We start from the raw sequence: 60,948 nt of genomic DNA, 5'->3' as shown, positions 1-60,948 counted from the left end.
GAAGAGATTTATGTAGTTTCACTGAGTTTTTCCCTCCTGTAAATGGAATATCTGATCCAATATATTTAATATTTACATATTGGACAAGGAGTGGGCAGAGAGGTCTGAAGAATGGGCAGAGTCTTGTCTCTATGCCTCCAACTCACAGCTGAGCTGTGGCAGGGGGGTAATCTGCTACTGGTAGAGATCAATCAGAGATTACCACACACAGGAAGCAAGGGAAGACAAAGTGTCCTCCCTAGTGTCTTTCTGGAGGAGAATCTGCTGCACACAGCCACCTACGCAGAGTTGGTTGTAAAAGCACTATCTAGCCCTAAAAGAAGAGCACAATTAGCATGAGTGTACAAAGTGTTTGTTTTTATAATATACTCATGTATGTCTGCTCATACGCAACTTGCAAATTCACATAAATTTGCATCTTAGCTCTGTGACCCATAACATTTATCAGCTTTTCATAATCTTTATCTTTTTTTGAGGAGGCTAGGATTTGTGTGTGTGTGTGTGTGTGTGTCTGTGTATTGGAGGGATGACATTATTAGGATGCAATATGCCAATACTTAAGAACATGAGTAACTTTACTCACGAGTAGTCCCACTGAAGTCAATAGTGCTTCACATGCTTAAGTGTTTGCAATTTTGGGCCCTTAGCACCACCTCTTTCTATTTTGAATCACTGAGGTTCATATGAATTGTGTTTACTACAAAATATAATATCTAAAGTTTTTAAAATATTTATATTGGCATTTGGAACATATATCAATGATGTACATTTAATGAACACCAGTGAGCGAAATAGTTTTTTTGAAAATACCTGCAGTGATCCAGAAGCAGCATGTTTGCAAATTGCTGTACTGTATCTGGGTCCAGTTCTGCAAACAGGTACTTACATCAGTAATGATGCCCATATAAGAAATCTCATTCTATTCTTCGAGCCCAAACCTGCAAAGACTTACATACACTGGTAGCCTCCTTACATAAGAGAACTTTCTGAGTAATACATTTTCACATGAGGGACTTACACACAACACTGATAATCTCCTTCATTAAAACGTGTCACTTATTTTTATCCTGGGTAGAAGCTGTAAAAAAAAAAAAAAAAGATGAATAAATAAGAATTAATTGCCAAAATGCACCTGGGTAACTAAATTAAATTTTAAATACTGAAAGATTTAGAAATGAAATTCAGGCTAACAGGTCACCACAATGCCTACAGCTACAATATTCATTTTTCTTAGCTTACATACAGTCAGCAGATTTGATTTAACATAAATGTATGTGGTCATTTCTGAAAATACACCAGCCTTCATAAAATAGTAAAGAAGCATTTTTCATGCACTCATATGACATGTTTACCTAGAAAAAGTATAAAAAGCTGCAAAGTATTTCACTGTTATTAGGAACACTTAGTGGACCAAATTCTTCCCTAAAGTATATGATTGCACACATGTAACTGAAGACAAAATTTACCCTCCTTCAGCAAAAAGTCCAAGTAAATAGGCTTTGTATTGAGAACTGAATGGAGGTTGGTGAGGATGGAATATACCAGTTCCTCAGGGTTGTAATTTCAGCGTATGAGCTGCTTTCCCACCACACCCTAATGTCCTAAGCATCCTGGCCACTGGTTCCACATAAGTATGGACAGAATAGCCCCTTCATTCCTGTTTACATGAAAAGCAGTTTAAACAGCCACTCCTGATATGTATGGAGCTCAGAGGCCTTGATTTATGGACCATTCAAGAATTCAATGAGTCTTCTGTGGCACAGAGAGCCTTGCACAGGACCTGCACAAAATTTGACTCACTGGTGCAGGGTGCAAATCAGGACAGAATTTGACCCACTGTGTGTTCCTAACAGAGAAATATTGTACTTTTTTTTTTAAATGGCAATCAGGTTCATAGATAGATTAATAGATTCCAAGGTCAGAAGGGACCATTGTGGTTATCTACTCTCACCTCCTGTATAACACAGGACCTAGAACTTCCCCAAAATAATTCCTACAGCATATATTTTAGAAATCTTTTGGAAATCTTACATGTACCGCAAATTGAAAACCACTGTTTTAGAAAAACATCCAATCTTGATTTAAAAATTGTCAGTGATTGTCACGAATTTTAGTAAGTTATTCCAATGGTTAATTACTCTCACTTTTTAAATGTATTCATAATTTAAATTAAGTTTTCCAAATATAACAAATATGCCAAAATACCATAATCATCATAATACACAAAATAAATCAAAAGGGCTAGGGTAAAGGTAGGGGAGGGGAAGCAACATATCTATCTTCAGGGTCTACGACGACTCTACGTTAATCATAGACATCTAAAAATTCAGCCCAAATTGCTTTGAATTTTCAGGCATTCCTTTCTGCAAAATGCCAGTCATTCATTAGCTGCAAGGTCAGCCATATCACTGAGCCAGGCATTGATATTTTGTGGGGAGCCATTTTTGTAGGATTAATTTTTTAGTGACCAATGCTGCATGTTGGAACTACACTGCCTTGTTACCAGGTAATCTCCATGAATGAGGAATATATCCAAGAATGAAACTTAAGGGGAATGACTCCAATTTAACATCCAGTATCGAAGTGGTCCTTTGATCCACCTCAGACCAGGAATTCTTGATACAAGGGCATTCCCAAAACATGAGCTAACGTAACACCAATGGAATTACAATTCCAATGCAGTCAGTTTACCATTAGCCTATGGGGGGGGGACCAGTATATTCGAAAAAGTATCATTTGGTGAATAAGCCATAGTCCCAGGTCTATAGTTGCTTTTTAAACACTTGATAAAATTGTATTCCACTGGATCAGAGATAGTTGTATGTCCAAATCTCTATTCCACGAACTCTCAAATTATCAATGTTGGCAGAGTGTTTTGGGTCAGAAAATTGTACAAGGATACCATTGGCAAAGTAAATCCAGGAAGTTTCCTCTGAAATAATAAAAGTTCTGAAGCTCCCCAATACATCCCGTACAAATTCCTAAATATTTTCACTTAAATATTTATGTTTTATTCCCAGTCTGAAATTGTCTAGCTTCAACTTCCCACCATTGGATCGTGTTAAATCTTTCTCTGTTAGATTGAAGAGCCCTTTATTAAATATTTGTTCTTCATGTAGGTTCTTATAGATATAATCAAGTTACCCCTTAACCTTCTCTTTGTTAAGCTAAATAGATTAAGCTCCTTGAGTCTGTCACTATGAGGCATGTTGTCTAATCCTTTAATCATTCTCTTGGCTCTTCTCTGAACCCACTCCAATTTATCAACATCCTTCTTGAATTGTAGACACCAGACTGGACATAATATTTCAGCAGCGGTCACACCAGTGCCAAATACAGAAGTAAAATAAACTCTTTACTCCTACTCAAGATCTCTTTTACACGTCCAAGGATTGCATTAGCCCTGTTGGCCACAGTGTCACAGTGGGAGCTCATGTTCAGCAGTGTTCCACCATCATCCACAAATCCTTTTCAGAGTCACTCCTTCCCAAGAGGTCAGTAGGGTTGCACAAGAATAAGGCAAAGAACAATGTGTCCCACAATGTTTAAACTGTCCATAATGTGAGGGGGGGAGGGGAAAAAGATTATAGAGTTACACTATAAAATAGATCTTTAATTATATTTTGAAAATAAGCACATGGGAGAAAATTAAACAACCCCAGCACAAAGCCTCATTAAGTGGCTGTGTGAAGATCTGGACTTCGCAGCTGGACATTTCTCCCTCTCCCTCTGCAACTCTCCCAGGCTTTGGGTGCTACTGGGCACGAGCTGGCCTGTTCTCTCAACTCTGGTGATGCAAGAAGTTGGCACAGGCAGCAGCAGCTCTTCTTAGGTTCTCTGGGCCCCACCCCCACTTCTCCACCTCCAACCAGGAAAGCAGCAATTTAGGCTTATGTGACCTATCCAGCCACCAGAACAATTCATAATCAGGCCTCTGAGTCCCCAAGCCAACACCACTACCCAAAAGATATCTTATTAGGTTTCTCAGTGCTGAGTATGCCTGAGCGTAAGTGAGGCAGTGGGTCAGTGAATGCTGGTGAGCAGATGAATGAATGGGCAGAAGCAAATAGGCTCTAGTGACTATGGAAGACATGGGACAGTACTGAGAGTAACTGTATGAGGGGAGGTATCCAAAAAGGTCATTAAGAGTGACTATGGGTGAGTGACTGGGATGGATTGATGAGTGAAGAATGAATAAATTTGATGGGACAGAGGAGAGAGAGAATGAGGGAATATTCTAAAAATCAGAAGTAGGACGAGGAGCAACAGATTTAGAGTGCTTAGAAAGGAAAATATGATTACTAAAGAAAGAGTGGGTGTGAGAGAGAGGGAAAGATATTGAAAACAATAGAAAGCGAGGAAGGGACATAGTGCAAGGAAAGGAAAAGGGAACAGGAAATGAAAGGGAAGTAACAAGAGACAAGAAAAGAAGGAACAAGACTGAAAACAAAGGAAAAGGTACCCAAGATATACAAAAACAGTAGAGTTAAGGAGAGGAAGAAAGAAAAACAAAATCAAAGGAGACACAGTAAATTACATTTAAAAAATGATTTAATAGAAGGCTGAGTGTCAGAATATTACAATAAAATTAACATGACTGACTGTATAATATATAGATGGATATAGCACTATAAAAAGCATAAGTAAATTGTACAATTGTTACTGCAAACTGTGCCAAGAAAGAAACCAAAAAAAAAAAAAAAAGTTCTTGCCAGAAGAGATTATATTCTAAAGATAGAGTATGTTCATATTTAGATTTCTGTACCAATGTTCAATTTGAAGGGGTGGGGAGGGGTGATTTACATTTTGGGCCTCCACAACTGAGTGAATTTCATCAATAGGAAACTGCTAACGTGTAGGTGTACATACAGTCCATTCATGGATACAAACAGACATTCTTAGGGCCAGATCCTGCAAGGTACTAAACATTGGATGAACAGGGAGCTCAGCATTTCACAGGAGCTGCTAAACCACTCACACACTCATTCCTATGCTGGGACAAATTCAGCTCAGCTCCCTCATACAGTCACACTGGAGTTAATGAGATTACTTGGGTGAATAAATTGCACAAGATCTAAACCATCATAATAATAATACTTAGCATTTATATAGAGACTCTCAAAGTGCAACATAGATATTAACAGATTAAGGGCTTTAACACCCTTGTGAAGCAGGTAAAATGTTATTCCCATTCATTTTTTGTGGAATTGCACCTCTTTAACGTAGTATTTGAGACACACCAAACTTCACACAGAAATCTGTTGCAGAGCTGGGAACAAAACCCAGAGTGCAAACTCACAATCCTATGCTTTAGTTTCATAGCTCCAGTCCTAAAAAAATTATATTTTTATCTTGAAATTATAATGATTTATAGTGAAAAACTTATTACACACAACAGCTGACATCTCAAGAAACTTCTTCGGATTACTTCAAGTTAAAAATATCTCATATATTGTTCAAGACAATAGGGCTCAAAGGTCTGTTCACTTTCAACTTAATTGTACCGGGGGCTGAGCACTGTGCCCATATCTCAGCAAAGCACTTAAGCAAGTGCTTAACTTTAACTTAATATATACAGGACAATGCACATGGCTATATTTAAGCATTTTCTTAAGTATTTTGCTGGATAGGGGCCCAACTGCTCAACCTACTACAGGACCAAGACCTTTAGCATGTGACCCAACTTCCACTGAAATCAATAGAAAGACTCTCATTGATTTGGATCATGTCCTTAGTGCACAATTCGACAACTCTTCCATTGAGAGGCATTTACTCACACATGTAGTTCCCCTGAAGACTATTACACGAGAGAGTAAGAGTTGCTTAATCAAGACCTTATCACGTGGTTGATTACAATACCATTTTGTCACTATGCCTTTTTACTTTTTATTGCTTAGCTACTTTACTTGGAAAAAAATAGAGAAATGAAAACACAAATGAACCTTATGAATGATTAATCATTATGAATTTTTGCCATTTTTTTCACATTTTTTCAGGCTCTGTAAATATGGGATCATTGTTATATATTATGCCTGACTTTTTTCTAGCAAATCATCAGATTTTTATGGTAGTAGTGTACTGGTACATGAAAAACACTGTATAGTAGCTTATTATAGATTCCAGTTATTTGAAGGTACATGCAGAAATATATTCCTTCTATTTTTTCCAACATATTTTCTGAATTTTTAAACAGAAAGTGGGCCAGATCCTACTCCCATTGAAGTCATTAGTAAAATTCCCACCCACTTCAATGATATCAGGATGTGGCTCACTGTCATCTCATTTATTTTAAAAGACTTTTCAGTTCTTCAAAAAGAAACTTTGCCTAATTAATTTAATTTTCCAGAAAAGTTACTTAAAATGTAAAGATTACAAAATGATTTTATTTACAAAAGGTTACAAAATTCTACTTCCTGGAATTTGAGGGCTATAATACCACTCACTTACCAGCAACAACCAGTTTTAAAAAAATGACTAGTCTGTTTTAATATCCTTTCTCTATATAGCTCTTCATTAATCATACATCTACATAGATGATGTACATAGGTGATAACATTACTGTAAGTTATTTCTATATGATTTTAGCATACATTATGTCCTCAGAACATGAATCTAATTTACTATGCATTTAGTATTTTTAAGATTGTATATTTATCTATTTTATAATTGTATGTTTAAACCACAAAGTCTTTAAGAGGTAAGTATTCACTGATGCAGTTGCACTTAGTATAATTTTGATACATAAATGATTACATCAGCTATAACTCAGCTGATATCTTCAAATATTTAAATAATCAGTAACAATTTTAGATACCCACTTTTCTTGCATATAGAAAAACAACATGGCCTCATTTTATCTGCTAACTGCAAGAGTACTGATTTTAATGCTATTGTACAGAGATACTGACATTTAGAAATCATGTAAAACTCGGTTGCCCTTAACTGAAAACTACTAAAGAACTGCTATTAAACTTAACAAATATTTTTTTACATTGTTATGTATCTCTTCATTATCAAACCAGCAGCTTCACAAAAATAATTTCTGGGATCACAACAGGTGGACTATTGACTAGTAACTGCAATACCAAATAATGCCATTTAAATAATTAGTAAAAGCATGCTTTCATTGCACAAGGTCTTTCTGAGTCTATGAAAGTATTTTGAGATAAAGATGATTCACTTCGATAGGCCTTAAGTCATAAAAACCATTTTTAAATGATGGTACTTACTGCGGTTCAGTAGATGTAACTCATTTTCTTAACAGAAAGACAAAATTTTCTTATAGGAGTTATAACGAGAATAAAGATGTTAAATAATGATACCCCAAAATTGGTAATGTGAACATAAGCATCCATTCATTGAAAACCTAGGGGCTAGAATCCTTGTGATATGGGGCCTTATTTTTCCAAATCACTTGCTTTATCTACAATAAGCACTTCTTACTCTTCTTGTCACAGAAGCAGCAGAGAGTCATTATATGAAAATAAACACACAAAGCCTGTTTTTGGTTAAAAAATACTTCAGGCTTTTATAGCCTTATATTTTTTTTAATGTTTACATCATCAAACTATGTATATGATTGATAGATGTGGATATATTTAAATGTGAGTTTATTTTATTTAATAGTTTTCAGAACAGAGAGAAGTTGCTTACTGGAAACAATTCTTAAGTGTCCATTGCACAAATTTTGCTCAGACACAGCCCATCATTATTCAAATAGAAGAAAAGAAAGTATTTTGCTTATGGAACTTGCACATAAATTGTGCAAAAATTTGTAAGAATCAAATGTTTCTCAGAAGAAGGTAATGTGCACATTCTTCTGCATCATTGTCTTCAAGAAACAGATTGTCTTAATTAAACATGCATCTAAATTTTTAAAGCTATAGATCTATTATGGATCTTTCTTGCACACTCACACTGTGCAACATGGTAAACAGATTATTCAATTAAAAATTATCTTGTTTTCTTTACAGTATTAGCATTTAAAATATACCCTACCAATATCTGTGGTTGACAGACAGTTAAACGTAGTATTAACCAATATACATTTTACTTTGCAGCCACATACAATACACCTTTGTACCATTGAATGATTGCTTACAACAATAAAAAATAATTGTAGCATTATGCTTGTCAAACTTTCTGGCTACTTTATTGTACACACACACACACACACACACACACACACACACACACACACACACACACACACACACACACACACACACACACACACACACACACACACACACACACTTTCTCTTTTTCTCAAATGCAATTAATATAAGGCCAAATCCTGAAGTCAAGATCAGATTTTCAGAAAGGAGAGCTACTGACGCAGGTTTTGGTCTTTTACGCCTATTCAGGCAAAACTCCAGTTGCAGGCAATGACGTTTTCTATGATTAAAGACTGTGGCCCTGATTCTTCAAACCCTCCAATCACTGAATACCCATGGGCTTCAGCGGGAATTTTACATGCAAAAGGATTGTAGGATTGGACCTGATTAAGGACATCATCATAAATTTAGCTCACCGAGGTAAAATAGAATCAGGAAGCCCTGGCTCACACTGAATTGTATTTTATCCCATAAGTAGTACTATTGAAATCAGCGGGACTACTCATGAAGTAAGGTACTATTCAATGAGAGTAAGAGGCTCATAATCTGGCCCTACAGTAATTTGGAGCCATCAAAATGTAAACATTTAGCCCTGAAGAACTGATTGTCTTGAATAACACCACATAAAGTTCCACGAAATTACTTTCCAGAAGCATACAATTTTATTGGTAAAGTATTTAAGTAAACACTTCAGAAGGAACGAGGTACAGTATTATTAATATCCACATTTTTAAAGTATACGTTCACGGACTCTGACAGTTGTCATTGACAAAACAATTTGCTAGCTTATATTTATGTGGCGATGGCATGATCTAAAAAAAGTATTTACAAAAACAACGCCTCATCAATGTAACTTGCCTGCATTTAAAAAAAAAAAAGAAAAGAAAAAAGAATGAGTTCTGTAAAGCAAACCATCTACTGCAGTTTTTATAAGGACAAATGAATGTAAGTGTTAACAAGGCCTAATCTTCTCTTTTGTATTTGTTTCTTCATTAAGCTCTAACCATGCTTTCGCCTCTGTATATTGAAAATTTGATGAGAAGATGGTATGACAGGCTTGGCTTCTCCCAATGCAGCTGGCACTGCTGATGCCAAAAGCCAGAGCCTGTTGTAGTGGGATCATGAGAGATTCGTTCAGAGCACAGTTTGCCTGTCAGTTTCCCATCCGCCTCAGAGTGTTCAGCTCCATCTCTGAATCCCCTTAATGAGAAGTGCAGGACAATACCAGTATTGTTGTTTCTATTCGGAATCTTGTGGAAAGAACAATCGCTGTTTACCCAAGCATTTGTACTACCCAAACTCTGTCGATAATTACTTCTAGAGCCCCTGATTAACTCTGCTCTTCGCTTCAGCACAAAACGCTATTGAGCTAGACACAGGCCAACCTTTCTCTCTCTCATAGCCTTTTAACAATTTACTGAATATAGCTCGGGCCTCATCTTTGTCAGAGAAACAACCACATTTCTACATAATTCGCACTCTGCTCATCTGCGTCAGATGAAAAAAAATAAGAAATCTCTGCGTTGGTCTGGTACTGGAAATGCAACAAACAAGGCGCTTTTGAAAAATACTCCTTTGCTTTCTCATTGCTGATTCTGTCTACAACTGTCAATAGCAAAAAAAGAACCTTCAAATTAGTACTGGCATATCTCAGCAGTTGATCCTTGTTAACATTTTATGACAAAATATGTAGTATACATTTTCTATTTATGTAATTATCCTATGAGTACCACTATGGGTTTTGTTTTATTTTTATAAACCAAACCAAATGGAACTGTTGCTGTGTCTATTTCTAGGATGCTGGTAATAATTTTAGTCTGTCATATCATTCAGGTTTTTTTCACCCCTCTCCATCTCTCCACATACAGTCTGCTGCTAGTGCTATGCAAAACACAATCATGAATATGCGTAATTATGGAGATTCATGGTAATTTTTCAGGGTTATCCGATGTGACGTTTATAGGACAGCAGCATACATCAATTTAAACGAGAGTGACAAATATCTTATCCTTTTTATTTCTATGGTATTTTTAATATTTCCTTGATCCCTCTTGGGAGCAGTGAGAACTAGAAGGAATTTAAATAATAAAAAAAATTTAAAAATCAAATACTGTAAAAGCATACTACTTTTTAAAGCTTCTTTTTTGTTTGGATTTTTTATATGTATTTCACAAGTTGTCATAGCAAGAAGGAAGGATGATTTACTTACGTAAAAAAAATTGAAGTTCTACTTTTGTAAGGATTTTACATTATGTTACCTAAGGCTACAAAGCTACAGTAGTAAAATTTTCAACATATGTTTGGTTTTCTAAAATGAATCTGATCTAATTGCTCCAATATTCTGACTGCCCACCTTACAGAATGACTTAGCAATCACTACCTATTGCTGTATTTTAAGCATAGTCTTTTGGAACAATAACATTAAATTATCTCCTGGCAACTGTGGCATACTGGAATTTTGTTCTATATCTATTGAACCTCAGAGTTTTGTATATGGTTTTTAATTCAGAGATTAATTAGAACCTAGTTCAACAGTTTCATGCCTGCATTGATTACCAGTTATGATTCATCTTTGCTGTTCTATATATTTGCTGAGAATAATTTATAGGGCCAGATCTTCAGCTGGTATAAATCATCACAGCTCTATTGACTTCATTTGATATCAGTGAAGTTATTCACAGAGTAAGGCACAGTGCAAGGCAACAGTGGCTGAATCAGGCCTCAAAGTATTAATGGGTAATACTACACATTAGTATGCTATCCTTGCATCGAGGAGCTCAGCTTTTTATAAAACATAGTATAATAGAAACATATATCTGTCTATTACACAGCTAATACTGTATCATTGTATATCTCTTTAGAATTAATTACTTTGCAAAAAGTACATGTTCTTTAGATAAGCACACACCTTAATAAAATGTTCAAACTTAAAAACATGCAATATCAATACTACATAAGGCCTTCAGCCCAGAAAAAGATGATTCTGTGCTATATCTTTATATTGAAAAAACTAATACTTTGAAGGCCAAGATAAAGGATTAAACAATAGCTCTAATCTGTAATGTTGCATGTTTTGAATAAAGCTTATTAATTTTTCATAAAATGAAAGAGTGCAGTTCATTACATAATAAGCATAATACACCACTGCAGCTACACTTAAACAGAAATATTTTCGATCCTTTTGTCTTACCCTTCCATGTCTTATGGATTTAAGATACAGCATTTCCAAAAGGGATATAGGCCCAATCCTGCTCTCACACACACCCATCTAAGTGAATGTGGTGGAAGTGTAGTTCCCTGAAGGTTCTCCTTGAATTCTGTCATCACTGTATTAAATTACAATTTTAAAAGTGGAAATTGGACAGAAGGTAATGAAGTATTTAAATGAGAGAAAAGCCTCAACGGTATATAAAGTAGGCAGTATCATGTCTAATATTTTATATACATTTGTTTTATATGTGACTATATATATATATATTTATATATAAACTGAATGTCACACATTACAGAATGACCCTAAAACTGTGCAATTACTGAAAGGACTATATATTGTACTGTACATTTCTCATTGTATTCTATCTATACAAAATAATATATCTCAGTAAAGCTATATCTTGAGATAGTAAAATAATTCACAATCTGTCATACTATTCATCAAAATTAAATATTGATGCAGCTGTCCTAACAATTTTTTTCCACAAATTATAAATATCAAAATGTGTAAATGTGTCACAGGTTTCCTGGTTTACTTTGAACATATATTTAGAATAGAACACTTGTACATGGACTGGCTGATATTTACACTGTTCAGTTCTCTGTTCGGAAAGGGTCCGAGCCTGGGAGATGCTGAATATTCTCAACCCATGTTGGTTTTACATTGATGAGCTAAATGCATACATCTAAGAGGTGCTCAGTGCCTTCCAGGAACAGCCCAAAATACACACATTCTGAGGCAGATCATCATCTGCTGTAAATTATCTAGCTCCACTGAAGTCAATGGAGCTATGATAATTTATACCAGTTGAGGATCTGCCCTATAGGTTTTCAAGGTATATTGGAAAGTTATTGCATATCAATACCTGTAGAATAATCCATTGGGCCTATTTTAAGCCCTTATTTTCAGTTCTGGCCTATGTTTTAAATGTTATTCAGTAAACATTCAAAATTGACAAGCGTTTCCACTGGATATACTTACAAAGACACTGGTCCTCCAGGATGCTGAGCATCTCACACAAGGTGCTGAGTACCCTGTTTCAAAGTCATTGGGAATGGTATCTGGAGCACAGTATCCTGAACCATTGTGCCCAAATACTTTAATATATTCCTTCATACTGGTGACATGTCAAAGCATTTTACATTTGTTCATTAAAAGTAAAGGCCTGGTTTATTTAACATTTTATTAAAATAGAGAGTTATGAGTTTTTATCACTACCAATGATTAAGACTAGAATGCTAAACATTACTGAAATATTTTATTCATCTATTGGGTGATGAAAAAGAACTAGGGGTATGGTATAACATCAGTACATATGGGTCTTATGTAGAAATCATTCACGTTTTACGTATTGTGTATAAAACTACTTATTGATGAATAGAGTATGAAGAAAAAGTAATTTATCTATGCAAAGGCATGGAGCAGGTGTAAAATTAAATGTGTCCATATATTTATTTATAGCTTTTGTTCCAAATGTTGTTTTAATTTGGTTTTAAAACCAACTGTCTATTTTTTATTTATGGAAAATAAACTTCCAGAATTAAATGGACACATTTTATAAATGCCACATAGTGGATGTGATAGATATTATTCTTTGGAATTGCTAAGGAGCAAAATATAATAATTTGGTGGAGAACATATGTCTGGTAATCATATAAGATAAATTCATATGAAATACAGGAAAGATATTTATTTACTGTTACTGCTAAGCCAGCCTTTATTTATCTTAGAAGATTTTTCATCTATGAGTAGAAAACAAACTTTCCTTCAAGAGGTCTGTGAACCGAATAATAAATGTCAGGTCTAAATCCTGTATGAAAATCAGTTCAGTTTAATCCTGGATATTCTTCAGCATGCAAATGAATGCTAGAGGTTTCCCTTGGCCCGCTGTCATATAGGCAGCCAATTTACAGACACTGGCACACTGTATGTGTTATGGGTTCTCCTTCTGCCCCTCCCCCTCCATCCTAAGACTTGGTCTCAGCTGCCTGCCTTTCACAGAAAACCACAAACCAAGGAAACATATCAGTAATAGCGCCCTGTAAATTAACTTGACATTTGATGCAGAAAAAACCCTAAAAGCTTACAAAAGACATTGAAAACAAAAGCCACTCAGGGCACACACTACATATATTGTGGATTTAAGAGATCTGGAAGGTGGTTATTCTATTGTAACCAATACATACAGCCTTCATCTTCTTTGTTAAGACAATTCAGTTATTCTCTGTTAAAGCCACAGTATTCATCAAATAAACACAAACTTTCTATATTTCCACAAAACAATGCCCCATAAATCCAAATAATATCCGAAAAATATGGCAGTTAGGGGTTTTCTTTTACGTTAAAAAATTATGCATTACATGTGTATCAACAGAGAAGTTAGAACTATCAATATTCATTTACCTAGTAAATAAGACAAGTTAAAAATCACTAAAAATATAAATGCCAGTATACTATGAAGGGCATGTACTGTGTCTTAAAACTATGTGTCTTAAAACTATGGTTACTCTAAAAATTTCATTCCTCACCTCCTTGAAGCTACAAATCTTTTAACAAAAAAAAGTATTTGGTTCAAAGATGAACTACTGATGAAATATTAATTGATTCTTTGGTATTACTTGTAATGTGTGGATATAGTGAGGCATAGCATATTTAAGCTATTAGACATGCAGGAATGTTGTTATGCTTTATTGTGTCTGCCTGTCCCCACCTCTCTCTCTCTCTCTCTCTCTCTGCAGAGCTGGCAATACTGCATCTTACAAATGTCTGGCCTTATGGTTTACAAGCATAGAAACTGTACTGGCAAAATGGATAATCTTAGCATCTCTGCTTCTTGATATTCATGGATTTATTTACAAGTCCCTATGTTCTACTTTTTGCCTGTTTCTATGGTTTATATTACTGTATGCCTATATTCTTGTGGGAATTTCAAATAAGAATCAAGATGTAACTGGCAAATATTCTGTAATGTAGTCTGCATTTCCATAATTTAGCTGTTTTTTAAAAGAAACATTTTAAGAGGTGTATGGGCTTACAGATAAATGAAGAATATTTTGTTTGGCTTTTTTAGTCTTCAACTACTTAAGGTTTAGTTTGTGCAAAATGGTTGTAAAAGTGAATTTATGTACATATATGTGGTTGTGTATATGTAAATGCATTTGGAAAGAAAAAGTTAATAAATCCCTGTCAATTTTGCTGATTAAGCTCAGTACTCTCATACTGACAACATTAAGATATTTCACAAAAGAGTTAAGCTGAAGAAAGGGTTATTCATTTTAGTTTTTCATGTGATATCAGCTAAAGAAAGGTTTTAAACAGTTCAAAATAAACCATTCATATTCAGCTAAATTTAAATGTTTAAGCCTTTCAATAGTGCATTTTACAAGTACCACATAAATATTTTTCTGAAGATACTTCCTTGTTTAATCATAAGGGAGTGATAAATGTAATCAATGATCTATTTTCTAAATATTTATAGAATAAGGGCCTGATCCTGCAAATGCTCACATGTGAGTAATTTTACTCACATGACTAGTCCCAGTTGATCTCAAGTGAACTATTCATGTAAGTAAAGTTTCTCCCATGTGTGTTTGTGGAACCAGGCCCTCAAATAAAAAACTGATCTTCACACAGATTCCATATATACTGTTCTTTTTCCAAGAGATTCACATTTAAAAGTTAATTAACTGCTTTTCAGGGATAGATATTGGTTATTTACAGATTACAGTAATATAAAAAAGTAGTAGAAGGTATGCTTAGCATATACCAATACATACATTTTTGTATTCCTTTTGATTGTAAGTACCAAGATATTAAGTTGCATCTATTCACAAATTCATTATATATAAAATATTCAAGCTACTTACATGAGCAGTTACAACACATGCTATACAGTATATATTATTAAATAAAATTCACATCCTTTTTAAAAAAAATTAATTCACCGACAGCAACTAAACAATTCAATTTACAATGACTGTCTAGTTAGTTTTGTGTATTTGTTTGTTTGTTTTGTAAAGTAAATATAGTATCTTTGCAGGGCATTGTCATCAGTAGCAAAGTAATTTACAGTGGAGAATATTTTTAGATGTTCATTTAAGAATCAGTAAAAAAAGGTCATGCAGTAAGATATACAGGTATTTGTAATTCATATTGTTCTGTGCCTCTTTTGTACTCTAAGCTTCCATCTTGGCTGGGAGATGGGAAGCTGGCATGCAAGCAGTGCAGCAGGGCAAAAAAAGGAAAGCTCATTGAAAACACAAATAGCAGGGCTTTTTCCCCAGCTGCTAATTATAACCATGCTTCTTTTATTTAAAAATAAAGATAGATATTTGTGGCAGCAAAGGTATATCTGGACATTCTTCAGTATGCGTTCTGTTAAATAATATCAATAATCCTTTTGGCCTGAAAGGGAGAAGTTTTTGGTCTGGTCTTTCAAGAACCTCAATCTACACATTCAAAGAGATGACAGAAAAATGAGCCTGAATGCACAGGCATTAAACATTTAAATTCTCTACTCCTTGGTCATTACACTGACTGCCATATTTTACATCTTCCCCTCCCCCACTATACTTTTGCTGATTTTACTTCATTTGCATGGACTCATTATGCACACAGCCTTTGTTCTACTGATATGGAATACAGTACAGTGACAAAGCAAAACCTCCATGCAGAGAGGGATTTGTTCACCTGCTGATATTAGCATTTCATTTATCAACATGATTCATTAGTTAAACCAGAGGCATTCTTTCTGCTCGTAAAATAATAATAGATATACAATTATTTTAAAAAGTGAAATGATACTGTTTAAAGCCCTTCCAAAAATCTTACTACATCCTGTTAGTTTAAATATATATACTAGTGATAGATGAACAGTGGACATGCCTACTTGTCATAAATGCAATATTACTTCTTTCCTATCACCTATCTGTATGGATTTGGATAAAGTGGCCCTATAAAATGTATTTCATATTGCATATATACAATTCACTGTGGACAGCTAACCTTTAAGTTCAAGGGTTGTCTTTTTCCCATAATCTTAAAACAAAGGGATTTGACCCTTTAAGTGTACTGTAAATTTCAGTTTGTTCCATGCTGTAGCGTACCCAGTACTTTTTAATGTTATGGAAACTGGGGAGCAGCTTCTTCAAACCTTACTCATTGATGTCAGTGGGGCTGCTCACAGGAGGAATGATTATTTGCATAAGTAAGATTTGCAGAATCAGGTCCTTGTTTTCTCTGCTAACAAAGCATCCAACTGAAAGTGATAGGGGGCCTGATCCAGCTTCCATTAAAGACAATGACAAAACTCCCATTGACTTCAATGGGAGCAGGACTGGGCCCATAGTGTAGAACTATGCACAATTTTCTACAATAAAAAATGTTTTGTGTTCCCAGGAAAATTAGGCTGCATAGTGAATGCCGAGTCAGGTCCCTTGACCCTGAAAGGTGCCAGACACCTCCACTTCATTAGAATTCTTTAAAAAAAGTGCTCCACATCTTGCAGGATCAGGCCCTTTCCTTTAATTTGATACAACCTGTGGAGACACAGGATTAATCAACTATCATCTAATTCAACTTCTATTCAAACATGAAGGCTTTTTAGTGGCAGGAATGCTATTCTGCTAGGGTAAAACACAAATACAAAAAAGCATGCTGTTTCTGAAATTAGGGTCTCTCATGTTGTTCATAAAGGGGCCAATCCTGCCCCCACCTCCAGGGCTTCAGAGGTTCCCTGGCAGAGGAACTGGTTACAATTCATTGATCTGATCTGCCTCCACAAAGCAGGTCCACAGCCATTCTACAGTTTAGAGGACAAAATCCCTTCTTCTCTATGATTGCCCCCATGCATCTGCCTATTCACCAGCATGGACTGGGTGCTACCAAGAGTATTTGGCTCCTACAGAGTTGCATTTATTTTATATTGCCTACTGCAACAATTTCTTGTCTCTGCTATTGGGGTTGTTAATTCTGATCTTCAATTATCTCAAATGTTTTTTGCAATGATGAATTTTACCATGTTTCACATCATTTTATTATGCAAAAGCGTATGTGAGGTGTATGATGTTATTATTTAATCCTTATATTTTAGGAGTTTCCGTTATGTGCTGGGCACTGTTCACATAAACAGGAAGTTACAGTCCCTGCCCCAAAGTGTTCACAATGTAAAAATACACACGTTTGGGCTCCAGTTCTGCAACTGACAGCACACACGCAGAATGCAGCACCTGCAATTAGCCTCTTTTACGTCAGTGAGCTTTGTATGAGTGCACCAGTCTATGGTGCGTAATCAGTTGTGGGACTGGAATCTTATTCTCTATGCCAATAATTTATACTAGTTATTAATAGTTAGGAATTCAATCCTAAAGGCTTTAGTCTGGCATGTATGATAAATAATCCTAAAATAATAATAATCCTACTTTGCTATAAATGTGCATGGATGATAGAAAGATAAATAAAAATGAAGGTCCAGATTCTTGACTAGTAGTAAATCAAATTGAAGTCAATGATGAAGCTAAATCAGTTTACACGAGCTGAGATCTGGCCCAATATCACTGCTCCTAGGAGCTTACAGTCAAAGTTCCAGACTGTGTGGGGGACTTGAAGAGTTAGAAAAACCTGGTATGAGGAATCTTGCCTCCACCTCGTGGAGCCCACATAAAAACCCCTTCTCTTCCAGGAGCATACAACACTCCAAAGAGAATGAGGAGAGGAAAAGAGAGGCCTGCCTCCATCTCCTCCTGTGCTAACTAGTAGGCCTGCCCAGCTATGAAGGGTGCAGCAGTGGGCATGTTCTGCCTCTGCACACCCCAAAACCTTCCTGAGCCAGAATGCCTCCTTGTGCTCACCATGTGGCTGTGCACTTCCACACTACGCACAATGCAGGCATAGGCGAGCCTAAAGTCTGAAGTAACTAGATGTTTTGCATGATAAGGAACGTAGGATCAGGTTATCAGGATTGAGTTTTAAGGTCCAATTCTGCTTTCAGTTACATATACGCTGATCCATTGATTTGCTTCAGATTAAAAACAATGTAAGTATATTATATGACTGTAACTGAGGGCAGAGCCTGGCCTGTAATGTTTTAATTATGATAAGTGCTAATTTTCCTGTTGGGCATCTCACAGTTAAATATACATGGGCCAGAACCTCAGTTGGTGTAAACTGGGTCAAGCTCTGATTTAAATGTTGCTACGCCAATTTACACCACTTGGGATCTGACCCATATATTTAATTTTAAAGGTTAGAATGTTGCAATTATTTATCATTATAACCTGACTTGGCAATTTGCAAAGAACCCTCCTAGAGTGCCCAATTCAGCCTAAAACTCACTCTGCAGGCCTCGTACACCCCACTGGCCTGGGACTCAACTCAGATGAGTTTTCCACCACTGTAACATGGAGTTACACCAGCATCAAATTGGTTAAACTGAGTGGGGGCTCGGGCTCCAGAACTTTTGAGGTCAGCTCCTATTTCACGATGGAAGTACAACTTGTGCAGTGCCTGTGAATGCTGCTTGAGGTGTTTCATAGTCATCCTGCACCCAGGAGCAGTCTGTGACTTTAGGATAAACAGGTTCTTGGGAATTACACTGGGTAGGTGGGTTTCCACAATGAATTATTCCCCGATGAAAGATCAGTCAATTGAGGAAGCATTTTAAAGAATCAGTCATGAGTCATCAGGATCTTCCTAGCTGACAGTTTTTGTTTTGAAGATAAACCAGAGAGATGTAGAGCTGGGTCAGCAACCCAACGATTAATCCATCCATACACTCCACATTCTCTCTCTCTCTCACACGCACACACACACCTTCCCCCCCCACCCCCCCCTAAACTGATGATCAGGAAAATGGGAAGATCAGTCCCAGCAGCAGACCTATGATCAGGAAGAGTTTCCTGCAAAAGCATGGCCACTGTGGAATTTGGGTGTGGGGTGTTTCAGCTGTAGCGAACTATCTTCCTGGGGACTCTCATGAACAGGAAATTTTAGCTCTGTGTACAGCGTCCAGCACAATGAGATTCTCCTACTCCAATACATATGATCAATAAATAATAGATTAAAAGGAGCACCCAGAGCTGTGCAACCTCCATTTCTGGGTTTTATAGCTGAGTTGGCTGGAGTAAGTCATGAAGCCTGCATCTCCCAAGTGTGGGGGAGGTAAAGCTGAGTAAATATTTTATAACGAATAATTTATTTGATTTATTTCACCTCTTTCTGTTCACTTTCAGTTCAATTGTCTGCAAACTGACCATGATTTTTTAAAATATATTTGTTATTCATAATTATTTGCTGAATAATTTCTTCAAATAATTCTGTCTATAACTTTATTGGGAGCTTATTCAAAGTTTAACCTGATTTGACTGGGCACACAGGTGACATAGTATGTTTTTGTTCTCTGATTGGATTAACATGACTCTTAGAATCAGGCTTTTGGTGCAAATACTCATGAGTAGGAATTGGAAATTCTCTCTCCATGAATATTCTGTAATATTTGCTTAAAATTTTCTGTTTTAATGACCATTCCTGCCTATAAAATTGTCCACTAGAATATTCACAGAAAGCACACATATAAGAGGTGCAAACACAATTAAAATGAGTTGTTTAAAAAATGTGAACAAATATTCTCAGAAAATTATGTGTAATATTCACCAAGCTCTAATGCAACGACTACGTGGATAGTCCTGAGAACCGAGTTTCCTCTGTACGAGCATGGTCCTTTCCAGAGCAACTATACAATTTGAAAACAAGGAGCTGGGTTTGTTTATTTGTTTTGGCTTTCTGGTCAGGTCAACCTTATTATTGGATTGACTGGCCTATAGTGAAGCCAATACCTCAGGTTGTGCAGCTCTGAGGCTGCAAGTTTTTTCGTCCTATTTTATTTGGTGACATTTAAGTTTAAATTGTCAACATCCAACCCCATTTATGCATGTGCAAAATTCCATGCAAACACATCTGCTTCCACACTTTATTAGTGCAATTATCTGAATGCCTATTTGAATATTTCTCAAATATGCACAACTCTTAGTATTCCTCACAAAACACATTGAAACAAATCAGATTTGTGGGCGAAAATTATGCTATTTATGTGCAAGCAGGTGGTAGATTCTTTTTTTAACTGCAGAGATTGGTGTTTGCATCTGCAAAATGTTGTCTGCACAAGCAGAGATCAAATATAGGCCCGTCTGCAAACTTGGACTTGAAACTACCAACTCGTTCTCATTCTTCAGAAGTTCATATTGGAGAGGGATGAGTCATCAGTAATAAGAATTGCACTATGTGGATTTATATAGGGCATGCACCAATAAATTACTTCCTAGTTTATTAGCATTTATTTTTACAAAGCACCTTGAACAAGATACATAAGCAAAACTAGAAAATAAAATGTCACAAATAAAAGATTTGTAAGAAAAATATTTTAGTACAAACTCTAAGCTAACATTTAAAACAGTAGCTGCAATTATAAGGTCCAATTCTGCAGCCCTCACTTAGGCAAACCTCTCTAAAGTCAATGGATATTTTGGCTGACCTAAAATTAAACAAAAAGCGCCACATTCTGCCCTCTCTTCAACACGCAGAACTCCCACTGAGGTTATTGGGAGTCTTGTGCAGCATCCAAGGGCAAAATTTGGCCCAATAAAAGTTGAACAGTTTATTTTTGGAAGTGCAATCAAAGCATGATTATGTTACCTCAAGATAACAATAAAACATGGTATGGAATTGCTCAGGTATAGATTTGATTTAATACATGATTTCCCTACTATCATCACTTTTTTGGTTTGGTGCATTTTATTTTGAGTTCAGAAAGTTAAACCAGTAAGGGTTGAATCTCAAAACTGTGCACACAATTGTGTGCATAATGTTCAATTGTGTCCCAGAGGTACTGGCCTGCATTGGGAGCTGAGGAAGCTGTACAGGCACAAGATGAACTTCAGAAAAGATCCTGCCTAAGGGAGGAAGAATATTTCCCAAAGTTCTGCAGTATGACACTCATGCATTAAGCAACTCTATCGTGCCTGCCCACATCTCAGGTCAAATGTCAAACACTTATGAGTGATTCTCCACTGTACACCCATAAGCGAGGAAGGTGCACTTAGTTGGGAGTCAGGAGATCACAGAAACTGGTCTCATTACATCTGTGGAATTCTGTAGTTTCTGTCAGTTCACAATGCTTCCTTGCCAAGACCTCAGGAGGCAGGCAACGATTCATTTTAAAAGTAACTGAGATGTTATACAAGATCACTTGATGAAAAGCTGGAAATAGAAATAGCTAATCAGATACACTGCCTTTCAAACCGATTATGTCAAATCAGTGTTCCTTACTATCCTGTCTGTAACCACTGCTCTAGCTTCCAGACCATACTCTACTCCCAGAACCAGAATCCACAATTCTGATACTTAACATTTCACTGTTGTCTCACAAAGATGTGTAACTCACTGACAAACTGTGTGTCATGTCTCTCTCTAGGAATTGGTCCTACTTCTGCTATTAGTTACACCTTTAGATCAAGTAGAAGAAGATTAGCTGTGGCTTTGAATGACCTACATTCAAACTATGTTGATCCCATATGTGAGAAAAAAATAGTATGTGATCATATCATTAAAGACTGTATCCCAATGTATACAAAGAGATTAAATTAAGTTGTACAGGTAACCTTAATTCTTGCATTTTCAAATTTTTGAGAGCTTTATTTTGTACATTCTTCTTTTACTGTAGTTTGTTGTAGGTTTTATTTTCTATAAAGTTTCAACAATTGCAATTATTCCAGAATCCTGCCAATAAGTTAGGAGGGGGTTCTAGGGTCCTCTTTATGCTATATGATAATGAGCTAGCCAGATGTACAGTGAGCAAGAGAGGAACCCCTCCTAAATTAGTGTGAGGACCCTCAAATAATTATAATTGTTGAAATGTTTTTAGATTGCAAAACACTGCAACTAGATAGATTAGTCTATTTCTATATCATAGAAATTTTTTTTATTGTTTGTCTGCCTTTGGTTAATAGGAACACACAAATTACCCTGAATATTAGTTTAAAAGTGACTGCTCTGAGTGACATAGGAATACATTAAGAAAATAGATATAACATTTAAGTCAAGGAGACCAATACCTAATCTTGACCATCCTTTCTGGATGTTGGCTTGAAGACCTCCCCATTGCTTATAGGTATCCACAGAAAATTATTGTATACAATTACCTTCAACCATAGCTTTTGGGAATCCAGCAGGTAGCGTAGCTAAAATCCATCCATCCCAAATGTCTCAGTAGAGTACCTGAGCATCTACATTCAGTATGTATTCAGCAAAGTTGTTCATTTTAATAATGGGGGATGAAACTCAGAAAGGTGAGTCTTGGGAGAGAATTCCAATCTAGAGTAAAGAGCGAGTTTTGCACCACTATGGAGATCTGGAAGGAGCTTGACACAAACTAAAACTTGGTAAAATTTCAGACTCATTCTTCGTAACTAAGATGTTTTTAAGAATTTCACTAACATGTATTAAGCTTTCTTTAGCCATCATTCTCAGTGTTTAAACAAATCATTGCTTATATTTTCTGAACCTTTTTCTCTGATGTACCTTAAAAGAAATACATCTTTTGTTTTATCTAGTCTGGATAGAATTGGACTGCTTTGTTTGGACCACAGAGTGCGTTATTATTTGCATGTCTTCAGTTCCAGAAAAAGGTATCAAAGAAAAGGGGAAAGTAACGGTTTTGGTGATCTCACAGCCAAGATGCTATGTCAGAGAGGACCAACCTCATAGTAATTGTCCTCTTCCAACCTGGGGTAGGCTGTGTACCAAAAAGTTACCTCTGGGTAGTGACAAGACAGTTTCATTGAGCTTGAGCCTCCCTGACGAACACTACAACTGAGCCTCATAGCAAGGTTTTAAAAGGAGTGAGAAAGGGATGGGAGCCAGAAGCCAGTAGAGTGGCCTCAGTGAGAAGAGTGGGCTGTCAAAAAAAAAGTGTCTTAATGAGAGACAGCTGGAGAGACATTTGGCCAGCAGAAGAGGCTATGAATCTGAGAGGGGCACATGATTCAAAAACCAATCCTGAAGAAAGGAATTTTACTGAGATTAAAACTAATTGGCCTATCACAAAGAGCTTCATTACCATGAAAGGGGTATACACAGTTATTCCCATTAATGGTAACAGCAGTAACACACTAAGAATACTGTAAGAGACAGATTGTAACTGGTCCTAGTGTGCAAGTGCAGACATGTGAAGGGAAGTACAAAGGGTGAGATTCACTAAGTGATTTAGGCATGGTGATGCTAAGTGTCACAGCACCTAATTTTTGGGTGCCTAGAGCACCACAGGAACAATACTGCAATCCACAAAAGCCTGAGTTAGGCACTAGGCTCCTATACAATGAATGAAGAGAGAGGCACCTGGAGCTGCGATCCACAAAAGCCAGCATGCTAGGCAGGGAGCTACCTAAGCCAGCCACTGGAAGATGCCAACAAAATAGGTTGTTCTAAACACCGCCTCTCTTTCATAGATAGATGCCAAAGTTCAGGCTGCACGGAGGTGCTCTGTCTCTGCTTAGTGATACACAAATCAGGGACATTCAGCTGCCTAAATTGCATGCAAGACCTGAAACAAAACAGCCTGGAGCAGGGAGAAAAGGTTATAAGGGAGGACCACTTCCACCCTAAGCCTATGTAATAGGGTACTGTGACCCTAACAGCATCCCAGTGCAGGAGGGCAAAGGGCTCACTGGTGGTAGTGAGTTTCAACTGGCCTGATCAGTACAGGGTACCCCAACTCACTAATGTCATAACCTGTGTGTAAATGGTAATATATCAATAGAAATCTAATAACATACTGATCATTAACACTGTTGTGTGGTGCATGCACAGTGGACAAATTAAAAATTACAAAAACATATTGGGAAATATGTTGTTCAAGTGTCTGCCAGACAGGACTGAAGTTACCCCACCTAAATAAAGGAATGTGGTTCTGCCACCTTGCTGGTTCGTCCAAGATGCATTCCCATTGTCTCTTAATGCATTTACATAAAACCCATCAAGCTAACAAGGGGAGGAAATAACCACTCAACATCATGGCAGAAGGAGGAGACTGCAGGAATAGATCAATATATCTACATTTTTAACAAACACCAGCATAGGGAGAAACCAACATAGAATTTCCTTCACCAGCAGACTCCATGTCTCCTTCCTCATAGCTTGAGCAAACTTTACTTTGGGGGGGACCCTTCAGAAGAATCAATTTCAAAGGTTCATTGGATTATAAAATCAAGGGGGAAAGAATCCCAAGTTAAGATGACAAAGGAATTGAGCACTGTAGACTTTGAGAGAGATCCTGACCAAAAGGTTGGTCAGCCATCTTGCTAGAAGATAGATTGGTAAAGAAACTACCTTAAACTAAGGCTGTAGCTTGTTATGTTAAGTCTTAGCCACCAGAAAGTTGTTCTCACTTTTATTTGCTTGTAATCGTTTCTAACACTATCCGTTATACTGGAACTCACGTAAAATCTGAAATCCTTTTGTTAATAAACTTGTTTATTGGTTTAATCTAAACCAATCCAGTGCTGTGTTTGAATTAAAGTGATACTTAACTCCAGTTAAGGTGATAAGCTGTGCAGTTTAGAGGAGCAAATGAACTTTATTATTTCTCTGAACGGTCCAGGAGAGGGTTGGACATGGCCGAGCACATGGTTTTGAAAAATTCAGGACTATGGGGAGGAAGGGGGTGTGGGTTGCCAGGTTTAACCAATGCTGGCATATACCAGAGCATGGCTGAGGTGTAACAAGGCTGCTGGAATCAGAGTTGCTGGTTCAGAGCTGCTTATCACACAGACACTCAGGGCATGCTTGTCCATGGGCTGCCAGCACCCAGGCTGTTAGCCACAGCAGCAGAGCACTTAAAGCACTCAGGGTTACAGGGCAGGTGGTGATATAGCCCCTCACTGTTCTGGACTGTACCCCAGAACATGACAGGTACTCACCCAGGATGACGGAGATCCCCAGTTCAGGTATCCCATCTTCATGAGGGGGAGAAGGGATTGGAACAGGGATCTGCCATCTCTTAGGTAAGTGCCCTAACCACTACACAAAAGATTACGAGGGTGCTCCTGCTCCTTCTCCCTCCCCCAGTTGTTTTGTGGGAGGGCCCGATCCAATAGGCAGACTCTGAGCTTACCTACTATAGCAGGCCCCCGGACACTACTTAGGCAGCCAGTTCATGAATCACTCTGCTGCTTAGGCAGGAGATAGACATCCAGGTGCCTAGAGTGAGGATGCAGTACACATGCTCAAAGGCAGAAACACAGGTGCCTAGGGAGCTTTTTTTTACAAAAACTGAGGTTAGGCGTTCACAGGATTAGGCAGCAGCCAAGCTGGAGCTTTGGGGTCTCACTGGGACGCAGGCACAAAAGTACCTTAGAGGATCACACCCAAAAGCCTTTGTCCTGCTTACAGCTAGTGCTTTCAAATTTCTTCAAAAGAAATTTCTTCTTGTACAAACACTGAACTCAATCCTGCTTGCCACACTCATGTGAGTAGCCCCACCAATGTAACTGAATGCAGAAGTTGACACCAGCAGACTACTTACAGGAGTAAGGCCAACGGAAGTTTGTCAATTAGTTTTTTAACCCTCATAATACTCCTGTGAGTTTTCAGTCATTTAAATTTGGGAAAAAAAAACCTTGTTCTCAAATATGGGCAATATGCTGGGTAAAATTTAGGCCCATTTTCAATCAAAGCTGCACTGGCTATTACAAAAAAAACCAAGCAAAAGTTATGCCTTTATATTTTAAATGTGAAAACACCTAGTTCACAAAATGTTATGAAAAAATGAAGTTTTTCAGGCACAAAACCACCTAAAATTAAATTATGAAAAAAATCCAAACAGCTTGCACACATCATCACAGATTCATGTGGTCCTCGTATAAAACATGTTAGTGGTTCAGTATAATTCCTAGTGGACAAATGTCCACATCGTAACACAAATCACCATTGGCAGTTTCAGCAGAAAGACCAAGAACTGAATGGCCATGGAGACAACACTCCTTCAAAGCCCTCCTGAGGGGCAGTGGTGGAGCAACATAGGGAACTTTCCACTACTATACACATTTTGTACTTCAGTAAAGGACTTCAGTCTTCAAGGCATGATTTAGAACCTCCAAGAAACTAAACTTTACAGGAAACTTTCCTTTACAGTGTTCCAGTTAAGCATCAGCCTCCATTGTTTTAAGCGATACCATAAATCATCAGCTCCTGAGTTATGCATTATGAACAAAAGACTAAGGTGCATAATAGCATCAAAATCAATTTGAGTTCTCATTAAAGCCTGCAAAGAACAAGACTAGTGCTATGATTAAAAGTATTAAAGAGTAAGCATCTTTTAGTATTCTAAATTAATAAAATATAGTTTAAGTGAAGTGCTCTGATAGCAATAGATTGACAAGGCATTGGTGTCACAGAATAACAGAACATTTAAAAAGTGCTTCAAAACAATCTAAACATTTAAGAGGATTCTAAAATTAGAGCCCACTAAAAATTAGAGTATATTTCCCTTTTCAACATATATCTAATTCCCAATAACATTAATGAGCATTCCGCATTTGGATTGAGCCAAAAATCTCTCTCAGCTACAAGCTCACAACTCCCACAAAACTCACTCAACACTATTGCACATGTGCACAGCATTTGTCTTTAAGAAAGATTTACAGGTGTATTATCCTTACTAGTGAGTTCTACTGCACGGGACATTTCTTCACTTGAAATTAACTTGCATACACATGGATTTGTGTTAGATATCTAAAGCATCTGCTGGAGTTCAGGGAAACTCTCACATTCAAAACACTTTTTAAAATCCATCTGACTGTTCCCATTTTCATGCCTATTGTATTTTTCGTATTGTGTGATTTGTATTACTAAGGACCCGGTTTTGCTAGCCCTATGTTTATAGAACACCCATTAAAATCAAGTCAAACCTACTGAAGTAAATGGGATTTCTGAACATAAAGGATTTGCAGTATTGTCTGCAATGTGTTTTAGAATATTTTAAATGTATTATTGTATAGCAATTTGAGCACATTTGTGGGGGTGTTTATAAATACTAAAATAAATATTTATTATTACGGTAAAGGTTATTTTTTCTTTATAAGATGACAAAAACATAATAACATAATATCAGTAAAATCATATTGACTATCTCACCAAATTATTAGCAGAGACTGAGCACTTCATTTTGCACTGCTGACAACTTAACAACCATTCATTATCCTTTACTATTGTCAACACAACCAATTTTTTAAATACTCAAAGGGGAGAAACAATTAGTGAAAGTTATTATACAATAATTAATATCTTTTAGAGACCAGACTGTTCTGGGTATACATAATTTATGTCATCTCAAGGAAGCAGAGTGAGACAGAACAAGGTATATCTCAGACTTCAATGTATTTTCTGCTGCTGTACAGATACAACAACTTAAAGAAAACAGAGGGGGGAAGAAAAAAAAACCCCACCACACTAGTTTTTAATGCATATTATGTGCAAAATCCTGCTTGCTTTACCTCACTGAGCCTGAATCCACACTCCTTTTAAACCAAGCTAACTCCATAGGCTGCAATTGAGCTACTCCTGACTTACACCAGGGTGAGAGGGATCAGAATCAGGGCCACAGACTCCAAAAGAGCACTCAGCTCCTTGCAGGATCAGGCCATTTATGATTAACTGTCCACTTCAGTTACAGCTGACTGTGATTTCTCTCTCTCTCTCTCTTTTTTTTTTTTTTTTTTTTCCTTCTTCTTCAAAACCACACCGGAATCTTTTCTCTGCAAATGAACTGAAAAGTAGCATGTGACTGTATTTCATGTTCTGCAGGTGGTTGTTTGGTAAATAACTCCTTAGCAGTTTTCACTGCAACTTCAAGAAGATGCCTCATTGTGACAGAACGTTTTACATTAATTGTCCAACTCTGTATATCGCCTGAAGATATGCAGAAGGTTTTAATATTGCTTTTGCCCCCATAAATACCCTTTAGAAAGGGGTTTGTGTTGACCATGTCTCACAAGAGTGATAACCCCAGATTTACCTAGTCTCCTGGCTCTTCTGGCTTCAAGCACATGGAACTTTTGCAGGGCCTGACTCTGTCAACATCACAGTCAGCTGGACACATATCACTTTGGAATTTTTGCCTTTCAGTAATGTTACCTTAGATTGGCAGAGACCACCTCATCCTAGTCTAATTCCAAACAGTCTTTTCAGTCATTCTTCTCTACAAGATAAGTCACAAGCCATCTTCTACTCTGAAATATAGAATTATTAAGCTGTATTAGAAAAAGTTGTTTGTTGTAAAGCATGTTCATTTTTCAGAGTTAAAAATAAACTTTAAAGGCCGGAATCCTCTTTCTTTCACTTTATGTGCAATATACTAATGCAGATGTGTGCTTCTTTACTGAGAGAAAATACATCTTTCAGTTTACAGTTCGCAGGGCACAAAAATAATTGCATATTTTATGTTTCAGGTACTTTTCTCTTTAACATAGTTGTTATAACCAATGTATATATACAGTAGAAAAAAAGTACATGGAGTGTCATCATTAAATGGGCATGGGAATGGGCACCAGGAAACTCTAGATTTTAATCACAGCTCTGACACTGACTCACTCCATGACTTCAGGTAAATCATTCTACCTCTCTCTGTCTCATTACCTCAGTAAAATAGGGGAAAATAATGATAATATGCTCCCTGCCAATTCCCTATTGTGGAGCATATTACCTTAGTTTAAGGATAACCTTTTTTTATTATGTTAAGTACTAGGTATTATATTAATAAATCTTAACACAATAGACTTCTTTAAAAATACATTTACTGTGCACAAAATTAGAATAAGAAATGCAGTGAAGTGAATAATTAGTAAATAAAAGAATAAATCTGTTAATGTAACAGCTTTTTCCTGTCATCAATCCATCTCAAAATTCCCATTGACAGCCATGGGAGTTCCACATGGCAGGAAAGACGGCATTAAGCTCCAAATCCTTCCTACAGACCCCTGTCTAAGTAACTTTGCTGGGTGCTGGGGAATTCTGGAGGTGCAAGAAAAATCTGTTTGGTTTAGAGTTTTGTATGGTATCAATTACCACATCATCAATTGAAGCCCCAGAATATCTGGTATCTAGGCAAAAGGACTGGAACAGTTTCCATTGGAATTGGGCGCTCAGGCACTTTTGAAAATTCCACTAGGCACTTATCTGTCTCTTTAGGTACTTAAATACCTTTCAAAATCAGATATACTAATGATATACCTCAGATACATTAATGATATTTTCATCCTCTGGACACAAAACCTAAACTCCCTCAGAGATTTCCAGCACCACTTGAACAATCAGCATACATCCATCAAGCTCTAGAATTCTCCCACAGTAGCATTTGCTTTCTGGACACCATGATCAACTTCCGCGATGGAACCCTATAGATTTCAAGAAACCCACAGATCTCCTCACTTACCACCACAGAGCCAGTAACCATTTCAGATACACCAAAATATCTGTTATCTACAGCCGGGCACTCAGAGAACACACAATATGCTCCAAAGAGAAAGTCTGGGATACACACCTTAACACACTCAAAATTGCCTTCACCAAACAAGGACACTCAACCAGAGAAGTAGATCACATCATGAAATTAGCCTCCCAGATACCCTAAAAAATCCTGCTTCAATATGGAAAAAAATCCTCTGACCCTATACCCCTCATTGTCTTCTGCCACCCCACACTGGAACCCATATGGGGTATCATTAAACAGTTGCAACCCATACTCAGGGGAGACCACATCCTGAAATAAATCTTTCCTGAAACCTCTCTTCTGGTCTTCAAACAACCCCCCAGCCTTGCAAAGCTCATCCTCAAAAGCAAGCTCCCCTCAGACCAGAACACAAACTCAAAATGGCAGCAGATCCTGCCATAACAGATGCCAAACCTGCAGATATATCTCCATGGCTACCATGATTAATATCTTCCACAACACACCTTTCAAGATCTATTGGTCCTACACGTGCCTGTCACAACATGGCATACCTTATCCAGTGCAGCAAATACCCCAACAACTATGTGGTAAAACCAGACCATCACAACGCTCTCTGCAAACTCACACAGAATAATCATAAAAGACAAAAACACCCTATCACTCATGAGGAAACACATTTTAAAAACTGATCACCCATACCTGACCTCTCTTTCCGTCTTCAATGGAAACCTGCACAACACTTTCAAAAAATAAGCCTGGGAACTTAAATTGATAACTCTGCTAGACACCAAAAATCATGGGCTCCACAAAGACACTGGTTTTATGGCTGATTGCAAATTGTAACCTACTAACCTTCCTTTGTTCTATGATTGCACAGGTGTTTGTTAAGCATAACAAGTTACTGGAGACCACTTACAGTGCAGTAGTCAACAATCTGTCCCACCTTGTATTTAGATGTGATACTCTGATGACTTTTCCCAAACCTGAAGAGCTCTGCATAAGCTCGAAAGCTTGTCTCTTCCACAAACAGAAGTTGATCTAAGAAAAGATATTACCTCACCCACCTTGTCTCTTCAAAAAATCTGGCCCTTTGTGTCCTCTCTCCACACACACAGTGGAACTCCCTGGTCCTACTGTGTCAATGGGGGAGTATTTGGGCTTAATTATGTAGCACACCTCAGAGTAACAAATAAATAAATACATATATAAAAGAGAAAAAGAAAAAGTAGACTAAAGGAAGAAACCTGTAAAGTCACTTAACTTTTGGTGTCTCCTCCCAAAAGGTAACCTGGTCTGTACAAAGCAGGCCTCTTAAATGGGAAGCAGTGAAGTCCAGTAGCTATGGCACTACACCTGGGCTCTCTTCCTTGGGTTGGACACTGGCCTAGGAGTTGGAAAATATTGATTCAATTCCTTGCTCTGCCATGGATTTCCTCTATTATACTGGATAAATCACTGAGGCTTTGTTGGCCTCAGTAAAAACGGGGATAATAGGACTTCCCTACCTCATAGGAGAGTTAGGAGGAGAAATACATATAAAGATTGTGAAGTGCTCTGAGATCTACTGATGAAAGGTGTTCTAGAAGAGCGAGTTAGTATTATTTTGCAGTTACCTTGGAGAAAATAAATCACATGCCTCAGTTTCCCACCTGTAAATTGGGGGTAAGGATACCTTCCTTTGTAAAGCACTGAGACTTACAAACAAAAGAGCATTATATCAGAGCTACATCAATACCTGTGAAAAGACTAGAGATGGATTTATAAGTGAATAACATTTGTATACAGGAAAGTCAGGCATTTCAAAGATTTTTCCCATAGTAGAATTTTGTAGCACTAGATAGCACACAGTACAGTTTTCATATAGTGGAAATTCTGCCTTCCTTCCTTATGGCCACAGAAGACTAACTACAATTGTATGTGATCCTTTCCCTCTCTGAGAGCTGCCGCTCCTACTTCTTAGTTCAAATAGACTGGCCCCTTTCACACACACTGAATTATCACACAAAGTAAAAGCAAATTCTGACAATTAACTGTGGTCCACAGCTGAGTAGGAAATAGCACTACAAAATCATATACATGCAGGAAAACTTAAATTTTATTGTCAAACACTCATCTGCATTTTAGTAGTCTGAGCAATGTCAGAAAACCCACACAGCTGGGCCTAGGATAACGTTAAGAAAAGTATTCATTTAGCAATATTTTATTATAGATCATTGAATAAAATCATAACATACTATTGCATTTGAGTACTGTTTTAACATACAAACAGTTGGTTATAACAGTTTATATGGTCATGTACAGGACAGAGGTCCTATGTAAGTTGTGTTTATTTATTATATTATTAGGGTAACATTTGCTAATTACTACCATACACTGTGTGAAAGAAGCAAAATATTTTAAGCAAGGTTTTGTGCAAAAAGATTCACCATTTTGCTGTGATATTTTGCACCCTGAAAATATTGCCTTTCTACAAAATTTAGGTAACATGAGTTTGATTTTTATCAAAGTATGTAATAACATGACATCCAAAATATTGCTTACAAGGCTATTCTAAACTCTTTTTTAAATATGTTCTTTTGTGTGTTTTGGCAAGTAAATTGGAAATAAAAAACCCGACAATAATACATGTAACTAGAAAAGCAGTGCCAGTTCTTCACCATTCTAATTTGCCTCTATGTTATACAGACCCATCCCTAACCCTTTGTATCTTTTAGACTGTCAGCCCCCCCAAGGCCAGGATTGTCTCTTTCCTGTGTTTATATAATGCCCATAATAATTTATACTCCAGCCATGGCTACTTTATAAGGCCATCTCCCCCATTTGAGACACCTGACGTGTAATGGGACACCTGACATGTAAAGTTAAGCATGTGTGTAAGGTCCTAATTTAGCAAGTGACCACCTGTGGGCACACTGCCATGCTGCATTAACACAGAGCCCCACTGATTTCATTGGAAGTCCAAGTGGGTACAGTAGTCCACCCTTCTGCTATCAGTTGCAGTGGGGCACCCAAGGGTTTACACAATTAGAGCCTTTACAGTTCGTTAAAACAAAAGTCATTTCAGCTAGGGCTTTTTAGTTGACCCATAATTAAACTGAGGGTTTTGCCTTTTTATTTCATTTTCTACTAGTGTAATTTTTAAAAAAAATATAATTAGATATTTTTCTGATTATCATTTAATTGCATTGAAACAGCCAATTAACTCTTCCTATTGAAATTCGATCAGTTACAGAGAAATTACTGACATTTTATTTCTCCTGCATATTTTAATTATAGGAATAAACATCTATCTGGATGATCAAACCAAGTCAGGAAAAATAAGAATCGGTCTAAACTCCACCCAAATACCTAACAGAACCCAAAATTTTGGGAGGTTTCTAATACCCTTACCAAGGATGTAAATGTAATCAGATTTTTTAAAGTAATTGTTTGCAAAAGAGGAATACTTTTAAGTCCTATTCTGATATACAATTTGAAACTCATACAAAGGAAGCATAATGCAGACTACTGTCAATGTGCTGTCCTCTCATTAATTACTATTATACATTTGCCTTGTGGTATGCCTTTGAACCCCAGTCATGGACCCCAGGTGGAATCTACAAAGGTACTGAGGCATTGCAAAGTTGAGCAACATGGCATCTACTTTTCAGGTGTTTAGAAAAATCACAGGAACACCAATGTGATCCACAACACCTGAGTTAGGTGCCTAGGCTTCCCATACAGTATATGGGAAGATCTAGGTTCCTTAGAATACGATCCTCAAAGGCCAGCAGTCTTGGCCTTGGTGAGCCACGTGAGCTAGCCAAAAGAAGATGCTGAGTAAAGAGTGTGTGCTAAACCCTGCCCCTCTCTCAGAGATAGGTATGCAAGTGCAGGCTGCAGGAAGTTGCCTCTTTCTGCTTAATGATCCACAAATGGGAACCTGTTGCCTGGAGTCAGTGGACTTTGGTGCGTAAGATCTTGTGGATCTGAGCCTAGGCCCCCATTGTGCTAGGTGCTGCACAAAACAGAACTAAAGATGGTCCCTGCCCCAAAGAGTTTACAATCCAAGTATGAGATTAGAAACAGGTAGATACAGACAGACAGACATGGTGGAGCTCAAGAAAACAAAACAAATTCCTATGTAGTTATGTCATGATCAAAATCTCATTGGGCAATTTACACACGTGGTACATCACTCTGAAGCACCCAAGAACATTACTGATAAAAGTGATTGAGAAAGTTATATTTATTTTGTATGACAATCAGAAACTTAACATGGTATTTTGTAGCTACAGTAGTCTATATTTTAGAATAGAAGCTGTTTTATCAAGACTACCATATATTTTGATCCAGGGATTGTTTTTACCCTATTATGGACCAAAGGTTTAAAAGACCCTCAGTCCAGCTTCTAATTGTACGCTTACAACTGATTTTAAATTCAAAATTAAGCCTTCAGCTAATTAAGTGATTCTGGTAACACTTAAGCATATGCATATCTTTACTTAAGTGAGTAATTCCACTGAAGTCTTTGTTTGCATAAGATTAGACAATTAGAAGCTCTTTTTAAAAGTTAGTCTCTGTATTTCACAAAATCAATGGAGCATAATCTCAACAGATCTGTCTAGATAAACCTGAGGTGCCAGCTGCTATTTTCAGATCTAATATGCTCCAAGGATACCACAGGTCAGAGGCGTATGAATACATTTGGAGTATCAATGAAAATAGGAAAAACTCCAGAGTACATAATATTAAAAAACAACAAGCCACCCATTAGAGATTTCCATATTTTCCAAGCCCCTAATGATTATAAGAATGGCATGGGTCTTGGTAGTGGTAGAACAAAACTTGAAAAGAGTTCAAATGTAATTCTACCTTGAGAAGTTATTTATGCATGGTATCCTGCATTCCTTGTTTATTATCCCCAGTTGTTCAATAACAAATATGCTCAGTTTATCAGGAACATTTTACTAGCTACTATCCCCACAGACACACTCTTGGAACCTGAAAGTTAAGAAGGGGTAGGATGGCTCCTATCATCAACAATAAAGGTTTTACAGGTTGATGTTTGACTTCAGTTACACCTGTGAAACTCTATGCTTTGATAAGTTTGCACAGGTGTTACTGTTTGGTCTCACAATTGAAATTTAGTAAACAAGGCCTTGATGCTGCAAACACATATATGCTTAGCTTTATGCATTGACTTCAAGAGGACTATTAACCCGCATAAAGTTAAATAGAGTATTTGCAGGTTCAAAGCCCAATTCTATATTTTATACACAAGGAGAAAGAAAATCCAGCTCAGTGTCTCTTACCTGTGTTGGCTCTGCAAGACTAAAGGAACAATAGGGTTTGGGTGTTTGGGAGGGGGAGGGAGGAGGGTTTGATCACTAATTCTATTCCCTGATTGGATGACCAAATCTTTATAAACAAGATGATGGGCTGATTGGGGTTTTGATTCTCTCAGGAAGGTGGGGTGGGGTGGGGAGGGGAAAATTGAGAGTGAGCAGGGAGATGAATGAGTTTAAGGAATTCTGGGCAAGGTTAAATCTTTATTATACAGAAGAGCATTATATTTGGCTATATATGTAGATCTTAGATTTAAAAAGATTAGGGTCCTCCTGCCTGAAGGAAAGAGCTATACATACCTCCAACAGAAATAAGATTTATTAGACTTACTGGTTATTTAGTAGACTTTTGAATTTCTCATTACACTTCTACATAATGCTTTTATTAGTTAGTTAAATGACTGGTGAAATAAAAAGGGTTCTAGGAATCCTATTTCTCTAACATCTTGAAAACAATTCCTAGAAAAGTCAGATTCTCTCACATGTTGTAAGAAAAACCCCCTCAAGGTCCTGGAAAATGAAATCCTGCAAACACCAGTGCTCCGTCTGTCTGACACCCCATATATGCTGGATATCTTTAATTAAATAAAAAAAGGTTCCTTTGATATTTAAATGAAAAAAGGAGAAAAAACTTGTTTTCAGCATATTGGTCACATGAAAAGATCATTTCAAATAATGGTCCTTAGTCCCAAATTATATGTAATAGTTTCTGGAAAGTATTAAACTACAACTACCTATATTAAAATAAAACCATAACTATTTAAATAATAATAACTTGCAAAATACATTTTTAAAACATATACTGAAAAAAATGGAAAGCTAACAACATTAAACCAAAAAATTATCCTTTTTCAATGAGAGTGCTAAATCAGTCCTGGCATATGATCCAGTCTGCATAGGAGGGGGAAACCCTCAGCGGCAAGTTCTCCATCTCAAGAGGAAAGGTCTTCAGTACCCTCTTGTATGGTAACACTCTGCTGCAGACACTGAATCTCCTTTGGAGCTTGTTCTTGCTCTGAAAGCCGCTTCAGAACTTCACTGAGTTCCTTGTTCAAGTTCCCACTGCTTTCGAATGAGAATGATAGCCTAGTGCCGAGTGAGTGCTGTTACACCGGACGTGCTGGCATTAAGCACAGCATGTATAGCCTCTTCTACCCCAGCCATTCAATGTGGTTTCCCACCTACTTTCCACTCTGGTGTTGCTGTTGCTTGTTCTCCCTCCACTCTACGCCATTGCAAGGAACTTGTCTAGTGCAGTGACCCCTTGGGACACAATGCAGCACACCCCTTTAAATGCCTCCTTCACAGGTGGTACCAAACAATATCCGTTATGAGGCAATCATTCCACCATCACAATGTTAGGATGTACTCCAGGCCAACAGTGGGACAATTAAATATCTTTTTAGCCCAGACGTGCTACAAGAACATTATTGTCACAGCCCTCATCAATTCCCCTATCTCCTCAAGACTTCTGTTCATTTTATATTTATATATTTTTGTTCCTCCCCCGGTCCTCTGTCCAAACCTCCCTCATTCCCATTCCCACTTTTCCAAACCCACAAAACACTTTCAAGCTGGCTGTGCAAACACCTCCACTGCAAATACTCACTGTAAATACATACGTATTCAACTTTATTCTTAAATAAATTTCTTCAATATCCTCAGGGAGTTCTTTCTGCAGCACTCATTTGCTCAAACAAATATTAATTAAAAGAAAAAAAACTGATCACAAAACATCAAATACAGTCATGAGTTTTAGTTGTATGGATGATCTCAGAATGTTTACAGTATTTGTCCAGCCTTATAAATAGGAAACATAAAATGGATATATATTGAGTGGGAAGGAAATACAACACAGGGAAAGCGGTCATGCTCCAAGAGACGCATGGTCTGGTTTTCTGAAGTTCTGAGTGCTCCTCTTTACTTCAACAGAAGGCTTGGGTGCTTAGCATCTCTGAAAATACAGTTGACAATGAACAACAAATTGGAAATAAGTCTTTTTCAATACAGTTTGGCGGGAAAAAAAGCTGCTTCTATCTTGGCCAGGATATAAAATGTCATTAAATCAGAATTGGGAAGTGATATCTTTTGTGTCTATGCAGGTCTGATGACAATGTATCTAGAATACAGTGTACACTGTGTACTGCTCTGGACAATTTAGGACCAAAAAGATGTTGACAAATTGGATAGTCTACAGAGAAAATGAACTGCATGAAGAAAGTTTACAATAAATGTACTTGGTTAAATTAAAAACTAGGGGATACATAACAATCATCTCCAAATACTTAAGAGCAGTCAACACTAAGAAAGGAAAATAATTGCTTAGGGTGCTACAAGAAAATATAATTATCTGCAGCCCTATCATCTCAAGATGGGATATTATCAGATCTCATGAGCTAAGCATAGATGGGTCAGGCGATTGTTTGCATGGAAGACACTCAAGTGCTACCAGAAGTTATTTTTTATTAATCAATAGGTAGCATGCTTCCCTAAGAGTGAGAATTAAATCTGTGTCAACATAGTGCATTATTTTGTCAGAAGTATCATGTTTTGGATGAGTGCAAAAACAAGGTCCTACCACTGTAGTCATTAGAAGTCCCATGGTAATAGATTGCACAAAAATAGGGTAAAATGCCCAATTCTAGTTATCATAGTATTTCATCAATTTACCCATTTATCCTGTGTGTATATGAAACACAAACTGTAAATTCATAAACAATTTGAGATCATATGAACACCAAATTTATGTTCACATTCACACAAAGTTTTCAGTAGCATAGTTTATTTCAAAGTTGCAAGCATTGCTCTTGGATTTGCTTTTGTCCACCAGATCCTACTGTCAGCAATGTATCGCCTAAGCATTGCTAAATCTGACCTGTGCACTATACCCAAGCAGTCATGAGACAAAAGAGAAAACATTCAACGCTGAATAAAATAATAAAGTCAGATGCTTGCCTTGCCTTGTCTACACTAGAGTATGACAGATGTGAAAGAGAATAAAGCAAGTTTCAGTGACTGTATATGTGTGTAATATGTAAAATTCAAGTGCTGGGAACCTAAAAGGAAAACAGGGCCACTCCTGCCAATCTGTGTGAAGATGATTATATGTAAATGAACAGTGGAATGCAAGAATTACTTAGCTAAATGAATACAAAAAGAAATATGACGGTAAGATAAATCTAGTAAAGTATCTGGCACTGTACCTGGTCAAATATATAGTATACTGAACCCTCTCTTGCTCCATCCCTTTACACTCTTTAAGGAATAATAAATTACACCTATACTCCTGGAGTCATGTTATTATGCGAGACTCTCTGTTGTCATTTTAATTAAGGTAAATTTCTCATTCTTATGGTTGTGAAGAAATGCTTCAAAATGTGACTCATAAAGGCTCAAAACCCTGAAGGCAAATAATCCCCCTCCTCCCCAAAACCATAAATTATTTTTAAAATCTCATTTTAGATTAATCTCATGATTTTGGGGGGCATGACTCACGATTTGTGAATACTTGGGTTTAGCTATACTGGTTACAACTCTCATTTTCATTAAAAAACTAGAATGATCTAAATTTAATGTGGCGCACACTAAACAGACACATTAAGCTAGCCAACTAAGAGATCTCAAAATGTAATTGTAAATGAGAAATCATCACTGAGCAAATCCGATGGATGTGTTTCTATTTGTGTCCCACAAGGCCAGTTCTTGAGCCTACACTATTTAACGCTTTTATCAATGACCTGGAAGAAAATATAAAATAATCACTGATAAAGTGATAAAGTTTGCAGGTGGCACAAAAGTTGGGAGAGTGGTAAACAATGAAGAAGACAGGTCACTGATACAAAGCAATCAGGATCACTTGGTAAACTGGGCGCAAGCAAACAATATGTGTTTCAGTGCCATTAAATGTAAATGTGTACACCTAGGAACAAAAAATGTATGCCATGCTTACACAATGCAGGACTCTGTTCTGGAAAGCAGTGACTTTGAAAAAGATTCGGGGGTCAAGGTGGCTAATCAGCTGAACTTGAGCTCCTAGTGTGACATTGTGGCCAAAGGGGCCAATGCAATCCTTGAATGCATAAACAGGGGACTCTTCAGTAGGAGAAGAGAGGTTATTTTACCTCTGAATTTGGCACTGGTGTGACTGCTGCTGGAATACTGTGTCCAGTGCTGGTGTACACAATTCAAGAAGGAGGTTGATAAATTGAAGAGGATTCAGAGACTAATAGAGTCATAGACTTTAAGGTCAGCAGGGACCATTATGATCATCTAGTCTGACCTCATGCACAATGAGGCCACAGAACCTCACCCACCCAGTCCTGTAATAGACCCCTAACCTCTGACTGAGTTATTGAAGTCCTCAAATCATGGTTTAAAGACTTCAAGGTACAGAAAATCCACCAGCAAATAACCCACGCTGCAGAGGAAGGTAAAAAATCCCAGGGCCTCTGCCAATCTGCCCTGGGGGGAAATTCTTTCCTGACCCCAAATATGGTGATCAGCTAAACCCTGAGCACACGGGCAAGACTCACCAGCCAGACACCCGGAGTGAATTCTCTGTAGTAAAAGATGTCAAAGGTCTAGCCTTGGATTTTTTTTTTTTTTTTTTTTTTTTAAAGGCTGTATGAACAGAAGAGCCAAAGGAATGATTAAAGGACTAAAAAATATGCCTTATAGTGATAGACTGAAGGAGCTCAATCTATTTAGTTTAACAAACAGAAGCTTGGAGTGACTTGATTACAGTCTATAAGTACCTATATTTAATAGTAGGCTCTTCAGTCTAGCAGAGAAAGGTATAACATGATCCAATGGCTGGAAGTTGAATGTAGACAAATTCAGACTGGAAATAAGGCATACATTTGTAACAGTGAGAGTATTAACCATTGAGACAATTTTGCCAAAGGTCATGGTGGACTCTATATCACTGGCAACCTTTAAATCAGGATTAGACGTTTTTCTGAAAGATCTGCTCTAGGAATTATTTTGAGGAAGTTCTATGGCCTGTGTTATATAGGAGGTCAGATTAGATTATCACAATTGTCCCTTCTGGCCTTGGAGTCTATGAATCTATGCGCACACACATGTGAGAAAATTTAGAACTGGGAGGCAAGTCAGGCAAAACAATAAATGGTAAGAATACGAAGACAACTTTCCACTATTTAGGGAGATTACAAAAGTATGTATGGTGTTTAGGACTCTGTCTCACTCTGATGGTATAAAAGAACTCTGATACACAGATATCCATTGAGACAAACTGATTTCCCTTTGTAAAACCAGGAGATTCTTTTGTCACATAAAATACTAAGTGATGATAATTTTAAGACATTTCTCACTAATTGGAGGAATTACCGGAGGGTGCACTGTGCATAGGGTCTCTGTCCAGCAATAATACAATACAGGCCCCAGGCAGATAGCACAAGGGAATTTAGACATCAGTGCAAAAAATAAATGTCCCTTTGTAAAACTGAGAGATACTTATGTCGGGTCAAATAAAAAACAAAAATAAGATCATTCCCAAAGGAATGACAAAAGGTAATAAATGTCACACAGCAATAAGAACTCGGGCTAGTACTAGCAGAAAATGTTATCTTGCAGATTTTTCCAGCACGATCAGAAGGCCCATTTGAAATGTAATTTTTCTGAGAAATCAAATGAAAATGGCTTTTCACCCCCTTGATCACTCACTCAGTCATGGATACCAGAGACATCACCAAGACTTCCACCATCTTACTAGCCTCACATTACAAACACCTTACAAACAGAGTTCAAATTAAAATTACACCATTCACGCATGCCTGAAAAAGTTTGTGGCTATCCACACAGAGCGATATATATGTATCAGAACGATTCTAGAGACATTTTAAAGACATACATAACATTTGAGTAAACCACTGATGATTTGCAGATGCAGTTCACAGTCCAACATAAACTGATTAAATGTACTTTTGCAGTTCAAGTCCAACAGCTTAATCAGTGCTAGACCTCAGTGATGTGACCATATTCCAGTTTGGGTTATTCTTCACCTCCTGTCCTGAATTGTTGTTGTGTACTGTTGCTGTGCACTGTAAAACAGTTGCTATATGTAGTCTCAGAAGTGGGTGCATTGCAGTGATGAATAAAATGTTCACAAAATACTTTATTGGACCCTAATCTAAACTCTGTGCTGAGGCAAAACTCTCAATAAAGTCTACAGAGCTTTTCCTGTTTAGGTACATCAGGATCAGGCTATTTCATGAGCACACACATGAAACAAACACAGTTCCTTCCTTAAAGAGTTTACTCTCTGACACATGCTGCAACAAAAGGATGATAAAACTGTAGGATAGGAGTAGGATACAGGAGGAGAAACAATGCCGAGAGCAAAAGATTGTTGGTTATCCAGCAAAAGCATGTCCACAGTATGGCTGATTATTTTTATATTATAATTTACAAAATAAAATCTTATCAAGATAAGAAAAAATTGTTTTGATTGACTCAGTGGGTGTTGCAGAAGTAATGGGCCTTCAGGAGAGATCTGAGCAAGGGAAAAGTTTTGTGAACCAGTCTACTGAGGCTCTTTTATGCATAGGGATGGGGGGAGAGGGCAAAAGGTGTAGAGAGATTGTGAGAGAAGCAGACAGCATCAAGATTAACATTTGTAGCAGAAAAGAAGAGATACAGACAGGTCAGGAGGCTAGGTCAAATAAGGTGGGACAATGTTATGGGACACTTGATGGCAAGGACAAGAAGCTTAAATTTGATGATGAATTTCCCTTGAATTTAATCAGTGAAGAGGAATTCTCAGAAGATGCTCAGCACCTTGCAAGATCGTATTTGAGCTAGTGATTTTCAATATCAATGGAACATCTCACATTAGTAAGGGATGTGGGATCAGGCACCCGGTGCTCGAGGGTTTATCTGGAAATAAAAGACAGATTATTATTCATAATAATAATTAGGAGTAACAGAATGTAATGAAGAAAAGAAAAGAAATTAGGCTGAGCAAAAGGAACCACTTCCGAAAGGATGAGCTCTATTAAAGTGTGCAAAAGTCTCCCAAGGAAAGTGGTGGACCCCCATTCTTTGAAACTTTACAACACCAGACAAATTACCATAGAATATACTGAAAGGAACAATACTTTAGTGGCAAGGAAATGGACTAGATGAACTACTAGGTCATTACCATCTCTGCCTTCTGTAATTCTCAATACAGCTGGGCAAATATAGATAGCAAAAATAAAAAAATCACAGATAGCTTTTTCAGTGATGACCACGGGTTTGCTTCACTATTGTTGGTGTGACCCCTTTTACTTACTTTGCATTAACATTTATAGTTACTTCTTTATGTTGGCAGAAAGTGGAAGTGTCTTGAATGTTCATGCAAATACTTGTGCAAACATATTGTTCCTGCACATGTTTGTTCCCGAATTGCTTGTACAGCTGTTTTGAAAATTCCTTGTAGGTTTGTGAACTCAAAGGTCATCCAATCAGAAAGTAGAAACAATAGCATGTGACTTAAATGACCAATCAGATATGAGAATATTGAATCAGGAGTGTTGAATACTTGCATGAATACTTAGTCAAATGTGACCAACCCACAGGATGAAGTTTGTTTGCTAAAAAGACTGGTCAAATAATGAATTAATAGTGGGGAAAAAAACAATAAAAACAATCTGATGGTGGAAAATTTACAGAATAAATTGTTGTGAATAGTTCACGCAGCTCTAATTCTGAATGCTTTTTCCTCAAAAAATATTTTTAAAAGATTTTAAGAATCCCTTTTGTGGGAGTGACAATGAAAAGGGTCAGTCATGCGGTACAGTGTGAAGCCACAGAAAGGAAGTGTGGCTTGATATGAAAACCAGCAACTGGAATACTGTTATCACATCTGGACTTACAGATTTAGACCCATGAACCTTAATCTGAGAAAGGACAAAAAGTGGCATTTTTCACTGAGCAGCATTTCATAACCATGATTCCCTGATCTACAAAAGGAAAGTTGAACTCTGTCTGCCATTCTCCAAAAAGTAAAGCTTACAGTAACATAAAGGAGGAGCATGTGGGGGAACATATATTCCCCTCACTGTTCTTCAGATCCGGGTTTTATTTTGAACAAGTGATGTCACTCTTCTCTTGCATAATACAAGAAATGCTAAGCAAAACTAATTGTGCTTGCCTAGTTCTAAATGAAAGAAGGGCACAAGAAAAGAAGGGTTATGATCAATAACCAGGATTAAAAATGTCACACAACCTGTACAAGGTCTTGATTGCTATTATAGTTGAAAATTTTCACAATAGTGCTGTACATGCCATTCATTCCACTTTAGTTCATTGTTCTAATACTTGCGCTTGTATTCTGAAACTACTGCAAAGAAAATTTCAGGGATCATTCCTGTAGGTGTGCAACTGTCTTAATTATGTAGCACATTTCCTTATAGTACATCTTACAGTTGTAGTTGGTATAACCCATCTTTAATAAGACCATGTTAAATGCTCTTCTGTAGCTTTAGAATTTCATTTCTCACTTAGAAGCTTGAAAATAGCATTGCTTTCGCTTCCAGTGTTGTGTTCAGTTTGGCAAACTTTATTTTACTTTTTCCTCTTAGTTTCTTGCTTTTGGTATTTCTCCCTAAGTTCGTTACTATTGTGAGCAACGACATAAGAAAGGAATGCAAAACACAATCAAGGAAAGAGAATTTATAATGGAGCCCAAACAAATGTTTTTGACACACTTGCTTTCTTGTTATTGTTAGCATCATTAACATCATCAATGATGTCATCCATGATCTCCGCATAGTTCTAGAACTAGGGCTTGCAGGGCAAAATTATTGAAGAGATGTGGTTATTTTTAGTGTTTTAATATATCTAAGTTAACCTCTGGAATCCCATTTTACTATATATTTAAAAATTATGCTTGTGCAAAATGTGTGGGGGAATTTTCAGTCCATGTCTTTGATATGCCAGACAGAATGCATATATAGTATAATATAAGGCCTCAGCCAGAGCAGATCAAAGAGAATGGCAAGCTATCTTAAACAGCTAACTGGGGATTCCCCTTGCATAAGGGGTTACCTGGATAGCAAAAGGCCAGTGTAGCTAATTCTACAGCACCTATTCTTATTCCCCCCCCCCCAAACCTCCTGTGGCATAGAGAGTGGGAATGGGTCTGACTAGAGCATCTTGTGTTTCAGTGATTCCCAGCTCTGTAACAGTCCCTGAGTTGCACAGGGGACTGACCCAACCCCAGATGCCCCTAAAATAAAGAATGGCAGAAAAGTGTCTACCTCTGCCCCTTTTCCTCAGGTCTTGTGCTGAGATGAGGTTAGCTCTCAAAATTCAGACTAAAAAAGTAACTGGCTTTTGAGGGTTAACAGATTAAAGTAAATCCACAATTTTTATTGTGGTGCTACTAGTGAATGCTAGAAAGTTGGTCACATTTTTTTGAATTTCAAATTTTCAATATTTTTTCTCCAGAGTTTGATAAGAAAGAGAAAATGTTTTCATCATTTCTTTTTGAGTCTGGAGGAAAGTTTGACAATTTCTATTAGAAATTGGGAACTGAAATGTCCTGATGATATCTCCTCTAGATTCACGACTAGGGCTTTGGAGTACATAAATAAGGGTCCTATTAAAGCTTTAGTGTCAATATTTGTGCAAAGTAGACAAGATTAATAAAGCCCATATTTAGTTATCTCTTTACTCATAGATTCCAATGCCAAATACAGAGGTAAAATAACCTGTCTTTACTGGGTCTCTTCTTTAAGAAACTCCCAGTGAACGGGGACACAACAGAATCACCAAATGGAGGACAGTATTATATGAAATTACTCCCAGTTCAGTACATTGTTTGGAACAAAGCAAGTGAGGTAGGAGATTTGGCTTCCCTTTAAAATCACCATGTTCTGTAGTTTTAGAATATATATATATATATATATATATATATATGTCTAAGTGATCTTGAGATGTTATATACTATGCAGGGTTGTAAATTTGTCTCACCTTTTACTGCTTGTTATAGCATACATAAAACATACTATGATTCTGGTCTTGTGATTCGTGTCCCAATTGGAAAAGTCTTTAAATAATTATTCCAGAAAAATACAGGTTTTTTATACTCATGTATAGAATGGTTTGACTTTCACAGATTGATGTTACAATTTAGTACAGCAGATAACCATATCACATGTGGAGCAGCAGATCTAGGTTCAAAGATACTTCAGCTGAGTAAGGGATCATCCTGGTGAAGACTCTCTCAGGCTTGAGCAGAAAGAGGAGGAAAGGGGGACAAGGAAGCAAGTGCTTCACTGAATGTCAGTGAAAAAGCAAAATATATGGGGGAGTATAATAGGGGAAATGGAACCGGGAAGAAAGAACTGTGTGAAAGTCAGATAAAAAAAGAAGTCAGACTCAACAAGACACTCATTGTCGTTAAGAATTGGAACCCCAGTTTGTATGAAGCCTAGCTCAGGTTCAACAGAAAACGTGTAAAGCCCATGTTCTGATGCCCTCACAGTCAAAAAGAGGAATTTAGTTTTCAGTGGAATTTGTGATCCACCAATCCTAGGGATCAATGAAAAGTTCTGTATGTGGTCTAAGAAAATTGTTTATGAGGGTATCCCAAAGGAAACATTCAGTTATTGAGGTTTAAAACAGAGTAGCCCCAAAATAATAAAATTCCTGTTGCCTGGTGGATATAAATACACTGCAAGAGTTAGATATTCTCCCTTTCTCAAAATATTGTGTGACGCTTTGTTTATGAATATTATATGATTCCCCTGCTACTACTTCATACAGAATCTTTCACCAATCTCCTTGAAGAATGTTTAGCTATTATCAGCCAAATTGTGTCTATGGATACATATGTGCAGTGGGATTACTTCAGTGGGAATTGTGTGTATCCAAGCAAAAGAACATGAGAATTGCCATAGTGGATCAGACCAGCCCTTCTAGTCTAGCATCCTGTTGCGGTCCGAGTCCGGTATTATATTCTACAAAAGGAAGGTTTATGAAACACCAGAATGGACAACTGTGAAATAATAGCCCACAGCAAAAGTTTCTTACTACTTCTTATTGGTTAGTGGTTGGATTGTGCTCTGAAGAATGAGGGTTTATATCCCCTTTAAAAAAAAAAATTCCTAACTAATGTGACTGCATGCTCCACTTGTTCTTCTACAAATCTAAGACTTTTCTGAATCTCCTGGACTCAGTCTTGTGGCACTGAGTTCCACACATTGATTTTAAAAAAGTATTTCCTTTTGTCAATTTTAAATTTGTGCCTTTCAACTTTGAGTACTATTAAGTTTGGTGTTGAGCTTTGACAGTCATTCTATTATGGCAGCAGTCACCTGATGGCACTGTTCCATAGTTTTATCAGTTCTTTTGTTTAGCATGCCGTCACGTCAGTCATTACAGAAATGCTGTTTTGTTAGTTTTGTGCTGCAAGCTGTAGTAGAGTTTGCTTTCTGCCTTAGTCTCTAACTCTAGTCAATCCTTCAGGCAGAGATACAGGTCTTGCAATCAGGAATTGGTGTTTTTGATGAGATTCCTGAAAGAGGGAATTGTCTGCTTGATGTTTGACCATCTCTGTTCAAGGAGTGGTGAATGTTGTATAAACCAAAAAAATTATGTCAAGAAAATGCCCATATTCCATGTCCCTGATTTTCTCCCCCAGTAGGCAACTGATCTGAAAGGCCCTGAAATCTGCTACCTTTCAGCGGAGAGACATGCTGCATTACATCTTGGTATGGTAAAAATATGGCCATGCCCACTCCAGTGTTAATTGTGTAAATTCACGTGTTTCCTGATGATACATTTGGGACTTGGAAGAATTGAGAGCCTGATCTAATGCCACTGAAGTCAATGGGAATCTTGATTTCAAAAGCGTTTGAATCAAGCCTTTATTGAGGAATATCAGATTCTATACAATGTTTCCATTATATTCAGTCTTAATAATACTTACTTCATTTAGAAAATTAAGAATTTGTTTAGAAATTAAATGTCTTCACCTTACAATATGCCCTTTCTTTATCTTTAATGCCACTCCAGAAGGCTCAGGCATTAATACTGAGTCAAAGCAGAATCCCCTTCTAACACTTCACCTAGGAAGAGATAGTGAGGAAGAGTTCAAGAGTGAATGGTCTCAAGAGCCTGGGTGTCTCAAAATTTATTTTTATGACTGAATCTATACTCGAGTATTATGCAGCCTCCTACATTTCTGAATAAATCCTTTTAAATCCCAAAATTTTGCCTCAGTAAAAAAGGAAATATCTGAATACAAGCAGCAGTGCAGTTGAAACTTGACTGGATGGAATACTGAATAGGATTTTATTGTAATATTTGGATAAGAAAAGAAGTGTATCAGTTTTTGAATGATGCTGTTTTGTTGTTTGAAGGTTATCTTGGTTAGCTTTAGCCCAAAAGAAGCCTAAAAAATGAGTAGAAAGCTAAAACCAGATTTTTCACATGAGCCCACAATTTCTTGTTGTCCAGAGTTCGCATCACTGGGGAGTAGCTTACTACAGCTGTGTGGGCATAGAGCTGGGCAAATACTTTGTAACAAATAACTTACTCAAGAATCTTCCATCTCTCGGTCTCTCTTTGAATTGTCTACAAACAGACAGTGATTTTCTTTCATTTATTTGGAATTATTTATTGAAAAATGTCTATGAATTAGTCTGCAGATTTCCTTGGGCCGTATTATATATGACTTTTAAATGAGCTCCCAGTGGGAGAAAGTGGGGGAAGTTCCTGCACTCCCACCAAGCATGGCACTCGTAAGGTGCAGAAACTGTTCCTTCTATTCTCATGTGGACAGAGCCCCAAAGCTACTATAGGCAAGGAAGTGAAATGTACCCATTGAAAGGGTGCAGCAGTATGACAGGTTCCTCTGCATACCAGAGAGCTCAAGAAGGAACTGTCCCTGAAGCAGAATTTACCTCTAAATTCCCTCGGGTTGAGGGGGAGGGGGCCGGTGCAAGTTCCACACTGTCCTTTAGCAAGGCCTGCGCCTAGATGGCACAGTTGAGAGCTCTATGAACAGCTAGTGGTGAGTATTTGAAATTTAAGCTGCTTTGATTAGGACAGGTCACATGATATGTTTCTGTTTCCTGTCTGAAGGAACGCAACTCTTAGAAATAGATTTCTGGTGCAAATGCTTGAGATTGCAGATTAAAAATTTGCTTTACTTCAAACATTCTGCCATATTTGCTTAAAATCCAATCTTTCCATGAACATCCCTCCAGTAAACTTCTTTGCTAGAATATTTTCAGAAAGGGATGCAAACACAGCTGAAAACATATTTATTTAAAAATTCAAGAGCATATTAATGGAAAACATTTGCAATAGTTCCCTAGCTGCAAAGATATACTGAGTCCCAGTGATTCAACACACAGTTCAGGCCAAAGTAGAGGGAAACACACAGTTTCTGTGAGTAAAAGTTTACATTTAGAAGGCCACATTTTAATTTAAAATGAAAAAATATAAGCATTATTTATGGAAACCATAACTGAAGATTTATATGGGAAAAAATTAAGTTTTACAGGTAATTCATAGCAGTATAAAATTCACAAAATAAATGCAAGATATTATCATATCTTTCATTTGAGGATCAGAGAGTGTTTTAAATCTATTAAGATTCACAATGTCCCTCAGAGGTAGGCATACCCCAAATGTTCCTAATTTCAAAGACTATCAGTCATTTTTGTCCCCAGGATATGCACATTCCACTCAAACGTGGTGTTCCCCTCAATTTTATTGTTGAAAATTATTTACATCAGAAATAAGGAACAGAAGTTGATCCAATAAAAGATATTACCTCATCCTCTTTCTGTCTCTCTGTAAAAGAAAGGGTCATTTACCCTAAGGGTATGTCTACAGAATAGTTTTTTAATTCAAGTTAATGAATTGCCAGTTAACTTGGGTTAGTTGCCATTTTTGTACATACTTGTCTGGTCACTCCACAAATGTTTGATTTATGTGTATGGTAAACCTATGGTAAGCCTACGGCTGTCCTACATGATACCTGTGTAAGGCTGTGTTTGGAGAATTCTTCCAACTGGCTAAAGCCATTTTACGGTTCTTGCACAATGCTACAGTGATATCCAGGGTGGTGATCCAGTAGCAAGTATGAGAAATCTCACCTCTAATTTTTCTGCTGAGCCATTTTGTAAATCATACCACTCTTCTCTACTGCTTAAGAAATAGCAGATTTCAAGCACCAAATTTCTATCTGTAGAAATTTGTTGTATCCAGGTTAGATATCTGGCTCATTTTTGCACAGTCAGGACCTATTCCTGTCCCACTGAAGTCAATGACAAAACTATTGATTTCAACTGGAGCAGGACTAGCCCTCTGTCAATGCCTGTTACATCTTTGTAGCATCTTTAGGGTCTCCCAAATATTTCTGTTGCTGATCTACCATGTCTTGTTGTCTTGGAACACTGTTTAGGCTGATCAGGGATGTTTGATCCTTTACCGCTTCATCAGTAAGTATCCATGTCATTAAGAAAGGGGAGAAATCCCTTGCCAGCATAATCAGTATTTTCCATTGGACAAATCTTTCTCTTCTTTGTACAGCTGCCATGGAGACTCAGGGAAGGGATTTGTTTGTGCTAAGAGTCCTCATCTTTTCCATGCTGTGGAACCTACCTCTGCAGGAACTCCTTGTACATAGCTGCACCACAGGATTTGGGAGTAGACAGAGGGAGGAATAGGAGCAGGGCTAATGGATTCACTTCAGAGATCTACCAGCTATTACTACTTGCCAGATATCTAGGATTACTACAGCCTTCAGCTATTACTACATGCCTGGACAAAGGGGGTAGAAGGGAGACTCCTTTACTTCAAGTGCACAGTGAACCTACGTGAGTTATTTAATTCAGATAGTCATGACACTGGAGAACAGGATTTAACCCATGCCAGTGTGCCACTTACATAATAATACACTGCCTACTGAATTTTGCCTGGGTTTTTCTGAGTGAATCCAAACTAAAATCCATGTAGACCCTTTGCTGTGTATTGTTCTCTCAGATATGATTTTGTTCACTGCCATATATTGCATATTTTTCTCTCAAAAACCAATGATTGTCTTAAGTGCAAAAGGCATTATCTCAAATCATCTCTCCTATCGATTAATATGTTAATGCTTGTGCAGAGCTGTGACAGTACAAAATGCTTTAGAAGTGCTAAGAATTATTATTAATAATTACTATTTGATAATTCCTATATGTTTGAACAACAATACATATCTTTTTTATTGAGGTTACATGTACTACAAACTCGGTGTGATTCCATCACTTTATTTTGAGAAAATCAGAAAGATGCAGCCTTTGTGTTTTAGGCTTTCATACATTACGCCCATGAATGTCACAATCTCCGCCTGCCTAGGGCCATATCTGTCAAAGGCAAACCCATTTTTAGCAGAGCATGTTAGCATGTACATTACAGAAGTGAGTCTATATGATGATCTCCTTCCTAGGAAATAGAGTGCATAACTTAAGCTGTTTTAAGAAGTTAATACTTTGTTTCCTTCCTATACTTCCTTAAAATTCAAGTATAGATTATATCAAAGAGGACTCATTTGTATATGGATTAAACAGTATTTGGTTACCATCAATAACTTGTAGGAAAACATAAATATAGTAGGAGTATAAAATATTAACCTCAGAATTTATATACTTAAAGAATAGCCTCATCTAAATAGTAAAATGTAAGGGTCCAAGCCTGTAACTTTTACTCACATAGGTATCATATGTGAATAGTTTCTCTGGGATCTCACTCTGGTATAAATCTAAAGTAACTGCACTGACCTTAATGGATTTACTCCAGATTTACACACGGTGCAATGAGATCAGAATTTGACCTTTAACTTCAGTGGGGACTGCTTGGGTGATGTTATCTTATGTGAACCTGGGTTGCAGGATCAGGTCCTACTTATAGAACATTATCACTGAGGAAATATTTAGAAAGAGGTTTTGAAAGGAATGCTTGGATCCATAATGGGGTTTAGCGAAGTCAGGAGCAGTCTTATTTACTGATGTTGTCCCGGCCCGGGACAAAATATTGACTTTAGAGGAACTCTGCAAGTCAATTTCTCAGAGCCTGCTTACTTAGGAAGAAAAATGGCAATTTTCTTTAGATCTTTTGTTACCCAATTCCTTTTGTCCCAAAAACGTTCTTCCAGTTTTAAAATACATGCTGGAGTACAGAACAAGGTTGAAGGCAACAGTTTGTCTTTGGGGCCTTCCCCAGGCTGCAGAAGACACAGAAAAATGTCGGTTTTTTAGATCATGGCCTGAAGAATACCCAGCAGCCAAAACATCACCTTTAACTTGATTTCTATTTCAAATATCATTTGCTCTCAAACCCTCTTTCTTATCTCAGTCTACATATTGATGCCATACTATCTGTGCCTCTAACTTATTCTAGTTTTCATAGGGTTTTATATTTGCTCCGTATGATGAGTCTCACAATGGTCCAGATCATACCATTGATTTTAAGCAGAACTCCCCATTAAAGTCAATGAGAGTGCTAGTTAGAAATCAATGGCATGATTTGGCCCAATATTACTGAACATCTCTCTGAGAAGAACAGCAAATGAATGCCAGCTCAGGAGGTGGAATGAAAAGACCGCATTGATGTTTTCAATGGGCCCCAAAACTTGACAGTCATTCTAAAATGTGTTCATGTTTAAAAGTCTTTCTTTTGGGGGCAAACCCTGCTCATCTAAATAATATAAGAAAAGCAAGCAGGATTTGGCCTCAGTGGGTTAAAGGAAAAACAAAAAACTATGCAAAAAATAAAATGAATATCCATTACTCATGAAGATCATTTGCTGTATTTTATTCTATACATTTTTATTTTGATACAAAAATGTACTTGTGATCATTGACAGATGCTTCTGTTCTGGATTTTGGAAGTGCAATTCACATTAAAACACAACAGAGTTATAGCTGGTAAAACATATTATTTGTAATTAAAACAACTGTTTCTAGACAACTGTAACACTTTAACGTACCAGATTTGAGTTTACATTTATACTGATTTACATTTTATATAATCACATCATATTATTATAATTTATATTTACTAATAACGATGCTGCCTTATTTAGAAAAGAGAAAAAATATGCTTACATTTTCTTTGTAGTTTATAAGCAGTAACCAAAATAAAAGTTTAAGAATGATGGCAGTTTCAATTTTAAATGGTTGGTGATGCTTGTGAATGTTACAAATATCACAATAATGTAAGATGCACTCTTCTGTTTATCTTACAGGTCACTGGAGGCAGTTCCAGTGCAAGGGCCTTCTCAATGCCTAAAACTGGTAATTTAAAAGATGATGGTGGAAATTTAGCTTCTAAACAAGTAAATCCAGAAACTCATTGTTTAAGAACCAATATAGTTTTTAAAATAGGTTTTTAATATCTAAGAGGTGTAGCCATGATTTTAAAATCAAAATTTGTTTTACTTAAACATTTAAAATTGGTTTCTTTGCTTGGTGTCAAGATAAAGTTTGCAAAGACTATGACAATCCAACCAGAAAAATATTTTCTTTCCTTACTTAATTTAGACCAGTCCATTTTGTGTGAGGTGAGCATATATCTGATAACATTTTTCACTTTATTGAAACAGTAGACTAGACAAATACACAAGAAAATCAAATTTTTATTTTAAGTTTACATGCAGATAAAGCATTGAAGAGCAAAAATAGTTATGTTTCATAGACACTGCAATTCAATTCTGAGGCCTTCTTTTTAAAAGTTCAGAAGCACTTTTGTTTGTGCCAGAGTTGCCTGTACAAAATGCCCAGTGCACAAGGGCAAGCCAGGTTTGTGCAAGCAAAAGGTGCAGACTAATACAAATTAGACATGCATATCTGTATTGGACTACATGCACAAAAGTGTGCATGCACTTTTAAAAGTGCATGGAAGGTAGGCCCATCAATGACTATTAGCCAAGATGGTCAGGGACACAACTCAAAACTCAAGGTGACCTGAAACCTCTGACTACCAAAAGCTGGAAGTGGAAGACAGAGATGGATCACTCCATAATCGCCCTGTTCTGTACACTCCCTTTGAAGTTCTGGTACAGGTCACTGTCCGAGACAGGATACTTGGCAAGATGGACCATAGTCTGACCTACCCAAGCAGTTCTTATGTTCTTAAAAAGACAGGCCTGATTCCAGATTCTTCATTTGGGTGACTCCCCCCAATCTATGGTTAAAAGTAACAATGAATTCTCTGAGTAACGCAGTTGTGAAAGGAAACATGCAATGATGCCCTATTTCCTGTTTAGGGCCACATGCTGTCACCCTTACTCACATGGAAATCAGTAGGATTCCTCACAAAGTACTCATACTTATTATGTAAACGGGTGGCAAAATCTGGCTTTTAATTACAGAGACCTACATTTTCAAAAGTAGCCTCTGATTCTGAGTCCTTCAAGTTTTGGCTGCCCAATTTGAAAGAGGTTGGCATCTGCTTGGTCAAAGGGGAGACAGCATTCCATCATGAAAGTTGTAATCCAGCCAGGGAGCCCAACCCATAGAAGAGGGTGGTGACCTAGACTACAGCTCCAGTCAGGCAATGCCTAACAGGAAAATGCAGCTGAATGTTGAACTGACCAAAAACAAAACATTTTGTCAGTTTTCCCAATGGAAAATCAAAACATTTCAGCAAAATCACAATTTCCCCACTACAGAAGCAGTGTGCTCGGATCTTGGAGGAAAGGAAATTATTGTGGTGGTTGCTTTTGAGCAACCACAGCACAATATTCATAACCAGCAAATCAGATACAGATCTTGCAATTTAAAATGTGTCCAGCATGCTTCAGTTTATTAACATACAGAACTCAATTGTACAACGATCACCAATATAAAACAGATTTGTTTAGGTATTTTCATTATTATTTCTAATAAATTAGTTACATAATATTTTCTTTTCACTCTGGCAAGGGTTAACACCATTGCACAATATATTTTTTTTATCTCCCTGCTGTGTTTAGGATAAAGGTTCAGGACTTGGAAGGAAAGAGGGATTATAAACTTGATTCAATTGTATAATAATTCAGCTCTTTGCCACCATGGGGAGCACACTTGCTGAGCTTTCTGGAATTGCTGGGAGATTTCATTGTTTATAACACAGCCTTTGGCCACTGTGTGAAAATATGTTTGTATTCAGCCAGTCTATATAACTAGTCAGAGTGTCTCCATCAAAAGACAGAGGACTTGTGACAGGAAGTAGAAGCCCATCCCAGCTCCATGTTGGCAGCCAACAGCAAATTTTCCACTCACCTTACTCCCTTTTCTTTGTTCTTGATTGGTATGTGGTAGTTGCCACTTACATTGTTGTTAAAGGACTGAAAGGAATGCAGAGATCAAAATGGGTAGGATCTCTGACACTGTTTGCTGTGTCAGAGATTCCTAATGTCATACACTAAATTTTACAGATTTAGGTCAGGAAAATAAATTTCCTTCAGGGCATATTGACTTGGTCTTGCGATTGTATTTTCTCTTTCTTTCCCCTGTTGCATTTGAGAATGCAATTTAGGGCTTTTGAGGTGCTGAACAGTCTTGACTCCCTTTAAAATTAATGTGAGCAAGTCACAGGTGATACTCAGCACTTTGCAGATTCATTGCAGTACCTTGCTGACACATGGAGTGTGGAAATTGCCTTCACCTGGCTACACTGTTTTTCAAGATCTGTCCAGTCTTACAGTGTGCCATGTTGGTGTTTTTCTGATTATAACATGCTTTTTTTTCATTGTCATAACTTTGTGATTGTTAGAGGGATTAGCTTTCATTAATTTAATGGGATAGGAACTGAGATCCAGGAAGGCTAAGCTAACAAATCAAAGTAGGGTTTGGAGTGAGATCTTTAAGGACATAAATAAGGCCACCTCATACATGAGCCTGATTCTTCTTACAGCAAAGGGCTCTTTCTTGATTCTTGGTTTGTGAGATGACTCTCCTGGAAAAGCTGGTCATAGAGTTTTGCCCATGCTTCCCACTTTGTGGACAGGTCTGTTGGAATGTGTAAGTTGCCCCAGTGACAGGGAGACTCTGTCATGTAGTTATTTGCTTTCATTACTTTATTTATTGATAAAGCTGCAGTATATGGCCTTAAATCCAATTTCACTTTTGCTTGCCTTCCTCAGAGGACAACCATACAAGTTTATGTCCCTGACAATCTTCATTCTATGTCTAGAATGTCATTCATGTCTATGTCTATTCTGAAGTACTAACAGAAGACATTTTTCAGGTGACTTCAAGTGAGATAGGCTTTTAGATAATCTTTGAATTAAGACTTCTCTATCTCCTTCAGTGATGTTGGTGACATTTCTCCAGAATAATTATCCTCTGTAGATTGATTTCATTTATTTATGTTTTGTTAAAATAATCAGCATCAGAGATCTCCAAAGTTGAGAGTTTTTGTGAAGAATTATTGCAAAGGAAGATTAGAATTTAATTTTATCTTTAACTAAATCAATAACTGATTTAGCTAAATATAGGAGGTAGTACATGCTGGGATTTTTCTGGGAAATCTTTTTCCACAGAAATTAGCTCAAATCTGGACTCGTCACTAGGGTGATGTTGTTTTTTAATTGGCATTCAGCAACATTACACCGACATGATCAAGCTCAAATGCAGTGAGGTGGGTATAGAGGTTTACCACAGCTCCAAAAGGACATAATAAATCAGATTATATATATATAGACTTAATGCATGCTCATTATATTTTACATTGTATCACATTTTATTATTGTTTTACTAATTTTTGGAATTAATCCCTGTTCAGATCCTAAACTATCTACAAATGACAAAATATGCTAGTAAACAAAGCTGCAGCTGCAAATTTACACATTACTCTTCTTACTATTTCTTTATCTACTAACTGCATGTTGTTTGGGAGATCACTTGTGAATTCATGCTTTGTCTGTGGTTAACTCCTCATCTGTTTTCTTTTATTGTTCGTACAATACACTGTCTTCTTTTCTATGTGGCAATTCCACTAACGTCCTTTGACCCTAACAGGAGGATCCCCAGACTTAAAGCCCTCTGCTCTGGAGTGAATTTCAAGACTGCAATCTTGGCAGAGTTTTATAGATCTTTATAAATGGATCAAATGGTCCATAATCTACATCCACATTTTGCTCTTTTAAACCTTAGTCTACTTGGACCCCACTGAAATGAATATGAAACTAAAGTGATTTATTTTCTTCTTGCATACATTATAAAATAATCAACAGCCCATGAAAATCATGTATTTTGCCTTCTCTAAAAGGTCACCTGCCTGACACTTCTTTAATTGAGAAGAATTGAGCTTGTGACTTCTTTTTGATATGTAAAGCTCGCTGCTGGTTTTTTACAAATAGAAAAATCAAGACGGTAGGAATGTCAAGTTTAGTTTTCCCTGGTTTTGCTGAAGGACCGCTTGGGGTCTGAGAACATGTGTACTGTGAACTGTCAGACCTTAATTCAAGAGGCAGGGGAGATGAAATTTTAGCAAAGATATCCCTTCTCTGAAATGTACATTAGTCATTGAAATTAAGTAGATTTTATAAACAAATAAAAAACAATGAGTTTTTAAAAGTCTGATTAAAAAAATTCCTTCCTCTCTCTGTTGTTCAGCTTTCAGTTTCTTGACTCTTGCGATGTCATAATTTCACTGGTCACCATAAACCTGTCTACACTTTGAAATTTTCCCATCGCTGACAACAAGAGTTACCTACAGGTACCGACGAACCGGTTATAAAAACAGTTTAGCTGAAAGTTTGGGGAAAACCAAAATGTTTTCAGGCAATCTCCAAACAAAGATCAAACTATGGCATCTGAAGAAGGGCTGAATACGGTTTGGCCCTGTCTACCCTTGTATTCAGCCATTTTCAGCATCAGTTCAGCTGCACCAGTTGCTGGGCTAAATTCTCTCTCAGCAACAGGTATATTTCCTTGTGGAGACAATGCAAAATAAAATCTCTCTGGGAAGACAAGACCTGAATTTCTAATGTAAAACCAATAAAATAAAAATAATTAAACATTTTTATTTTTGAATAAACAACAAAATTTTTCTGGCCTTTTTATATGGCCTGAAAAAACAAAAAAGGAAACACATATTTTCACTTCATAGGGCACCTCTAAGATGTGTAAGGAGTTCATTCTTGAACTCAAATCAAGAAAGGCAGCTATAGAATTAAGAGAGATTTACCTGCTTTTTAAAATGTTGACAGCTAGTAATGTTTATGCATATATCATGTTTTAAGGTTAATTAATACATTTGTACAAGATTTTGAAATTTTAAAGTGCTTTATGAGTGCTATATGATGATGATGATGATGATTAAGCATAATTTGGAAAGTGTTTGGATATAAAGAAAGACAGTAGGCCTTATTCTCATCCTGATTTACACCAATGTAAATAAGAAGAGAAGCCAGTCCTTTGAAATGTTATCCTTTATTTGGATGCAGCAGACAAAATTTAAGAAGTTATTCATATTTATCCAATTAAAATAGTACATCAGAACTGGCCCATGGGGACAAGTTAAAAATATAGACCAGTGTTCTTCCACAAAACCACATAACATTTGATTCAGATGGTGCAGGTATTTTTTGTCTGTCTGACTTTGTCTATCTGTTTTTGTTTGGGTGGTTTGGATTTGTTTCCTATCAGTTTTTCATCTTTGTCGACAAAGCCTTGTTACTTTATCTTGTGAAATCTTAATTATGACATTGTTAATTCCTCTGCAATCTGCCTCCAATGTCCAGAGTATAAAGACTCATTAGTAATGTATGTATGTCTGATTTGAAATAAGACAATATAGCAAAAACAGAAATCATATCAATTCGGTTTCTGCTTACTATTAAATTCAGCTAGTCCTAAGACATTGAGAGATAGGGAAGAGAAAAAATAATGGTATTTATAATTACTTAACTTGTAAAGATTAGAACTTTATCAATTACATAATAAATTAAAGGATGCCTAGCCCTATCTACAGTAAAATAAACAAAATAAACAGTTTAATCTATCCTTTTTTCCACATATAGCTATGAAAATATATTTTCATACACATATAGCCGTTTAGCAATAACATCTTATTCACTTATAATGAAATAGAATTCTCTTTGGCAATCACTATTCAGGGATGCTGTTCAGTTACTAATGCAAAACTACTGTACACAGGTTTTTCCTAGCTATGTGGTTTCCTGCACTCTGATTGGCTGAGGGGTTCTGATATGCATAATCACTGTACAGTTATTTCTCTTAAAGAGTACATTATGCAAATCCCTGAATGCTGTCTGATAGATATGATTAGCCAATCAGAGGGCAGGGATTTGCATAATAGTGGTTTGGTTTGGGTTTTTTTTACAACCACTCTTTCTACTCTTATGGCTGCTATAATCTCTCTGCTTTGATTGGCTCCTGCACACAGAATTTTCAGGCTGATTACCAGTAGCAAAGATGCTGCCTCAGTTTCTCATTCTCTTCCAATAAAACAGGAAAACTCCAAACTGTACATGGAAGAGAAAATGTAAAAGGGTAAAAAGTAACTAAAACGTTGCTGGCAAAATACTGGAATTAAAAATGGGACTTGATTCTGATCTGACTTAGATCAGCACAAATCCAAGGTTAACTCTATTTAAAGGGGGTACCAGAACCAAAACCAGTATTGAAAGGTCAAATCAGCCTTTGTATTTAAAAGTTAAATTCTCTGACTCATGTCCCTGCTGTGTCTCAGGGACTTCATTTGAGTCCCTCCTGTTTCCTGCCCATCACTTCAGTCCCCAAAGTCAGCAAAGCTCTTATTCCCAGAGTAAGTGCCATATATTTGCTTACCTTGCTTATTTACATTGGGAGAAGCCCTGTCACTCCTTCCCTATTCATTTTTGAAACACAGTGTAAACAAATTATATGGCAGCTCTTGTAGAAATAAGAGTCTTGCTGACCTGTAAAGAGGGAAGGAGTGCAGGAGAGGAAAAGGAAGTAACAGAAATAGAAGGAGAAGGGGAGGTCTTATTCTCATCCTGATTTAAACCAGTGGGGAAAGGTATGTTTGTGGGGTGGGATTTAAAACACATTTAAAGCAGTTTATAGCAGAGTGACAGATCTTTTCTGTAATTTTTCTTTTCTTTTTCTCCTGATACCTTTTTTTCTCTCTTATTGTACATGATTTAGAATGTAAATATTTTACTGATATTTTTGCTAAAATAGAGACAACTTGAGGCTCTTTTATCTTCAGGGCTTATTTGCTTTCCAGCCCCAAAGTTTGTAACCCTGGGCCAATGCATAAAATTGGACATCCGTAGTTCCATTGAATTCAGTATGCCCATTCACTGAAATTCCCTGTAAAAATCTATGTTAAGATGGAGTTAAGGTTAGGAGTACATATCTGTAATTTAGGGGGGAAAACATTGTACTGATGTTGTAATTATCCCCATACCAAGCATTCTAAACCCCTGAAATTAAGAGTTGAGATGAAATTTAAAAGAAATGCAAACATCTTAAGGGTATGCAAATGCACAGAGCACCAAAATAACCTTAACTCTGCTCTTTAGTGAAATCATGCAAAATGATTAAGGAATTTTAGTGTTTGTGGTCCCAGATTAGATGAAACTGACTTTTAAAGACACATTATATGTTTCGGGTTTTTTGTTTTTTGCTTCCTTCATGGTGTTCTCAATGAGAGTAAAGCCAAGTTATCCTCAAGATGTTGGCCCCTATGCTGGTAGGATGCAGAGATATGCAGTCCCACTGAAAATTGCAGGACAGATATACTCTTCTAAAAAATGCCATCAGCTGTACCTGGGGGTACGCGAGACACAGGCGGGGGTACATGGCGAAAAACCCAGTAAAGGGAGCCGGGTGACAGCCGCCAGCTTCTGGTGGCTGTTGGGTGGTGGCCTCCAGGCAGCAGACGCCCACATCCCACCCGGTCCCAACTCCTAGGTGGGAGCCCGGCAGCCGCCTCCCGCATCTTGCAAGTTGGGCTCGCAGCTGGGTGACTGCCACCCACGTCCCGGCTCTGAGCTGAGAGACAGTCTCCCGCACCCTGGCTTGAAGATAGGCAGCAGTTGCCTGCCGCCTGCCCACATCTCCAAGTCCCAGCCTGCGCGGAAGACTCCTCCGCCCCAGCTTGGAGCAGGTATCAGTCGCTCACTTCCCGGGTTGACGGCCAGACAGCAGCCGCCTGCAACTTGCCCAAGTGGCAGTTCTCCTCCCTGGCTCTAAGCCCGGTGCCCAGAAAGGCAGGCAGAGAGTCGAGCAGCTTGCCCAGTCCTGGAGCTGGGCTTTACTGGCAGATTTACTTGTCAATTTCACTGCTGTATCTGAGCAATTAAATTGACATCTATGACAGCCCCAGATTTTACCAGTATAAAAATCTTGAGGGGCCCACACAGTGTGATTAACTCCAGGCCCATACGACCCTAGGGACGGCCATGGGGAGCGCTGCTATCCACTCTGGTGGGCCGCTAGTGCCTGCTCATACCTCACAAGTTCCCGCCTGTGTGAGACAAACACCACGTGACCCTGCCATCAGGCCATAGTGATTGGCTGGCGTTGACCTTTGTTCCTATATGGAGGAAGGGGTGGAAGAAGGAGGGGAGAAACAGTAAGGGGTTTTGTGATCTGCCACAGCCACACAGCATTGCAGAACGCAGAACTCTCCTGCTTTATGAGAAATACAGTCGTCCAGCGGTAAAGGGGGAAAAGATTGTATTTCTCAGAGTGGAAAATTGAGTGTTGGGGTACTTATTAACATTTTCAGAAGTTAGGGGGTACTTGCTACTTAAAAGGTTGAGAAACACTGCTTTAGAACATTATTCTT

The 60,948-nt window shown here is 37.4% G+C and overlaps 1 long non-coding RNA gene across 1 annotated transcript; it reads right to left on the bottom strand.

Annotated features, from left to right (window-relative positions):
• Positions 1 to 249: 249 nt before the first annotated feature.
• Positions 250 to 28,598, bottom strand: LOC137166939 (uncharacterized). The gene is made up of 3 exons (XR_010923888.1): positions 28,513 to 28,598; positions 1,019 to 1,078; positions 250 to 313 (listed from the first exon to the last, which is right to left on the bottom strand). It is a non-coding gene; the product is annotated as an uncharacterized lncRNA (long non-coding RNA).
• Between the last annotated feature and the right edge of the window lie 32,350 nt (positions 28,599 to 60,948).

The sequence above is a fragment of the Emydura macquarii genome, unplaced genomic scaffold (genome assembly GCF_026122565.2).
Source record: "Emydura macquarii macquarii isolate MOO-44397 ecotype Brisbane River unplaced genomic scaffold, CSIRO-AGI_Emac_v2 contig_2897, whole genome shotgun sequence".
Classification (NCBI taxonomy): Eukaryota; Metazoa; Chordata; order Testudines; family Chelidae; genus Emydura; species Emydura macquarii.
Note: the sequence above shows the minus strand (reverse complement) of the source record. Positions and strands in the feature narration are given on the sequence as shown.